Below are 50,899 nucleotides of genomic sequence, written 5' to 3'. Positions count from 1 at the left end.
GCTCTACCCTTTCCCAAACACTGGCTATGGGAGGTTTTCCAAATGTGTCAGGTTAATGCAGCCAGATTTTGTACAAAGAATGTTAAGAAAATTAGAAATGTCAGTATTAGACACCTGCAATTTATTGTAATGAAGTGCTTAGCAACATTTTGCTATTTCAGCATCTCATTTGCATTAGAAGCACTGAATAAGTGAATGCAAATGCTAGTAAACACAGGTGTTAAGATCTTAACACACTGGATCCGTTATTTTTGGATGTGTTTTCCATCTGATCCGTTAATCGGACAAAAACGTCACACACCCAAACCTTGCATGCTGACTCTGTTGCGTTTATATTTGCTTTCACTGCAAAATATTCATAGAGTGTGGCATATTGTTTTGTACTTTTGAAATGTTCAAAATGGAACAGTTATTTTCTCATTTTAGGAGTTTCATTTGCATAAAACACAAAATTTCCAGTCACATTATATAGAAGTTAAAAACAGAGTGTAAAGTCTCGTTCCCATGAGCCCAAATCTCCTCTCATCTTGTCTAATGAGCTAAGTGTCTTGTCACGCCCCTATCTTTAACATGTTCATGAGCTACACTTGAATTTAAGTGTCTTATTTCTAAAGGGGGTTGACATTTCTTATATGAAATGGGATGTTAAAATAGACATTTCTAATCTAATGAGTGGCCCTGCATTGTACAGGAAAAAAAGGTAATAAAATGGTCCATTACTGTGATATCCAAATTCATACATTGGTGGCATAATGTTAAGAGCTCATATCAGCAATGACTAGAAGATGATGTTCTGTTGTACTTCATAGTTCATATATTATTTGGGAATAATGTCTCCAGGTTATATAAAGTATTTGTTCCGTTGTGTTATATTGTAAAGAATGAAGCTTTCTTTTTTAGACTTTGCAGCTGAAGGACACACTGACAATAATTAATAGTGAATTCAATTATCCTAACTTTGAAAAGACTGCTTTGTGGACCCACTGTGAAATATCACATGCTTGACTATTTTTGAAATCCATCAAAAACAAGAAAAACAACTGAATTAGATAAGAAGAAAATATTTCTGTCTAAAGAAAGACAATCTGATTATATAGCCAGCCAATGTCCCATTGAGAGCAGCAACAGTTTCAACAACAACAAAATAAAACCCACCGTGAAAAAAACCCAAAACGCTGCTTATTAACACAAATATATGACCAGTCAATCACATGGAAGCAGTTAACACATTAAGGCATATAGACACGGTTGGGACAGGATGCTAAAGTTCAAACTGAACATCAGAATTAGGAAGAAAGCAGATTTATGTGACTTTGAAAGTGGAAAGGTGGAAATGTATCTTCCTTCAAAAGTCAGGTTCAGAATAAGAAAAAGAAGATTTTTTTTATTTGTTATTTAAATCGAGGAACGTTTCACAGTAAGTGCTAAGAAAAAAGTCTATTATGATATCAAAACTTGTCTATCGCAACCAAAAATAGTGGGCTGAAGCTTATATTTGTTTATCCTGTACCATCCAAGGTATAACCCAAAAAAATCAAAATAAAAAAAAATTAATAAGGTACACTTTAAAGTGTAATCCTCACCTGTCTGAAAATTACATCAGTTCCCATGAAGCTTTAATTTATAATTTAAAGGTTTAATGAACACCAGAGTTGCACAACCACAGAGTTTCACAATAAAGTCTGACAATTTACCCCAACACTGACACACTGTTTGCAAAAGGGTAGTCAGCATTAGAGCTGTAGTAAGCGATTTATTTTTAGTATCGTATGCCCACAAAAACACACAACCCGTCAGGGTCTTGTTATTAAAGCCATCTAATGGAATAACACACTTCTGCAACGCCTCCTTGAGTAAAACCAGCAATGGACGATGCTCCAGCCAATGAGGAGGCTAGCACTCGCAGCCAATCATGGCTCAGGTCAGATGGAGGGTTCCTATTGGCTGCTGTAGTAGGTGCACTTCCAGCTCTCAGCTCAGTGAGAAGTTGATACAATGGCGGAGTTACCAGCGATGTTAGGTCCTATGTAAAATGTGTTCATGCTGAGATGAAGTGTGTTCTTGCCTGTTACACGGCCATTGATTTCAGTGGAAAAGCGGAGCAAAATCACACCACAAGAGCTTTGCCACCATCAGTGTTCGATTCGGCAGACATGCACATCTGCAAGGAGGTATCTGAGAAAAGGGGCAGAGCTACGGAGCTCAAACACGGAGAAGAACAGGAAGGGAGGGGGAGTAGAGTTCATTCTACACAGCTCTCATCGAATGTTGCATACTCCAGCTTTAATGCATTAATTGCAATTAATTAAGGTCAATACTTGGTGCATTTTTTTAATCCCAGATAATCACATGCTTTATTGTGCCTCCCTGCATCTCCCTGCAGACACAGAGATTTAAGGTAAGTCCACCACTACTCTTAAATGTTTCATTTCACTTTAAAAAACTTAAAGCTTGTGGAGTCAACTTCATGACACAACACAATGACCAGACATCCCATCGTAAATCATCACTATATAAACTTTACGTCTCATCCTACAGCACAAGAAAAAGGTCATTGAGAGGTCAGCAGGTCACAAAGCTACAACGGTGCCACTGACAAGCAAAAGTTGACTTTTAAGGTAAAAAGCCAAGACATTTTACATGAAACCAAAGATTCTTTATAGCAGACATTACACTTTGTACTTCATGATATATTAACCTATGGAAGAAGCAATTAAATCATGGAATCATGTCAAAATGAACAGCAAATCAGTAATTTTCATGTAAATGAAGTCACTGTGCTGGATGCATATAGACACAGCAAAGCAAATCAACAACACAAAAGCAGAGACAATAAGACAGCAGATGCGACTTTTGATGAATGTACATTAAAAAAAAAAAAAAAAACTTCTAAAGCTAGTTCTGCCCAGTTTAAAGGCTTTTATTTGTGATCAACAATTAGAGTGTGGTGATCAGCTGGATCCAGGAGTGAATAGAGGTCAGTCCATTAAAGTCTATTCCACAGTTTCAGCAAGTAAAAAGTGGTGTGGTGTCAAGAATCAGCTTCGGGAAAAGAGCAGGGCCCACATCATATACGGATGGGCTTTCTGCAGCACTGCTGTCTGGATTACGAGGGAGGAAGGGAGAAAAGTCAATGGCTGACTGTGCCAAACTTTAAACTTAAGCTGGGAAAACAAGGCAACAGTGGAAGCAGCTGGTCTGCGGCTTGAATGGCTGTGGAATGACATATGAGAAGGGGTCAGAGGGGCTTTCATTGCCTATGGACCCTCTGCAGAGTGTCTTTGGGTCTCATCCTATCAGAGAGGAGGATGTCTTCTCTGTAGGTGCTGCAAAGGATCCTGGGATGATGAGTCTCAGGTTTTTTTTTTCTTTACTCTAAGATTCGCCTCCATAGTTGCTATAACTCAGGTTTCAAACCTGCCATGTAGGCCGAGTCTTTGTTCATGAAATCCACTACATGGCTGATTCCCAACACTTCAAACAAAATTTGTGGTCAGCAATTACTCTTTTTATAGGTGCCTGAGCTCCAGTTAATCCAGTTTCGATGTGAGGGACAATTTGGCTTCAATCATGAAAACAAGATGACTGTGATTAATCAATTACAGCACTGCATGTTGTGTTGTTCACTTTTTGTTTGTAGATTTTGTCCATTTTGGTAAATGGAGAGCACCCCCTTACTTTACAGTACAGAGTGTGCTCTGGGCCTCCTCCCACCACCATGTACTTGAGTTAGTTTGAAAAGTGATAGGCCTAAAGAAGATAACAAAAGGGAACTTTGTTTACAAAACACATTAACCGCCTCAGTCATATGGAAACACTTTGGTTAAGAAGACTCAGAACTGGAAACATGCAAAATAACTGGAAGAACCTTTGCAACAACAAATGCATCTGATAATTCAAACACAAATTTGTTTGCATACTAACTGGTACACATACAGTGCATTTAGAAAGTCAGACCCCCTTTCACATTTGCAGTTTTGTAATGCCGTAGCCATATGCTACAATCAATTAAATTCATTTTTTCTCTCATCAATCTACATTCAGTATCCCATCATAACAAAGTGAAAACAGAACTTTTAGAAATTAAGTATTCAGACCCTTGCAACAATTCTTTAAATTTAGCTCAGGTTCTGTCCCTTTCACTTGATCTTTGATGAGCTGTTTCTGCACCTTGATTGGCATCCACCTGTGGCTGTAAAATTGTAGAATCCACAGTGAGTGTTAACACTTTTATATTGTCCACATGGGACAGGTTGAGTGACTCACAGGTCTATAGACAGTGTAGGTAGTAGGCAAGTACAGTGCCGCAAAAAAGTATCTGCCCCCTTTTCTATTCCAGATTTTTTTGCATATTTATCACATTTAAATGTTTCGGATCATCAAACCAATTTTTATATTTCACAAAGACAACCCAAGTAAATACAAAAAAAACCAAGACGGTTCAAAATGGTTCCAAGAACTGTGGTTAATCACAGTTAACTCATAATTTAACAAGGGGGGCAATTACTTTTTCATATAGGGCCAGATAGGTTTGGATCCCCCCCCTTAAAAAATAAAGAAAACCATTCAAACACTGCATTTTCTATTTATTTAGGCTGTCTTTGTGAAATACAAAAATGGTTTGATGATCTGAAACAATTAAGTGTGATAAATATGCAAAAAACTCAGGAATCAGAAAGGAGGCAAATACTTTTTCACGGCACTGTATATCAGACGCAGTAAGGCTGCGTGTCCATGGCGGCTTTTTTTTGCACTAGCAGCTCTCAAGACCTCAATTCCAGAGTGCTTCTCATCAGTGCTTATTGTTGATGTTACAAAAAATGAATCTCACTTTCTTTAGTAGAATCTGCAGCATTGTTTCAAATAGCTCTATGTTCCCTGTATTTATGTATTTCAAGGAAATATCACACAGAAAACATGCAGACCCTGCAAAGAACACCTGTCCTGACATAGGCAGCAGCTGCAGACCTGAAAATTACCCATGAAGAAAGACAAAGAAGGAGTCAGATCAGATTCTCTTCTCTTGTCAGAAGTCCCACCCCTTCTTGATTTTGATTGGCCAGTGAGGGAGAAGTGACCCCAAAGAGCGCAGTCCTGTTCCAAAAGTTAAATGGTTTTCAACCAAGAGCACTTTAAGCTCGGCAACAAAAACCAGTGACGTTAAGGGCGTTTTTTTCTGCCCAGGGTGTTAAGTGCCCAAAACGCTGAACTACCCTGGCTCTGACATAGACATTGCAGACACTGAGAGCTAGCGCTGCTAATGCTAACAGCACAGCACAGAGCTACAAATCCTCCTGCAGCTGAGACAGCACATGTGGGAAAATACCAGCAGTGTTGATGTTGAAAATGCCCTCAGGATGTGATAAAATATGTCCAAAAGTATCACTTCTCCGACATTTTGAATTGATTAAGAATTGCAGAAATTAGAGTATGTGTAGTGTATGTGAACTGAGGGTTTAGGGAGGGAAAGCTGACATGACAATGACTCTAAGCACACAGCCAAGACAACACAGGAGTGGCTTAGGGACAACTCTGAATGTCTGAGAGTGGAACAGCCAGAGCCCTGACTTGAACTCTGTCAAACACCTCTGGAGAGACATGAAAATAGCTGTCCACCTATGGTCGCCATCCAACCTGAGTGAGCTTGAGAGGATTTACAAAGAAGAATGGAAGAAAATTCGCTGTAATAATCGTAAATGAATGCAAACATCCAAGTAATTGTGATCTTAATCTTAGCAGTAATCAAGAGGTCCTGTACAAATCCTTAAAAAGTCACATTGCCTTCGATTTGAAGATGACAGTGGTGAGTAAGACAACCACAGTCTGGAATAAATATCAGTACAAATTGTTTGTGTGAGTTAATGGTTTGCATTTTCCTGCTGAAGTGGCTTTTAAACTAATCTGCTCACACATTAGAATGACCCAAAACATTTCAGATCCTTATAAAAAAGAACAAACGTTAACCTAGCTGACATCCTGTGACCAGCACAGATAGTAAATGACTGATTTTATAACAGCCAGTAACAAGGGGTCATGGGATTTTTACTGCTGGAGATGAATTTCAAGTTGCCATGAATGAGACTCTCCCACTGCTCTGTTAAAACACAGGCAGCTCTCTTACCCAGAGACAGAGAGAGGGAGGGAGGGAGGAAGAGAGACAGAGAGAGAGAGGAAGAGACGGCACTTACAGCATACAGAAAGAGGTAGAGAAAGAGTTTGAGTGGAGAGAGCGTGAAGAGGCTGAGTGTGACAGCGCCGAATGAGAGGAGGAGGTGGAGGAGGGACCGAGTGGAAGGGACAAGGGAGGGAGAAACCGAGAGGGGGACGGGCCGAAAAAGTGAGCAAGGGGAGGGAAAGTAGACGAGAGAAGGAAAGAGGCAAACTGAAAGAGTCAGGAGAAGAGAAGAGAGCTGAAGGAAAAGGAGGACAGCTCAGCAAATCAGCCTAGTAACATTCCTCTCACAGCTGCAGAGATCCAGGCTGGGAGGGGAAGTTTAGCTCAGCCACCAGGAGGAAGAACAAAAATAAGAGGTTGCATATACATTTTTTTTTCTTTGAGTGAAGAAATCAGAAGACTCCCTGGAGAGAGAAGAAGAAAGAGGAATCAGAGAGAGCGTCTTCAGCCTCTGAGTGTCCTGCAGGGGAAGATGGATTCAGACTCTGGAGAGCAGAGTGACGGAGACCTCTCTCCAGGTAAGACTCAAAAAGACCATAACTAAGATTTAAATACCATTTTGGGATAACACATGTAAAGAAAATCCACAAACACATTGTACAGTGGGGTTTTTTTGGTTTCCCAAGAGGGTGAGCGAGTTCCTTCTTCCCCTTTTCAGCACATTTTCAGCACTTTTAATGACTCAAAATAGAAATAGCCTTCCAGTTTTCTCACACTGCACTGATCATCAGTTTCTCTAATGCAGCCAAGAAAAAGCAACTGATTTTCAACTTTGAACATCAGTTCATCCTGTATCTATCAGTGCAGCTGCTCACTCCTGAGATGAGTCAAGCATGTGTGATCTCTGAAGCACATACTCTCATGCTGGTGACTGCTAGAGCCTCGCTGTGTGCGTGGATGAAAGCCGGCTCAGTCACCACCAGGAACAGACAAGCTCCGGCACGTGCTGCCAGTTTGTTCATCAACACATCCAGCATCACCACACAGGGAACAAAACAGCCTCCACAAACGCTCCTTTTCCTCTCTGTGTTGCATCAGGCATGAGCATGAAACTGTTTGGATTCACTTAAGCTGAAGTTATGTGGCTTTGTTTTAGACATAAATTCTGCTAGAGATGTTTTATGGTGTCAGAGTACAGGGCAGAGATTTATTGCGATGACGGGGGTGAACAGTTGGTCTCACGCAGAAACACTCACCCTTCTAAAGTTCAGCATCTCTCTCTAGATTTTTTTTTTTCATGCGTTTCTCTCATGTGGGCGATTTATTGAACTGTGATCCTGTGGAAAAATGTGAGCCAGAAGATGAAACAGCCCTCTAGAGATGAATTTGAGTTCAAAGATCATGAATCAAATGTGTCTCTAGGAGGGTTTTCATAGCTCCATGCAGCCTGTAAAGAAGAACTCTGCTGTATGTCAACAAGTGTTCAGAGTTCTGCTTTTTAACTTTTTATAAAGATTCAGATTTGTACTGTAGGTTACCCTACTTATATTTCCCCTTCAGCACATTTATAGAATATACCTTATATATTGATATATATTTAATATTGGATATAATGTGATATGGTGTGACACAATATAGTTTGATTCAATTCAACATGATGTGCTGCAATACCATGTGATTCAATACATGATAAATAATACAGTGCCATACAAAACAATGGAATAGTGTGGTGTGATGTAACACAATGTGATATGATAAAATGTGACAATAGAATTTGCGATGCCATACGGTAGTGTGACACAATAAACAGTATGATACAATACGAAACAAAATGATTGGATAGAATGTGATATAATACAAAAATTTATGACACAATACAATATGATGTAATTTATGTGATACATTACCATACAATATGATGGGGTACAATGTATGATACAAAGCAGTACCATGTGTTAAAATATAAGGGCTGTCAAACAAAGACATTTTTCAATGGCAATGAACCTAAAAAATTCAGTAAATTTAAACATTTTCCTATTTTGTCACATTTTTAAACTCTTGAGACTGCATTCAAAACTATTTTTGTCTCATTTGTACTGTTAAACTAGGGGAAACTGACTTCCTGTTTGGACCTGCTGCTTTTGTTTTGAAAGAGTATAATAAACTGTGTGTAGCTCAGAGATTATGACATGAACTTAACCACAGAAAAAGAAACTGATTAAAAAAGAAATAAGGGAATTGTTGAATAACACAAGCTGTAGATGACTTTGTGAAAGTTTAGCTTCAGACCACACATCTCAGACTTGCCTCTTGCAGACCACTACTGTGGGACGCCACATCTGTCAGGACGGAAGTAATCTGTCAGTACACCGTACTTTATTTAAAAAATTAAAATGTATTTATATATAAAGTCTGGCAGATACATTCATGAAATAACCATATTGCAAACATTATAGACCAAGAAACATTTCATAAAGTAAACAGAGAAAGGGTCAGAGGTGAAATCCAAGATGAAATTATGTATAAACCCATTTAAGAAGTTGCACAAGCAGTAGCTTACTTTAGCTCAGTTAGCTATGCAGCTAACAGTACTATGTAAGCCAATGAAGCTATGTTAGCCTTAGCAATGTGAGCTTTAAAGGAACGTAGCTAATTCTAATGTCACATAAGTTAGTCCTGTAACTAAATTATGTAGCTAAATTAGCTTTAGTAAATATGGTGTAAGCTAATTTAGCTAACATAGCTTTGTCAGCTTTAGCTACGTTAGCTATGTAGCTATTTTACGTGAACAAAATATGGGTTTATGAGATTTGCAAAACTGCCAAAAAGTTTTTGTCTTCAGTTAAGCTACCTAGCTTACGTAGCCTATATAGTTTCATTAGCTTTAGCCTTAGTTATGTTAGCTACATTAGAGTGTTTTCATCTAGGAGGTTTTTTTTATCTGTAACAGACTGTTAAGTCATCTTCATTAAATGTTTTTATCAGTTTTCAGGCCATGTTTTTGACTTTTGGTATCTTAATGCTTACCATAAAGCTAACTGGAAGTTTAATCCAATTTTGTTTAAAGTTTAAGCATGTGTTTCCACCCTGTCAGCCCTGTCTCACAGCAGTGGTCTGGAAAAGGAGGCGTCTGAACTGAAATATCAATATTTGACACCAGCTATATGCCATGAGCGATGTGTGAGCAGTGCATCACCACATAGATATTTGGTCCCACATCTATTGTACATCTATAGTAAATGTTTGTATATGAAAACAGGTTTCTGCCAATGGACCTGGCATTTTTTTGTCTTTTGTTGCCCTATTTGGCAATGACCCAATGTTTGTGATGGTGTGGCTGTGTTCCTGTCTATTTGAAGTTGTAGAGCCTAATATGTTAATGATGCTCCAATGAACTCTAACCATCTGTCTGTCCATCTGGCCTATTGTCTGTCTGTCTTTTAGTCTGTTTGCAAAGGGAGAGGAACCTTAATAGAAGAGCCAGAAAGCTTTAAACACACCCTCAGCAGAAGATGAGATATCTGTATCATCTGCTGATTTAAGGCAGATACCTCTAGGTTTAGACCTCTACCTACTCTGTGAAAAATACAGGTTAAAATCTTGTTTTTCCAGAACTGGATGGTAGTTAACATCTAAACTAACTGCTGAAAAATGTATGCCTATGTTGAAGCAGTGATAAAAGATCAATAGATATCATAATATTGTGTATACAGACCTTTCATTTCCCTGGTTGGATGGTGGATCATGAAGCAGTTGAAGGGAAAAAGTTCAGAGACCAGAATGATCTTTGATTTTTTATTAAAATCACAAAAGTTAGAAATATAAAAGCATTAAAGCTAGTTGCACTTACTGTGATCACTCAGAATTTTGAAAAAATATTTTAATAGAAATATTATTTTCCCTTAGGTCTTTTGATGCCACTGAAGTAGAAGCATTATGAATAAAGACTGACTATGATACACCATGACAACTACTCAGTGAAGGAAATTAATTAGATGGAGCTGCACAGTGGTGCTTTGGTAAGAACTGTCACCTCACAGCAAGAAAGTTCCTGGTTCAAATCCTCTGTCAGACAGGGCTTGAGTTTGCATACTGCTTCCCCCCACAGTCCAAAGACGTGCTTTTAGGGTTAATTGATGGTTCTAAAATTGCTTGTAGGTTTGAGTAAGTGTGAATGTCTGCCATCCCTTTGATTGACTGGTGACCCTTTTCTTACCTCTCACCCGATGACAGCTGGGATCAGCCACAGACCCTCCAGTGACCCTGATCAGGAGCGGTATACGTAACGGATGGATTGATAAATTTAGTTCAGGGATGGACAACTTTGGTTACCAGAAGAACCGTTGTGATTACTAATAATTCAATGAAAGAAAGAATATTTTACTTTCATTATCATTTATTATACCATCATTTATGTTTTTGAACTCTGGTGCAGAAATAAATGGAAAATTTAATGAGATAAACAAAGACAAAAATTACTTTCAAGCTACTTTCTCAATGCATTGAACTGTCACTTGTCATTTTAATATATTCTGCATATTAATTTTTTTTTTCAAGTGCATTAATGATGCACAGAAAAATTAAAATCTCGTGTAATTATTTTCTAAAATACCCCGATGACCTTAAACACTTTGAAGGCCAAATGAAATCTGTTCAGTGGCAGCGCAACACCTCTGATATTAAAGAATAATCTTACACCATCAAGCACATACACCACCAGTCCTAAAAGTATGGTGTGGCTGCAGTAGAGCATGTTGAGTAGAGATCATGGACTGTGGGTCAGTGGGTAGAGTTGGCTGTCTTGCAATCTGTCGGTGTGTCCTTGGAATCGGCTCCAAACAGTCGGTGGTGTGTAAATGTGTATAGATGCGTTTGAATGGTATTAATACTGAAAGCTATTTCTTCAAAGCAAGCTCTGCCATCAATGAATGGATGTTTGAGTGTATGGAGTGAATGGGCATGAATGGGTAGCTGTGACCTGCACTTTGAGTAGTCAGTACAACCCCATTGACCTTTTCTGTCAATCACATAAACAAAACAAAAAAATATGCTCAAATGGAATCCAGATCCCATTGCTAAGTTTTGTCATACTTCTCTTTTATAATGAACAGCCTGGAGGTTGCAATGTCAAACCTACAACTGTTTGCGCTAATTCAACCAATCATTGCAAATTTTGCGCATCCATGCTGTTGTGTCCAATTTGATCAATCACCAATCGCAAATTTACCACACAAAAATGTACTCTAAATTCATGTGAGCCAGTTCCTTTTGTTTCACATTAAAGCCCCGTTTACACGACAATATTTTCAGGTGAAAACACAAACCTTTTGGTTCATTTTGTCCGTCTACACAAGAACAGCATTTTGGGTGCCTGAAAATGGAACAACTTGGAAACGAGTTCCTGAGTGAACAGTTTTCAAGACACCCCTATCTCTGTCTCGTGTAGACAGGCAAAATGCATCTCTGTGAAAATGCACATGTGCACTATAGTTGCAGTCAATTGCCATGCATGAGCAGGGTTCAGCTCTGTTTTGGTTCAATTCGAAAAATCACACTGCCAACTACTGGCCTGATATCTATGCTTTGGTTTTTCCTGCGGTCTTGTGTGAATGGTGATTGTTTTCAAAAAGTTGCTGTCTGTCTGCATGTGGAACTCATTGAAAATCAAGATGGAAAATGAAGCAGAACGTTGTCGTGAGAACATGGCCTAAAGCAGAGGCGACATGGGTGCAGCACGGTGCAGTCCAAAAGTGGGATATGTTCAAACTGTCAAAGTCAGATCCCTCAGTAGTTAGCAACAGATTTACTGGTCTGTTAAAGTAATTATTAAACATTTTATCAATGGCTGCTGCCTTCCTGCCAAACACTCTCTAATCCAATGTAAACAGAGAGCTGATAGCAGCGATAGCATCTCATAGAAATAACACAGTTTGGCACTATTTTGATCAAGGAAATGGAAATGAAAGGCATATGTTGGCTGTGTCAGGTTATACTGGTGTAAAAAAAGCATTCAGTGATGACATTCAGCTCAAGAATGTGGATGCTAATCTGCTAAAAGGATCCTTAGCCAGCAGTGCTAGTACTGCTAACATTAGCCACATTCACACCAGTTACCAACTGTGATCCTGTCTTATATAAACAGTGTGATTCTGACTGTTTACTGGGTGTTTCTTGACTTTAGTTGACTCAAAGTAATCAGATGTAATATTATTAAATAAAAACATCACTATCCTGATAAAAGTTGTCATTTGACAGTTATTTCTACCACTAAACATGCCAGTTGAATGGTTGGAGTGCATGTTTAAAATAAAGTCTGTGAAATCCTTGGAGGTCTGATTTGTTTGGCCAAAGTTTATGCTGCACAGCTGCCATTTGTTCATGTTTTGATTGCCTACAGAGCTGACCTACAGAGCTGAAAACAAACGTCATATGACCGCTCGGTGCAGTCACTTTTGTTATGGTGAGTGCAGCCAGATAACAGAGAGATATCCTGGGTCCGTTGAACTCACTTTGGCCTTACATAAGAAGATACGGTCAGTGCACCTCACTGATCTGGCTTCATAAGTTTCACTTTGATGTGAAGGGATGCACAATGTTTTCCAGGGACGGGGCCTGAGGTGAATCCTGGAAAGACTTTTCCTTTTACTAAAGATGGTAAAGCTCTTAGTGAAGCACAGCAGGCAAGCCTTTGTACTGTAAGAGGAATTAACTCTTCAAGCTTTGATTTTTTTTTTTTTTTTTTTTTTTACCTAAAACTATGTCAAACATTTTGGAAAGTAAGGGTGATGTGAAGAGAAAAACAGAATGATATTTGCCAGAGCCTGAGTCAGACTAAAAATGCATGGTGTTGTGTGTCTGTGCTGCAGCTGGCTCTGCTGTCAGGAAAAAAAACAGGTATGGCTTTTTTTATAAGGTCAGCTTTCTTAACTAAACCTGTGCTTAAGTATTTTGAAAACAGGTGTATTTTGAGAGGGTTTCTGTACACAAACATGACATCTCTGGATTTGTGGATAAGGGATGAATGATTGATACGTGCTTTTAATTTACTCTCTGGCACTAAACTTGAGCAGTGTAAATACTGAGGTGTTTTGTCTCTGGTGGCTCTGACCTCTTATCTTTCTCTTCTGCCCTTGAGTCTTTTGTGGTTGTCAGAGTTTTAATGAGAGCCCTTTAAACCACCCTTAGAAACTCTATTATAAATTAATGATCTTCAGTTCGTGCCTTAGTATCCCTCGCTGCTACACCAACTTTCTATGTTGTATTGTTCTTCACTTCTACTCTTCCCACATCTCCATCTGAAAAAACCCAGAGATCCTTCCTGACCTTGGCCTATTCAGCCTCAGGCTACGCTGCCTTCAAGTCAAACTCGTGGGGTTGAGCTTTTAACATGGAGAGTCATGAAAATGTATGATGGATTGTGTTGAAATGGTTTTAATCACGAGAATATTGTTGCTAGGCGACTGAAAATGCAGAGATGGATGGCTAACTTTGTTATCATCCTGAGTAGAAAGAGCTTTGATCTATTATGGGATTATGAGAGCTTTATTGGTATTCAGTACTTTCATAAAACCAGTGATAATTTGTAGAATATTAAACGTACCAAACATACACTACATAGACAAAAGTATTTGGCTGCCTGACCATTGCATCAACAGTACTGTAACAGTTGTGTTGAAATAGAAAAGGGCTTTCCCCAAACTGTTGCCACTAAGTTTGAAGAGTAGCATTATCCAAAATGTTTCTTAATACTTCAGCATTGAAGCTGCCCTTCACCAGAGATAAGGGACCTAGCCTCAGGTAGGCAATGTTCTCTTAGCATTTATCGAACCTAGACTCGTCCATTTGACTGCCAAACAGAGAAGTGGGATTTATCACTCCACTGCTCCATAGTCCAGTGTCAGTGCGCTTTACACTACTCCATCCAACACTTGCTATTGGACTTGGTGATGTGAGGCTTGCATTTAGCTGCTCGGCAATAGACACCTATTCCATGAAGCTCTTGCTGCACAGTTTTTGCGCTTACATTAATGCCACTGGAAGTTTAGAGCTCTTCAGCTATGGAATCAGCAGAGCGTCGGCGACTTTATTGCACCATGCGCCTTAGCAGTCATTGAGTCCACTCTGTGATTTACGTGGTTTTCCACTTTGTGACGCTTCCACTCTCTAACATTATTACAGTTGACTTTGGAGTATTCAGCAGGAATGAAATTTCACAAACTGTGAAACTGCAAAGGTGGCATCCATCACAGTAACAGAGCTGAAGTCACTGAGCTCTCAAGAACAACTCACAACGACTTCAGTATCACAAATGTTTGGAGATGGAGACTTCATGGCTAGGTGCTTGATTTTAAACACCTGTGGCAACACCTAAATTCATTAATCAACAGGTGTAACCAAATACTTTAGTCCAAATAGTGTATCTGAGCAATTTAACACTAATAAATCCTGTTGTATCATATTTGGTACATAATTTTATGATACCGCTATCTAATCAATATGATCAATAAATTACTAAAAAAAATTCTGAATATAATCTGATAAATGAAAAAAATGCCCTCAAGTGGATAATCAGGTACCAAAAAGCAGACCAGGTAGCACCACCAGCTGGAAGTTAGCTACTTTCACAGCTCACAAACATAAGCACAACTTCACTGTCATTCCAGCCAGGGTTTCATTCCTTGTTTTATGATTTTTGCTGCAACTGTAACACATGCCAGTACAGCCATCAGAAGATATATTGATAGTCATCTATGTTTATTTTTATTCTAAAGTCACATTTGATCACGCGAGATTCTGTGAAATCTCGTGTGTTGGGAATCTTCACTGTGAGGTCGTTGACAGGTAGGCAGGTGTGTTGTCTTCAGTAATCTGACAGTCTGGCTGAGTCATCTAGAAAAATCATTTCAAATTGTCCTTACGTCTGTGATCTACCACGTCTTTACAATTATGAAAAACTTGCATCAGAAGGGGAACCTTTTTCTTTTTTGGAAGTTTTCTCTGCAAAGCCTGGGAGACAGTTTTATCAGGAGACAGCGTGTATTGTTTATTACTGAACTGGGAAAAGCTCATACTTTGTAATTGCTTGTAATAAATTTTTTAGAATGCTGCAATTGTATTTCTGGTGTCTTGCAAACCAGTGAGGGTTGGGCCCTTTTTGTGCAAGACACTTAAATAAAGTGCAATCAAATAAATCAATTTAAAATCATTTAAGATTTGGAAATCATGTAGTGTGTGGCCAGCCTATGTCAGTAAATTTTCTGGGTGGGTTATGTGTGAAAATAGCTCTGGATTGTCATCTTTGATGTTTTATATTCTTTTCCTCTGCATGGTGTTTAAACCCAATAAAATAAATGAGAACAATCAATCCTTTGGGATCCATGCAAGCAACAGTGTTCCAGTACAATCACTAATGCCATGCAGACCTTTCCTGTACATGACTTCAAGACACAACTTTACAATTTTGAGTTCCTTTGAAGACCGCAAGAGCACCTGAAAGCCACACATCTAAGACATCGAAGAAATCTACAAAATACCCTTCAGAAATCACACAAAGGAAACACAAACAGAGTCCAACATTTTTCCCATAATTGTCCAGTCATGCAGTGAGAACACCACTCACTATAATAATACTTTCAAAGTGATTCACCCTGCAGCCCTGCCTTTTCCTTCCTGTGGTGGACAGAGACGGCCGAACCGAATTATGAGTCAAAGGAAGGCTGGCTGTCAAAACAACACACCTGTTATGAAGGACACATATTACACAATAGGTGCATAACAAAGATTAGATATTAGCATTGGATGGATTATTTTAGCTTATTTATTAGTCACACATGTTGGTCAATATTTCCCTCAAAGTCTACTTTTGGCTGATTCATCATGGTGATGAGAATCGCTGTAAACCAAAACCCAGTTTACCATCTGCAGAGCTATTCCTAGCCGTCCGTCTTTCAGACTTTCTATGGAAAGCAGACCTGTTAAAGAGAGAAGCTGTTGTAATAACAGCTGTGAGATTCATGAGGGCATGAAGGCCGCTGCCTTGATTCAATTATAAACAAAAAAAACTGCAGATGTTTGATGACAAAACTGGAATTTGATCTCCAGCCAGGTCATCATTTTCTGTATTCACACTAACAAACACTTCAGCACGATTGGCCGCGTTAATCGCCACTAGTCCTCACTTCCACAAACACTTCAAAGATGTTTGATAAAAATGGCTGCTGAGTGAGGCCAAACCAGGAGCACCCGGCAATCAGAGGAGAGCTTCTGCCTCATGATTGCTATGTTGGCAGACCGACCACATGCTTTACACATGAGAGACAGGCAGAGTGTAACACTCCCATCCACAGATGCACACACATGCTGAAAAAATGCCCGCACTTCTCTTGCTCTTGTGCTCTCCTGACACATGCATCCCTGAATATTTTTTTTTCCTCCTCCGCCTTTAATCTGGCCCGCAGATGGAAAATGCACACCAGCCATCCACACAGACACCAGGAGCTGGTTCTGGAAAACTGTAACGTAAAAAAAAGTCAGGAGTGAAGCTGTAAGTGGAAAAGACGACTCAGGAGAGAGTTTTTTTTTTCCTTTAAAACTGAAGCCCCAGCTCTCTGATCGCTGGGAGTGTGTATTCCTTTGTATGCTCATGCATGTGCTAACACAATAATACTGTGGCATTTCATAGTGTTTGTGGGACATTTGGAAAGGGAATTGTTTCCCCACGGCTGAGCCATTACTGAAACATGGAATCAGACCGCAGAGGCATTTTGACGAGGCCTCATAGACACACACGCAGGAGGAGGAGGAGGGGGAGGTTGTGGTTTCTCTGGAGGGCCAGTCAGAGCAGAGCAAACAGTCACTGGTGGCGCCTGGAGTGAGAGGAGAGGGCTGTCTGAGGGAGGGCAGTTTGTAAAGAGAAGGCTAAAGTGGCGTCAGTGGAGCACCAAGCGTGCACAGGTAACTATGACTGTGAAAACGTCACGCCGCTGTGACACAGGCGCTTGTATGCTGCTTTATTTTAAGGAAAGTTATCAGTTTTCTTAAGTCTGGTTTCCTGTTTCAACTTTGTCCAAGTCTGATGTATTTGTGGAGGCCGCTGCAGTCTCGCCAACTTTCTCCTAATATAACCTTAGATTATATGAAGTTAAATGGAGACTTTTCCTCTTCCACTTGCCTATTATGGCTGCAAAAGGCTACAGCAAATGAGGGTGAGTGGGAGGCAATTACACACGAAGCATTTCACACTTAACTCAGACCCAACTGAGCTGAACAGTGCTGATTAAAGCATTATCAAGGTTGAGGTAAGAAAATGCACAATACCCACCTTCAGGATAATATATCACAACTAATGTAGCAGCAAAGTAAGGGGCTTTAAAAGCTATTTGCTTCTCTGAGGTATAAAACGGTAAAACAGAAGAAGAAAAAGCTGCAATACATCTGAGGGTTTAAATGTCTCATCTGTAATAATAACAACAGAGAAAGGAAACCTCTCTGTTATTCTTAAAGGTTGGGATTTAAATTAACTCATGGAGGGATTAGGCTAAGAGCAGGAATGTAGACTCTAAAAGTCAGAAGCAAATCTACAAATGTGTGTGCGTGTTTATGTGAGGGAACCACAGTTATTTCCTGGTCATTAGCCGGTGGTGGGTTGGCAGCGAAGAGAGCAGCAGCACTCTGGCTTACACTGAAGCGTGTCGTGAACAGTGAGGGGCCTTCAAGACCAAAGATCAGTTATCCAACTTTATCACTTCAATCGAAGCAGATAAAGCGTTTAATTTAGACAGTAGTTAAGAGTTTAAACCCCGCCCCTTTTCCTGGCTAACCATCGCACCTCAAACATTTATAACTCCCTGTTATTTACTCACTGTGGGTTCATGTCAGCTGGCTTCTTGAAAAGATATAACATCTGCTACTAAGCTAGCAACTTTAATTGATATACCTCATTATGTATAATTTGAGCGAAACATGATACTTGTCATATGAACACTTGCTGCAGATACTCTGGGAACTGTAGCTGTCGACTACAAGATGCTAAATGTTGATTACCACAGAATCATGTCTTGGATAATATGGTGACACTTTAATAGAGCATGTTTCTACAGGGCTCCTACATGCTTTTAAAAACCAAATTTAAGACTTTGACACCTGAACTGACACAAATGAATACGGCTTTATGCACAGTAAACAGTCAAAAATGAAAGGCTTGAGAGTACAACAGACCAGGGTTGAATTTTCTGATTAAACAAACTCCAAAAAAAGAAAAAAAAAATCAGTGGACCTCAGTCAGTATCACTGTGACATCACAGCATCTGACCAATCAGCAGCAGCCTACAGCGTTTTAAACTTCCCATATCCTCCAGAACTCATGAAAATCAGTTTTACATCTCTTTTTGTCCCAAATAAATGGCCCTAAAATCATAACTAAGCATGACGATGTTATGAAACTTACACATTATAAAGGTGAATAATTTGGGTGAATATCATGATAGGTTTTGTTGTGTGGGATTACTAACAATTCAAATTTAATGTAAAAATAATTTGGAACAATATTTGGACAAACACCCCTTTAGGGATGTAAATGTCTATATTAAGACATATGGCCAATTCCTCTTGCAACCAAGGGTATTTTCTTGACAAATAATTGATTATAATGTAAGGTAATAATACTGTACAGAATAGTTAGATGTTGTCACAGGTTTGTAAAAAATTAAAAAATGATCCTGTGGTAAATTTTACTAATTTGTAGAAACTTTAAAGGTATGAATATCAAAGTAGCTGTGGTTTTTGGTAAATTTTATAACTTTATTTTTTGTAACCTTATATACAGTTTTATTATACTCTAGTGCAGGGGTGTCAAACTCAATCACAGGGGCTGGATTCTGAATTTAGGTCTAACCTGAGGACCTAACAGGGTCAACATTTAACTCATTTTCACCAGTGATAAATTATGGGCAAAAAAGTCATAATGATACATTTAAAATTAAACTCTGAGTTTAAAAAATTAAATGAATGAGTTCAAAAGGTAATACACACACTATTAAAAGTCAAAGTAATGTTTTTATAGGTAAATATATGAGATACAAAGACAAAATCATGAGTTTACAAGGTCAAAATATGAGTTCAAATCATAGATTTTGAGTGTAACAGGTAAAAATATGAGATTAAAAGTCAAAGTTAGGAATTGGAAGGTCAAAACATGAGATGGAATTTGAAATATTTAGTTAAAAAGGTCAAAACATGAGTCAAAATTTAAAATTGTGAATCCAAAAGGTCAAAATGTGTGATAAAAGTTAAAATTATGAAGGTTCAAATAGGAAATTCATAATCATAGGTTAAAGTTATAACTCTGAGATGCAATATTGAAAGTATGAAATGAAAACGCAGATACATTTTTCCCCCACATTCCTGATTTTGTTATCAGATAAATTTTTACTCTTTAGTTTAAATGACTTAAGAAGGATATTTTAAATCACTGAGGTTAAATTTACATTTTTATAGCAGAGGAAATCTGCAGACCTCATACCGGTGGGCCATTTATAATAAAAATATGATATGACCCTGGGGGCCAGGTATAACTGTACCACGGGCCAGATTTGGTCCCCGGACCTTCAGTTTGACACCCATGTTCTACTGGTTTTTGAATTAATTTAGACATCTGTTATTTGTGATGTGTTCTGGCAGAATTATAAATTAAAGTGGCATAAATATTGAAATATATGTGATTCTAGCCATTTTTTAACAGTTTTATTAAACCTACATGGCATGCATGAGTTGTTTTTTAATCGTTGGTTTCATCACTGCTAAAAATTACTCCTTTTTTGTTTATTTGTGATTGTTATAAGTGTCCTGTTGGTGTGATAAGATCAAACTGGTGTACCACCATTACTTAAACCTTATTCTAAGCCAGTCATGTCTCTAAAAGAGGTCAGAATTTAAAGACAATCTCACCATATCTTGTAAAATAAATATTTTGTATTTAAATAGTTTTTTAACATGCACTCATTAGACTCTATATGTATTAATTTTCCAATATGATCTTAATATGCAAACACTTACTGGATGTTTCTTTTTAACCATAGACATAGAAAGTTAAAAAAAATATTAGGATGCCCACCAATACTATTCTAGGGTTCAAATTTTGAATTCATAAGTATTTTAATGAGTTTAAAAGCAGAATAATGATTTTGGTTGGGTAATCCCTGTTAAAACCTGAAAAATTTGAGTTTTAAAAGTTTGACTCTGACGATTCACAGCTCCCTGAAAATAAAAACTTAATGAACATCTATAAGATTTATAAAATACTTTGAAATGCTTTGTTCATTTTAAATGTCCAGCTTTGATTTTTTTTTTTTGTCTTAATTGAAGCAACATCAGAAAGCCTGTCTGACAAAGATATGATGTTGCAAAAGGAGAAAGTGTGGCCAAGGCTTTACATGAGATTGTTGAATCTGAGGTGACATCAATGAGCTGCTCCTCTTCTGCAGTGCTGAAGTCATCAACTGGTGTCGCAATTATCATTAATCATTACAACGTACACAACAGGGTCTTCATTGCAAATCAAACATTTAAAGCTTCAACCATTATCACAAGAACCCAACATGCTCTAGGAGATCCTAACCCTAAAATTAAGACTTTCTGAAACATTATGTGGTTATATGGTTCCTTCCATGTTCCTTTAGCCAGCCTCAAAGTCTCATGGGAGTCCTAGTAATAGATACTTAACTGAATCATCATGTCATCTTTGTTAAAGGAGCATAAACTAACCATCCGCTTCTTGGATTGTGTGATCCCTCAGAGGAGCTTGTTCCCCTCATGAGCAAACCCACTGACTTATAGATGCCAGAGGTAAAGAGGAAAGCTCAGGCAGGAGGTTTGTTCCCTAAGGACATTAATGGACCGTGCTCCTAGTCATTCATAACTTCTTGGTGCCTCACTTGAACGTAAACCGGGTGAGCTTGTAAACAAACCAGGAGGCCAAAGTTATGGGGAAAGCTGGCGAGGCCCACACGAATGCGCACGTGTATGAAGGAGTGTTTTTGTGTGTGTGCGTGCATGTTTGAGCCTCTTTGTAAACGATGCCATGGCGTGCTGAGACTTGGCCGAGGTCTGTGAGAGGAGCAACTCACCCCGGGCCGGAAAACACTTGCTTCCTTGCCACTCACGTTTGGCTCAGTGTTGTGTATCTGGTGAGAAATAGAAAGAGGAGGGACAGATACGATGAAAAAGATTGATGATAGTCAAAGACACGAGCTGCAGCAGGTTTCAGTTTACAGCTGCAGATGATATTAAAGGCAGTGATGGTGGGATGATGCTTTCCATGCTGTGTGGGTCTGCGTCTGATGTAAAGAGACTTTGACAGGAGCAGCACAATCAGAATGCGGACACATTATTTCACCACTCTTCTTTAACACCCACACCTCCTCTGCCCCTCTTTCTGTCACTCATCGGAGCTTCTTTTAGAGAGTGACACATCTGTAGACTTTCAGTATAGCTCTGACTATGCATCATTTTCCTTTCTTTGTATCTTTTCAATTTTAAGGCATTTTCCAACCATATTCTTCTTTCTTTCCTCAGTGTTCTTGCTTACTTCAATAAATCTTGACTGAATGGTGTGAAATGGAAATGCACATATGGCCATCTCAGCTCACCTTTCTCTTTCTATCTCACCAAATAGCCTATTTTATAGCTCCTAGCTTTATTTTATAGTTTAAAGATTTATTTGGGATGGAAAATGTTAGAGAAACTCTTTTACTGAGTTTCAGGCCAGATAAACTAAAGCAAAGAAAGCCCTGATATTTTATCCTGCTCTGTTTTCTATCAGGCCTCAGTCTGACTATTTATCATTAAAGTCTGCTCAAACACAAACATGGACGCATACATTTATAACCAACCTGAAGAGATAGGGTGCTGCTGTTTTATGAATAAAAATGACTTTTTGAGGAAGTAACCCGAAGAAAAGTTTTTTGCATAAATTTACATAAAAACCAGGAAGGAACGAGCCATGTAGAATGAGAATCCATTAAAATGTTTCTGTCATCCATTCCAACATAAGACATTCATTATAAGGATGAAAGCTAATACTGGCATGGTATCAGAATCAGCAGATAATAGATTTTAAGTTACTAAGTGATGTCAGCAGGGATGAACATTTCTCACAGGTGTCAAACTCAAGGCCCGGGGGCCAAATCCGGCTCGTGGAACAGTTGTATCCGGCCCACAAGTTCATACAATCCTTCTATTATAACTGGCCCACCATTATGAAGTCTGCAGATTTCCTCCAGTAAATGTGTGAACTTAACCTTGATGATTTAAATTATCCCTGTTAAATGATAAAAATCTGAAAAAAAGTAAAGAGTAAAAGAAGTTAGATCAAAAGTCAGGAAGGTGGGAAAATTCCAACTTAAACTTATGATTTTGATTTTTTTCATGTTTTGACCTTCAAGAGTCACAATTCAAAAATTCTAAGTCATATTTTTGAATTTTAAACTTGGGATTCTGACTTTCTATCTCATTTATTTGCCTTTAAAAACATTATTTTGCCTTTAAATTCCATGTTTTGACCTTTTGAACTAATAAATTTGACTTTATGTCAGACTTTGAGCCTTTAAACTTATCATTTTTATTTTTGTTTACCTCAGAATGATTTATTATCAGTGTTATTTATATTTTTTATATTTTACTAATGGTGAAAATGAGGTTGACAGTTTATGTTTAAGAGTTGACCTCTAAGGCCTAAATTCAAAATCATGATTGACTTTCACAATCCTGGCCTAAATAGTCCGGCCCTCAGGACTTCTCATCGGAGCAAATCTGGCACCAGACTCAATATGAGTTTGACACCCCTGCTCTGGAGGATTCTGGAGCTTCACGAGATCCCACGTTAGCTTGTCCAGTTGATGTCTGCCCTATATTCTGGTACAGGGAGTGCTGTGAAGTGTGGTGGCTCCACCTCTGACTTCTTCCCAGTTGATTCTGGGGTGAGCCTTAGCCCCTACACTCTTCAGTACCTGTATGGACTGGATAATGGGGTGGGCAACGGTGGCAGCGAACTGTGAAGTGTCATTTGGTGATGTCTAGATCACTGGTCTGGACTTTGGTGAAGATGCGTTGATCCTTACAGAGACTGTCGATGTCTCTGTAGAAATCTTAACTTGCTGAATGAGGAGGCTGAAGCGTTGGGAATATACTTCTCCTGCTACAGCGTCCTTTAAAGGGATGTGTATGACAGCATGAGGGAGAAAAGCTGTTAAAGAGGCGCACTAAGCTGTTAGCTCAAGCCTGATTTTCCCAGTACTTTTAAATTGCCAGCAGCTTCACTACACACAGCATCAGGGATAGCAAGCCATGGTAAGAGAGCCACAGAAATGATGTATTGACTGTTGTTTGCATAAGAGGCGTGCAAGTGAGCATCACTGACGATGTGTCGTTAATACATAATACGGATGCACAAACTAAAGTGCAGCCACTTCAAAGCTCAAAACAGATCAGTAATGCAAAATGCAAACAGGGCCTGAAACAACAGTCAGGGAGTTTATAGGTTTCTGTGTAAATGGCAAACCTGAATGTAGTTTGAATCTGTGTTGTGTTGTACAAGTGCAAGTCTATCGAATCTGTGATTTATTTATAAAGAAATTGCATATTTTTGCCCTAACCACCATCAACCTGACAGGATTTGTTTGCAAATGATTGTGGCGGAGTAGTTTTCCAGAGAAGCTCCCAGAGGAGGGACACAGAGAGGGGAGACAGCCTCCAGCTAGTTCCCATGCCCGCCTAACCAGCTAACTGTGGCCTGGCTCCTCATCAGCTGAACAATAGCAGACATCAGCAGACCACAGCTGGTGAACACATTAGCTTTACAGCAGAGGAGAGGTCAAAGGGCAGGGATCTCACAGAGCCCTACAGACCACGGTGCATCTTAACAGGATGTCCTGTATACCACTTGTCATCCTCTGGGCTTCATAACGAGGAGGGACTGTAATGAAAGTCAAGGGCGGGGCTAAAGGTGGAGGTCAAATCACTGACATCTCTCTCTGCTACTTGTCCACCCTCTTGTTACTTCTGACAGGAGATCAAGCAGTGAAACATAAATCAATCAGACGTTTCCTGCCACTGCTTCAGTTTCCCTTGTCTCTCTGGATCGGCTCTACAGGGACACATCCATTAAAACTAAGAGACGGAGGAGAGACAAAGAAGGAGATGAGGCACGGAGCATTAAATAAAGCTGAGCGGAGGCCAAACTCAATCTGTTACTGTGTCTCTCCTGACTCAGAGAGCCTCCTAAGTGCCTCCCTGTGGACTGTTAGTCACAGCAGAGACACTTAGAACGGTCTAAGGATAAACACACTTACAGGTTCAAACAGGCCGTACATCAGACCTCTTTATTACACTAACATTAACACGCATCAATCTACTATTAATAAGAAACAGCCCTACTAGCCCCTACTTCCCCTGAGTTACTTTCATCCATTATGCAGCTGTCAGAAATGCTGATTCAACCTTTGCTTTTGCAGCATTTTGCTGTGAATTCTGCCCATGCAGAGAATATCCTTTAGCTGTAGGGATGGCCGAGTTACTATTTTCCATCTTCATTAGACTGATTGTAGTAAGGCTGTCAGACTTTTTGGCACTTTCATACCTTTCCATACCATGTTTTAAATAATACAATATCAGTTATTATAACAATATGAGTCATATTTTTGATTAAAAGCTGCAGGGAGCTGAAGAGAGAGCAGGGATGATCCGGTACCGGTACTTGTGCATTCAAGACAGTGTGCAGGTTTTTTAAAAAGTTATCTTATTTTGCAGGAATCAAAATCAAGAGATTTTTTAAAATGCTGGCTGTCTTAAGGTCTTTTCACACTCAGTCCTTAATTTAGGAGTTGTTTTTGGATACTTGATCACACACTCAAACCTTGCACACAAAGTCCAGGCATGAGGCAAAATGGTCTTGTGTTGCACCTAAAAAAAAGTAGTGAAGATGATTTTGTAGCTGTTTTGCTCTGAGAGAGAAAAAGAAAACACTGGGTCCAAGGTTATTGTAGTTAACTAACTAAATAACTGAAAATACAATTCTAAAATCATTTTAGTTAACTGAAACTAAATAAAAACTAAGCTTTACTGATATATATCCAAATAAACTAAAACTAACACTAAAACTAATAAAAACTAAACTAAAACGATGCATTTTTGCAAAATAAAACCTAAACTAAACTAATAAACCAGCAGTAAAAACATATTAAAACTAAACTGAAATTAAACACAGAAAGTGAAAACAAAATAAAAATAAAAACTAATGAAAAACCCAAAACTGTTATAACTTTTACTGGGTCCATTAACTCCTGACAGAAAGCCTCATATGGGTTGTTTGCATGAGCTTGTGAGTCACAGCGCTGTGTGAAGTTCGAGACAGTACCTGTCTTTTCAGTACTGTCTCTTTGGTATGTGAATGAGTACAAATCTGGGGCTTTATCTAGTAAGTTGGATGGTTGCTATTGTGATCAAAGCAGAAATGTTAGCTGTGGAGTTACAAATCCGGCTTCTCTGTTTGCAAGTCAGATGGGCAAGTCTGGGTTTGGCAGATGCCAGGAGAACCTTACCGCCCTGGTAAGGTAATGGTATGGGGCTGTTTTTCATGCTAGGCTCCTTATCTCCAGTGAAGATGCTATGCTTTCAACTTAGTGGCAACCGTTAAGGGAAGGCCCTTTTTCTATTCTAACAAGACTGCACCGTGCAAAAAGCAAGGACTATAAAGACATGGATTGATGAGTTAAGTGTTGACGAACTTGAGGCCTGCACAGAGCCCTGACCTCAACCCTATCAAGCACCAATGAAATGAACTGGAACAGAAATTGCGAGCCAGGCCTTCTGGTCCAACATTAGCGCCTGACCTCATAAACACTCTACAGAATGAACGGGCACAAATTCCCACTAAAACACCCCCAAACTATGTGTAAAGCATTTCAAAGAGAGTGGAGGCTGTTGTAGCTACAAAAGGGGACCAACTCCATATTAAAGTGCATATATTTTGTCCATATAGTGTATATGTATGCACTAAGCAGTTTAACAGCAATGCCAGTTTTCCATAGGCAATGTAAAGAAAATAAATCTTTGTTAACTTCATAGATGGGACCTGCTATATGAAACATCACCAGCTCTGATTTTTAGCACTCTTGCAAAAATTCTGATTTTATTATTCATTGGAGGAATAAAACAAGAATTATACCTTAAGTGGACTTACAACCATAATAATGGTACCATGCAATGATGCCATAATGTTGTAAGGACAAACTGAATTAGATATGGCTTTAAAATTGACAGTTAAAATGTGTTTGAATAGCTGTTATGAATAGAGCATTATGATTATGAGGGCTATAGCCATGCAAGAACTTAGCCTACATTTAAATTTTAATGTTAACACCATCAGGGGGGCAGCACTCTGTAAGGACTTGGGAATCGGAGGGTTGCCGGTTCAAGTTCTGGTCGGACCATATCTGGACCTTGTCCTTGTAGCCAGAGAGATACCAGTTCACTTCCTGAGTGCTGTCAAAGTACCTTGAGCAAGGCATTGAACCCCCAAAAGCTCCTGGCACTGCTTCAACAAGAGCAGCAAGGCATGGCACCATTAGCGCATGCACTAATGCATGTTTACATGTAACTCAGCCTACGTGTGTGAAGTCCAACAACGTAATGAAAACTGTGAATTTCCCTTCAGGGAAATAATCAGGGTTAAATAAAGTATGTCTGGAATTCTAAAAGTTTAGTAATGAAGAAAAGTTTTCAACTCCTGCTTTGAGCAGAATGTCTCACAGAAGAAACAAACTTAACAGAGTTTATTTAGAGGAAGAAAAGTGAAGACATCACTGCTTCTGACCTACTTCAGACATATTTTTGGCATTCATCTGTAACTTCTTCATTTTATTGGCAGAAAAACCCACTGATACCAATCTATCTGCCACGAACAAATATTGGCTGTAAAATCAGACCAACAGATTTATCAAGTCAAGTACAAATCTGTTGAATTCTCCTCAAGTGCCAGGCAGGAAAGCATTTGGATGAAATTCACACTGTCCTCCTACGAGGAGATCATAATAATAAGGGTACTGCAAGGATTAGGTGTAAGTCTGACCATTTACTGCAGTTTTAACAGCAAATTCACGAGTCGCTTTATAAACATCTTTTTTTTTCTTTGCTTAATTAATATGTAAATTAGAGTCTTTAATTGAATATAGCAACTTTTTCTTTACCCCTGCTAAGGAGAAATAAAAAACTAGGCTTAAACAGAGACAGGTAACATGCAAAAAAAAAAAAAAAACATTACGCCACAAGAGATACCATGCTGATAAAGAAAAGCAATGAATGGTGTTCTTTCGATGTGATCACTAAGAGATGCACTGCAGCAAAAAGATCCATAAGAACAAGTGGTAACCCCCTGACTCCTTACATCACAGCTTCCTCCAGTACAGAGTGAGACAGCTGTAACCTGCACATTCCAGTTCTAGCCAGAGACACTAAATGATCCTCATGCACAAGAGACTGAACTTTAAACCCTTTAACCCCACTTCACACAAATGAGAGTCATTACAGTATTAAAAGGGAGTTATTTATTAACCCTTAAGGACTGAATGACACTCTACATTCCGAGCAGCTGGTAATGGCACGAGGAATGACCCCTTTCAGCATCACAGTGCCCTTTGGAACCTGGCTGAGAGTCAGATTTTATGTCATGAATAATGCACATCAATGCGCTACACTGTCTCTTTCCTCAAACAGAAACCATATCCTTCTTAATCTTTATTACTTTCAGCTACACACAAAAATACACAGGCATGCACTAGAACAGAGCGTGAGCAGGGGTGGTGTGTTTGAGTCATCCTCTGATTAGTTGTGGGAGTCAAAAATCTGCAGCATGGAGCTTTGCAGGTTCACAGTCTCTGTGTTTCTTCACTGCCTGGATACTCCTGCAGTTTGATCGTTGTGTAGGTTGGCATCGTGATGATTCTGAGCACACTCTGTTTACTATATGTCTGAGTACATGTGTGTAGGGGTCTACGGATAAACACAAAGCCGAGCCCGTATGCACACTTTCACAAAACTTGTGAAAATGTACTTTTTTTCTGGCTGGGATGCATTTGTAAATGCAGACTGAATTTTTCACCCAGACATCACCCAGGATTTTTCCCCATAGCCCCCTAGTATCCCCCCTTGAGGGGTCATCCCCTTTTATAAGGGAAGATTTCCCTAGAACAGGGGTCATCAAGCAAATTTGCACAAGGGCCAGATTTAGTTTTGAAGAGGACTCTGGGGGCCAGACTTTCAAACAAACTAAATTAAATAAATATACCGGGGTAATTAACATATTATTATTTTAGTATTTGTATTTTCTTTCGAATCCCGGGGAATGGCCCTCCCCAGTTGTGATTTAGCACCGATATTAACCCATTGTTGACACTTTTGAATCCCCTTTCACTACATCTTGCCACTTCTGCAACATTTTTTTGCTACTTTTAACAAATTTATTTTTCATTTTTGCATCTTTTAAACCAAGTTTTGCCACTTTTTGCCCATTTTGCCTCTCTTTAACCTGTTTTAGCCACTTGCCTACCAATTATTGCCCCTGTGTGCCACTTTTTAACCCATTTTTACTACTTTGTCAGGCTATTTTTGCTATATGTTAGTTTATTTTTGATACTCGTCAGCCCTTTCGGCCTCTCTAACCCAATTTTTTCAATTCTTTAATCCCTTTTTATTACTTTGCCTTCATGTTTTATCTCCTTTGTGCCACTCCTTTATAAATTTTGGCCATTTTTTATTGTGTTTGCACCATTTTTGCCACTTTTACCCCATTTTTGATACTTTTTGCCCCTTTTTTCCTCTTTATCAATTTATGCCACATTTAACCTCTTTTCACCACTTTTCCAGCCAATTTTTCTCCCTTTGTGCCACCCAACAACCCATTTAGACGCTGTCTAACCCCTTTTTACCTTTTTTTCTGGCCATTTTTGCAACATTTCCACCGGCTTAACCTATTTCGTGAAATATATAGTTCTAAAAATTACTAATAATGGCTGACAAGTGAATTTCTGTAAAAACAGATCAAATGTGTGGTCGTTCTAAAACTAAATGTTATTATATTAATTTTGTGGTGGGTTTAACAGCTGCAGACATTTAAAGACGAACAATATCCTTAAAACCAGAACATCTTCTTTCTCTCCTTTAATGATCTTCTGGGGACCGGACAGGAAGTTTTGGGGGCCCTGATATGGCCCTTGATGATCAGTGCTCTAGAACCTCATGTAATCCTGTTCCAAGGGGCAAAAGGGCACTTGAAAACAAGGCTAGGGATAAAACTTCAAAACCGGACTGAGTCAGTATGTTGGCTGCCATGGATTGGCTGTCAAAGCTGCCTTCAGTAAGAAAAAAAAGCTGATATGATTCCAGTGTCCTTTCTTTCTACAGTCTTTAGTGCGAAAGATTTTCTGGGTGGATCAGAAAATTTCAGGAGTTCATGAATGGAAAAGGCGCTATATACATCTTCCCTCTATCTCTGCTTGTGAAGCCCTGGTACCAGCTGGCACAGCACACTATCCTCTGCTCCCCACTCCAGTCCACTGGCCTCTCTCCTGCTTAACACAAACCCTGCAGGCTATTAAAAACCCCTTTACTGTTGCTGAATGACCCGCTCCATTGTTTTCCCCAAGCCCTGTAAAAAGCAGCCGGAGAGAGTCTGCTGTGGCTCCTTATTGAGACCAAAAGCACACGAAAAGGCCACAGCAAAAAAGAAGAGGAAGTCAAGCTGTCACTTCTGTTTACTTCTCCGGCACAAAGAGCATTTCTTCCTGACATTTTCTTAGCAATGATACATTGTTAATGCTGTGTTTGGACTTTGTAAAATGGCAGTGCTGATGGGGGAAAAGACTTCGTAACTAAGCACTTTCCTTGGACCTTTCTGGCCAATAAAAGCGCACACAAACTTTAGGATTTAAAGCCTGTATCTTGTGTTTCTAGTGGACCTATTAATGTATGCAACTACTGCAGAAGTCCAGCTTTACAGTCCACACGAGGCCAAGGGGATTTACACTGTTACTGCTGTTCGCCTTATAAAGAAAAGGAAAATGTCTGGAAAATGAATGCACTTTTAGCATTTACAGGGTGCAAAGATGGTCTGGCAACCTCTCGTCTCAAAGAGGCCTGTATTGGCTTTTGTGTTATAAAATGGAAAATAGCTTACACATGGAAATTAAATGTACAGCAGGGAAATTTGGTACAAGGAAACTTTGCAGAGCTCAATGGGCTTTTTGTTTGTCGCACACCAAAAACACACCTTTCTGCATCTCTGGGCTCGGTTGTCTGTCAGCAACTTTTACTGTTTGGCTGTTTGAAGTAATAATGTTTAGAGGTGGAGTGCCTTGAGCCAAGTTGTCGAGAGTACTTTTTTCTATTCGTGTCTCCTTTTGTGCGATCACGCCTTCTCCCCATGCAGCCCTGATAAAAACACGGAGTGTGAACACCTGTGTCTGTTGTGTAAGCACGAACACGTAATCTTAGTCTCTCAGGAAATCCAACAAAAGATAGCTCATGCACCTGTGCAGGGGAGTCTGACCTGGTTTATCCAATGCTAAACATGAGCATGTTGTCATTAGCAACCTCAGAAAGTAGAGCATTGGCCGAGCATGTCTGTGTATGTGTGTGTATTTTTGTGTACCTGATAAAGTCAGCCTTGCAGAGGCCCTGAATGGTGGTAGCAAAAACATGATGTACTGGATGGCTGTACCAGTGAATGACTCACAGCTCTTTAGGGAGAGATGAATGTAAGGAGAAAAGAACAGTTACAGACAGACAGGTGGTCAGTTTTCTCATTTTTTGTCCGCATGTGAATTACTTTTTGATGTGTCAAAAGAGGCTTAATGTGTTTGAATCTCTCCTTCTCAAGACGATTCAATTCAAATCTCGATTCACAAGCTACGATTCGATTCACTGAGCGTATCATTGCTTGCTTCCAACTTTGTTGCATCTAACGCTTGGCATTGGACTTGGTGATGTGAGGCTTGCATGCAGCTTTTCTGGAAACCCATTCCATGAAGCTCCTGCTTCACAGTGTTTGTGCTCACATAAATGCCAGTGGAAGTTCAGAACTCTTCAGTGGAGTGCTGGCGACTTTTACACAGCATGTGCCTTAGCAGTCGTTGACCCCGCTTCATGGCTAAGTTGCTGTTGTTCCTAACTTTGTTCCTTTGTTAAGTTGCTGTTGTTCCTAAACGCGTCCACTTTCAGATAGTATCACTCACAGTTGACTGTTAAATATATAGTAGGGATGAAATCTCACAAACTGTGTTATTGCAAAAGTGGCATCCATCACAGTACCATGCTCAAATTCATAAACAACCCATTTAGTATCACAAATGTTTGCAGATGGAGACTGCATAGCTAGGTGTTTGATTTTATACCTTTGGCAACAGGTCTGATTGGACCTGATTTCAATAATTTACGGGTGTGGCCAAATACTTTTGTCCATATAGTGAATGTATGTATGTACGCCTAGACTAGTCTTGTCAACCAGATGTTCAAGAATGCTTTAAGGGATTTTCTTCAAACTCTGCTGCAAGGTCCAGTCTGACTACAGGATGAACAGATTAGACTTTGGAAGACAAAGATCAAGGTCAACGAGCCTCATGTTTACCCTCAGCTTGTAAACAGGCCCACCTAAAAAAATGACTGGGTTCTTCAAGGTCCATTGAATAGTTACCTCACAAGTGGTGAGTAATTACTATCAACATCAGAATTAGATCAGCAGTGCTAGCCTTTTGGCTAAAATTAGTCTTTTTGGCCTGACTCAGGAAATTTGGGGTAGAATATGCAAACCAGCTCCTTTCTTTATTTCCATCTTTTTGGCACCCTATGATTTTCAAATGTCATAAAATGGCAACATATAGCCCAAATTCATTGGTCTAACAGTTAAATTCAAATGTATGTAAGTTTAAAGTGCTTTCTCACTTGACTAGACTTGATTTGATCCGATTGAACTCAATTCCACACAGTATTTGATTGTTGTGTCACCTATGGCAAGGTTCAAAAGAAGCCAGGGCAATTCTGAAATGTGACATCAACACATTGTCAACTACTTAGAGTGTCAACAGTGACAAATCTGAATCAAACCCATCTTTAAAACAGCTTTGAACTGATGTATAACTCCCTAAAACTCTCCTGCACTGTCCAGTTTGTTTTGTCCTGTTGTCTCTGCAATGAAACTTTTCTCCATGCTGTAGAAAAACTGCAGACCTAGAACTAGGTACACTCTTGTCACAATATCGGCCATTGCTGCTGGACATCACAGTAGTGTTGCACAGCCTCTCCATCTCCTTGCCCGGCTCTGAGATGTTGCCATCAGCCTAGAGTGCAATGGAAAAAGAAGACCCTGATACCACAGCCTAGAAGAGCTGTGTAAAGTTGAGCCAGTAGCACACTCAGAAATGCACTGTTTATGGTATTTTCTTTCATATTTGTACAAACTTTGTCCACACTGGCTTTAAGATGATACATTTTGGAGATACAAGGTCATAGTCAAGGTCACTGTGATCTCAAATCTTGTGAGTCCAACATTTCAAAAATCCAATGATAGGGTTTTGTCAAATAAGGAACAAACCGACACTTGGCCCTGAGGGCTAACTGATTAGATTTTGGAGGTCTAAGGTCATTGTTGGAAAGTCACAGTAACCCTAAATCATGTTGGAGCTTCTTAAGATGATACCCTGCTTGACCCACCTCAAACAGTCAAGCTTCAGCAGAGACATCTTGGATGTATAAATTTAAAAGCAGGTTTTGGTTCGGTTAATATAATTTTACTTTACTCCTCACAGATACACATCCAGCTCCAATATAGAAATTTATTGTCTTTATACCATAAATGGTGTGTTTAAATACAGATCCATTTATCACTGTTAGAATTATTTCCTGCTATAAATAAGCTTTCTTCCCTCGAAACTGCAGCAATAATTTACTGCTTACTGTTTATATTGAGGTTGTTTATTCTACTTTTGGGTCTTGAAGCCAAAAGAAAAAAAAAAAACACTGAAGGACACTCACACAGTTGCCTCAGTCATGCGTGTGTTCTGCAGCGTTCCGGCTGATAAGCCCTCGATTGCCTCCAGCGTTGACTCAGTAAAGGCCAGTCGGGCCTTGTCGGTGTTAGCTGCTGGTCCTAATGGCTCATTCCTCTGGTTACTCTGGAACGAGACCAAAACAAACCTCAGAGCCTGTCTCACATCCCAGCAGCAGAGAACGACCAGATTAGAAAGTCATTTGTTGAATTTACACAAATAGCATATGTTCAGCTCACTCAGCTTCCAGAAAGGCTACTGAATTGTTTTCATAGGATTATTTGGAGCAACTGTCCCTTTCTGGGAGGCTATATCAAGCTGTTACCCTTTCCAGACTTTTAAAGTGAGTCAGGAGAGTAGAAAGCTACTAAACCTGGTGCTGTAAGCTCTGTAAAGTATCTTCTGTCTTTAACCCTTGATTTGATGTATACGTGCATCCATACTCTTATCTAAAGAATTATTATTACAACAGGAAAAAAGTCTTCAGCCGTGCTTTGTTGTTGTGTTATCACTCCAGGACTGCTGGCAGTGCGTTAAAGTACCAAGCAGTGCTACATCAGCTTCTCAACTCATTCACACAGCAGTCTTTTTTTTCAAATAGGGTCACTTTATGTTGTTGAAATGTTAAACTGTTGTATTCTAGATTTTTAAATTGTAAAAGGTTTGATGATTTTTTTACCACCACTTCTGAACAGAACCAGAGCTAAAGGCATGTCATGAAAATCAGGCACTAGGTGACAACAGCTAATGTTAGAATTTAACCGCTTTCTTCCAGCATTACTGTTATAAAGCTTTGACTGCCATTGGATGGTTAGCTCTGCTATTAGTTAGGAATTCCTGCCTTTCGTGCGATATCTTTTAAAGCTGTCAAGCAGTTATATAAGCTATAAAGTGTTTGAAAGTAATTTTGTCTTATCATATGACAAAATAGATCTTCACTATAGACAGCTGATTCTTGGGTGGGCCATAACTGCAATGGCAGAGTTAATTGGATCACAAATATTCGACAGCTGCTAATACCGGCACCTTAATAAGATAACTGTAACTTAAAGGGATATTTAAGTACTACTGAAGTTGGATTGTATAAAGTACTCTATAAAATTTATGGCATTAGCCTCCAGAGATTTCAGTGAACATTGGCCCTTCACCCGGGGAAGCTAGGCTGTGTAGCGCCACAGATGGGTACAGCTGCTCTGCATTTATTTGGAAGTTTTTGGTGAAACTGGACAAAAAAAAAAAAAGACAGAGCTGGCTCAATTGCGTGCTATATCAGTACTTTTTGAAGCATTGCATTTTTCACCCAGAAAGCCTTTAATGTTTTGCACTATTTGGCAATGCAACCCTCTAATCTCTAATCTGTTACAATAAAGTGCTAAGGACTTATAATGACGTAATGTTTTTCCTTTTGATATTTACAGGTATGAGGCCACTGTCTATATGCAAGAATAATGAGATACAGCACAAAAATATGGATTATTATTTTACAAAAACTAATATATATAAATATTGCATATTTTTTTTCAGGAAATACGCTGTGTATTAGCTTTCAGTGAAATTTGACCATTCTTTTCGATCCCCAGCAGCCATCATGGATATTTGAATGTTTTGCTACTTCGTTTAATTGCGAAACAGCAATGACGTTGTGTCCTCAACCAGAGTAGTGTCTGAAATATATATATTTTTAACCCTGTAAAACCTGAACCATCAAATAATTGACAGAAAATTCCAGTTTGTGATTTTATCCAGTCTAGAACAGTTCATACGACAAAATCCGAAAGTTTAGAGCTGTACTGTTAAAATTCGCTACATTAAAAAATAAAGTAAAAGTTCAGCTGGTGGTAAAATCAAACTAGATTGTCAGAAATCCTGGGTGCGAAGATCTCGTTTCAAAATAGGCTGCAGCCCAAAGTTTTACAAACACCTTTAATAACCACAGAGTTATCTTTTTAAGTTACCTAAAGAGGTAGATGAATAACTAGTTACAGTACAGAGAATCAACTGATCTAAGGCTTTGTATTCACAAAACTTAGGCATAAATTTAGCTTCACATCCATCGCAGATAGACCAGGCTGATGTGAGCCTTCAGGCTCTTCTTTGTGTACTTAAAATCAGGTCCAGTTAAACTTCAGGAAACTTGATTTGGGGCCAGATATCAATATCCACACACTGGGAGACAATTTGGATCTCTGTCGAGTCCAAATATCCCAGATTTAAGCAGATACTAGTCCGTTTTTCTCCTGTTTTCGCCTGCTCCTCACAGAGCAGACTTCCATGTTTTGCAGCCCAGATCCAAGCAGCTGTGTCACGCTTACATGACGTTAGTGCAACCCCCTATTGTTGTGAGTGTAGCGTCACCTTTTTGGGACGGATATGTAAGATTGGTACTCCTATGGAAGGGTGCTGAAAAAAGTGGGGCAGTATGGGTCAGTTTTTTTTGGGACCCTTTCCAACTTTTACTCACCTGACTTTTGGGAAAGGGCAAAGCCTTTGAAAAAAAAAAACTCGGAGGGTGATCGAATAAACGTTCTGTCTGCCACATCTTTACAGGCCAATCAGAGCAACAAAACAAGTGACGTCGCTGCTACCGAGGTGCATGTGCAGAGCTACCGAGGACTACACTCTATATAGAACTGCATAACACAAACCATGGTGACAGCAGACATGTCAGTACATGGCTTTTGTCATTTTTTAAAAGGAAACAACTCACTGCTGATCTTTGTTCTTCTTTTAACGAAGAAATGTCGTCAAGTTCTGATAAAACTGACGCTTTAGCAGTATCCAAGCTAATGTCTTCCACCATATTTGCACCGGCCTCTTGTCGCCGCTTGCTTACTCCGCCATGCCCGAAAGTACTGCCCCTGGTCGCTGATTGGTCCTGTCACTTTCTAACCGGGCCCAAATGGTTCAGACAGGAGCTTTGCAAGATGGATTCATCAGTGAGAAACAAGGAAATGGGTGTGTCCATCTGCTTTGCAAGGTTAAACTTCTGCTTTATGGAAACGCAAAAAAAAACAAAAACAAAAAACGCGTGCCGTTCTGCGCTGAACTGAGCCGGACTGCTCGGTGGAAACGACTTATATGTTGCCCTCTTTTGTAGCAAAAGCCTGGAGAAAATGTCAGGATGGTTTATTTCATCAGTGTTCATTTTGTCAGGAGTCTACTTTTGGTTTCCAGTCTATTTGTATAGATCTTAGTGCCTTGTAAGCCTTTTTGGTTGGGTCAGATAGTGTATGCATTACATACAATATGCAGCTAGGGAATAGGTTGGGAATAAGTGTATGAAATGGGACACAAACCACTGTCCTTTTGGTAACTGTACATGGGAGGCCAGCTGATGATTGAAGTGCAACATTAGCAGCATTTGAGTTGACCCTAAGCATAAAATCAGCGAAGAATGGATGCTGTGTGGGAAGGGGGAGTGCAAGTGTCTCTAGCAGTAAAATGCTTAGGTTTTAAAAACTGAGCCTCTTTATGCTTTTTATTTAGAGAGGATGACAGTGGATAGTCAGAAAAACGGATGATAGAGTTGGAGAGTCATGTGCAGGAAAGGAGCCACAGGTTGGAGTTGAACAAGAAACACCTGTGTACATGGGGCACAACCAAACCATAACCTGCCCGCTAATGCCAGGATCCACATTAGGGGGAAAAGGGAAGAGCTTTTTGTGGTAAAAAGTGGTGAAACAAAGGGATGAAATATTGTTATAGAGTGGAAAAATGGTACACATTAGCAAAAATTGGTCAAGAAAGGCAAAACGGGACATAAATGGGCAGACAATGGTGAAAAGTGGTTAAAAAGGGACAAAGTTGAGTTAAAGGTGTCATAATTGAGCAGAAATATGCAAAAATGTGTTAAAAGTAGCAATATGGGGTTGCTAAAGTAGTAAAGGGGGCTAGAAAGTAGCAAAATAGGTTCAACGTGCCAAAAATGGGAGACATGTGGCAAAAATTGCATAAAAGAGGTTAAAATTGGTCAAATGTGGCAAAAAATAGTGGATAAAAAGAGGTTGTAGAAGGGTAAAAAAATGAATAATAGCAGCAAAATTAGTTTAAAAAGACAAAAAGGGATGTAAATGGACAGAAAATGGTGAAAAGTGGTTAAAAAGTGGCAGAATTTGGTTCAATGTGTGAAAAATGTGTGAAATGTGGCAGCAATGAGTTACAAAGGCAAAAAGTGGGTGACAAAAGTTGATTAAAAGAGGGAAAAATGGGTGGAAACAGTGATAAGAAGGGGTTAAAAGTGACATGACTAAAAATAGTTTGAACATCAGAACCCAATAATAGCTGGAAACACTTTACAGCTCCAAAATGAGGTTAAATGATAGCCAGGACACTAGCTCCAGTGCTACTGATGAGGGCTCATTTACTGGGTTTTTAGGGGCCCAGCCAATTCTGTGGGCAGGCCAGCGTTGATGCACCAAGGGCATGTGCTTTGTGACTGATTTCAGTCTGAGGCCAGTGTGTTACTGTAAAGGTGTTAGAATTAAACATGTTTTTTTGTCTAAACACTGGTCAACAGAGTAGTTAGCTCTGACCAAAAAGATCCAGAAAGCCTGTGTCAAAACTATCAAAACTAAACTCTAAGTGCACCCATGCTCCAAACATTACAATGTGGATAAATGTGCACAGCTGTAACAACATATTGTACGGTGATGACAAGGAAGCTGAAACAGCTGTTTGTTCACCACAAATGTCAACATGCTATAATTGTCACTTAGAGAGAAAATACACATACCGAGAAGTCACTTCCTTCATGTAAGTGTCAGACTAAAAACAGAATCAATTAGTCCAGATGCAGAGCACCACCTTTAGCTGAGCAGATTTGGCGGTTCTCCATGTTCCACACTGGATGTATGTTCTGATGCAGCGCAGCAGAAACTGTTGACTCAGCACTCTAAAAACATTGGGCGGAACAAAGAGAGACTGTCTGGTCAACAGGCACAGCCAGAGAGCAGCAAGCACCTTACTAATCCTGATGTTAAAAGTAAACTCCACCAACTCCAAAAACACTCTTATGTAACCGATTTGATGCACCGATGGCTGCTGCCATGTGGGAATACGTTTTCAATAACCTATTCTCACTTGCTGCACAAAATACCGACTTTATTTTGTGAAAACTTCACACTTCGGGACAAGTGAGGCTGAGAAAATAATGAGCAGGCAGCAGAGAAAGTGTGAAATCAAGAGAGGGATAAGTAACAGTTTTCTGGCCTTCTCTCCTCCAACAGCTCAGACTCCTCTCTAACTCAAACTGACACTCCGGTTCATGCATGTCACTCATGTGAGCCTCTGGGCGACAGGCTGTATGTAACAGAGCTCAGACTTTTAAGAGCCTCCATGTGCACGCTCATAACCATCTACCCTTACTTACTGTATGTGCTAAAATCTCCAGCCAGACTCTGAATCACCCTCCTCCTCCCCCAGCACTCTGACTCACACCTCAAACAGCCTCATGTCCATTCTTCACAGTATTTTTTTTTTTTTTACCTTCGCGCTCCAGCATTTTTGCTTACATTCTTCATCACTCTGAAATGTGCAAACAGACTTGAGACAGGGGTCAAGGCAAGTGAGTCGATAGCCACCTGCTGGTCCTCAGAAACAGGCTCCAGGCTGTGTGGAGGGGGGTGGCGGAAGAATAATTAGTCCACTTTTAGCTCTGCACTAAAAACAGAAAAAAAACATAAAGTACTCTTTTCACTTTTGAGTTTAACTCTTCTTAAGCACAGATGTCAATTTATTTGCACATAGGATAAATTAATTTGCAAGTGATTGCTGATTTGCCACACATACAGATAGGATCCAAATCCAGATAGCCTGCCTGAGCACCGGTCTGACAAGGCCGGCTTTATGGAGCAAGCTGTCACCTTTATCAGTGTGCCAGGGTTTCAGAAATCCATCCAGTCGGGTTTGTGAATATCAGAGGCTCCCTGAACAAAGAGCTGCTTCAGAGAAACAGGAAATAACAGTGACAAAGAGAGCCTGTTGATGAGAGACACTGATCTGCCTAATGAGAGCCACACTTATAGGTCCTGGTTTTGCTTTTCAAATAACATGGAAGCTACCATATTGCTGTTGTGATGCCTTCATGCATGTTGTCACCTCAGGCCGTGCAGTTTTCATTAGACGTCTTTAAGTGCAGTCTCTAAAGAGCAGCCTGTAGGGGTGAGACACAAGCTCACATCTCTCAGCCCGCTGATGGCTGTAGAGAGTCTGGGAGTCATTGGAAAGTGGTTTCAGAAGGCATCTGTATGTAGCCTGTGGTAACATAAGTCATGGAGAATTTACTAAGAAAATCCACCCCCACACACGACAGCATATACAGCAACAGTAGATTACATACTGTGTACTCTAAGTACTTTAGAAACCTTAATAGCCTGGTTATTCTGATTCAATATTTGACTCAAATGTAGTTAAATATGAGGGCTGAACAAAGCACAGTGCAGATATATTACAGTACAAAAGAATACAGACATTTCAGTAGGCCTAGTGTGGACTATCTTAAGACGTTAAATATATATAACTGGTGCAACAAGCTGCTGATGTGCAATTATATTTTCCAGTATGATTACGGTGGGATAAACTGATATTAAATAGCATTAGCTATAGCTATTTGCAACATACAATATAAGTACAGAAGTATTTCCCACCTGATCATTACACCAGTAGTTGTCAACATGGGGGTTAGCACCCCTTTGGGGGTAGCAAGACACTAAGGGGGGTCATTTCACTCCTTGTAGATTTTTAAATACAGAATTTGAGGAGCGTTAAGATAACAGCTTAAACCCCCAGTTGGAGTTGGTGTATACTGGGGTGGAGGTGGGTTGAAAGCGAGAGCACAGTGCCTATCCAGGGCAGCAGGCAATTGCAGGAGGGGGCTCAAGTTTAAGAACCCCTGCGCTATAACAACAGGGACTGTAACATCATATTCAAATACATTTACTTTAATATGGAGTTGCCCCCCTTGTATGATGCATTCACCAGACCCATCTTCAGGTCAGGCAGATCCGCTTTGTTTGCAGAGAACGAGGCGGTAGCTACAAGCGGGGTTAAGTTGTATTGGAAGCCATTAGTAATGGCTGCCACCAGTGTAGCAATTAGCTTGGATGTAGCTATTGTATATCAAAGCTTCATCCAGTTTTCTAATGAAACAATGAGCACTGAAGGTGTTTCATGATGGAAAAGGTGTTTTTGCTCTTCTACTGTGTTTCTTTGGCATGAGTTTGCAAGAGTTTCAGTTGTTACAGTGGTATTAGTATGTACAGTGGCTGGTAATGGAGCAGTTAGCTTGGGTGACATGAGATTAAATGTTGGCATTGGAGGTGTGTTACACCAAATGAAGTGATGGAAAAAATTGTATCTGCCATCAGCTAATCTGTTATTTTCGATGTCTGTATCAGCCCTAATTTTCCCAATCAGGTCATCTCTATACTTCATATGTATGTATCAGCCTCCTTCTTGTTTTCATTGTGATGTCCTCATGGCACAGCTTTTCATAAAAAGATGCTTTCTAACTGGTTTGTGTATGTGTAAATGTTAAATATAGTTGAAAAGTTTGGCACATTTAGTTATGCGATCTCACCTCAGTTCCCTTGACATCTTCACTCTCATCCACTCCACTTTACACTCAACAGGCCACACACCCCCCACTTCCAGCTTTACAAAGGAGCAGCTTACTTTAGATCCAGTGTTATCTGGAAATGAGTGTAGACAGAGATGTTTGCCTTATTAGTTGTAAATGTCATATTGAGCTAATTACAAGTGCATGAAATGTCACTCAGCTTTGGACCAACACGTGAAATGTCACTTCTGTACTCTCACATGAAATGCCAGGGATAAGATTTCTCACGTATATCTGCAGCTTTCAACCTCTTGTAAACAACATATAAACACAGCGATGATGTGATGACGGCAGGAGACTGCGTGGTTACAGAGCTGTCTGCTTTAACTGAATTAAAATGAAAACAAAGGAGGTGATCCTCAGTGAATTCAGTCTCATCTGCTGTGTTTTTACTGGGCAGTGAGGCCCCCGTCCTCCCTCTCTGTCTCTCTCTTGTACGTGTGGAGGAGGAGGAGGAGGCTGACTGTGTGCCCAGGGAAACAGGAGGAAAAAGTGAGGAGTCTTTCCTGAGCTTTAATCATAATAGGAGATATGGTGTGTAATTTGTAGCTGGGTGGCACCTAAATAAAACCCTCAGTCCTCCCACTCCTCGCATTCAGACATACAAATGTTAAACTGCTGTCACCGCTGTTCGAGGAGGCAGGCAGCCTTTGATGAGCCCCTCTATAATAAATTGGGATGACAGTGGGACACAGCTTTAAACTGCCATCAATTTGGTCCTCCTACATTTATAGTGCAGGGTGCAGAGAGGTTCTTCTTATCGTTGAACAGCTGTTTGATGTTATCCACAGCAGATAGTCATTCCTCCCATAGTCAGCCAACCACAGCACAGGCAGCTCCAGGAAGGACGCCGCCCTGCTTTGAATGTGGCTGCACTGCGTTTCATGTCGTCGTCAGCTTAAGCTTGTTCAGATTACACTGAGCTACTTCTGTTACTTTTTAAAAACCTGTTACCTCCTAAGCTATCGTAGCTTTTTTATTCTGAAAAGTTTGGATTTAGTTTGTGTTTGTGCCAAAAACTGAATCATCCAAGAGCAGTTTTTGTGACTGCTGCGCCTTCGTGTTTATTCTTATCTCATTAAATGTGGCTACAAATTACCTGTTACACAACACTTAGTTGTGTAACGGAGACAAAAAAAAAGTCAGTTGTCCTCCTGTGAAATTAAGAGATATCTTTACTCTAGATTCTTTTTAAGCATCACAGTTCCTCGTGCAAAGACAGAGCATTGTTTGTGAAAACTGTAGAAAGGAAGAGCCAGTATTTATATTAGAAAGAGTCGACAGAGTTGGAAGGGCTCATTGTCCAGATGGAAGTCAGCCGTTACATGTAAACATGCCGTACTGAAATTTAAGGGCAGAGGATAAAGACCATAATGATAACGTGAATCAAGACGTATGCCATCTTTTTCCAATTCTGCTGTTATTTATGAAAAAATACCAGAGTAAATCCATTCAGTGTGTTTTAAAGGTACAGGCTCCTGTTTCCTTGTTTTATTTACCTTATTCAACAGACTAAGCTTCAGTTTAGCATTTAAAAAGGAGGATTCACTCCTTTGGGCTTGGTGTATCCATTTAAAGTTTATCTCTTATTTATTTTGTTTCCACATATGGACATTTTCTGTTGATTTTATCTAGACACTGATGTCATCTGGCAAAAGTAACTTAGTATCAACCAAATAAACTGTATGCTACTCACTCAACAGGAAACAGCAAAGTTAGGATTGGCTGTTGGGTACAGTGACATTCTGGCACCTAAAAACCAAGCACTCCTCCCTGTTATTGGTGTAAAGCATGAACATGACTCAAAAATAATGCCACCATTGAAGAAATACATTCATTTGCAATATCCAACTCAGAAGAAATTTGCCCACTGCTACTTTGATGTATCTATCTATTAAAACTGCAAAGGCTCTGATGATTTGGTAATACATCCTATTTTGTTTCACCGTTGTATCATATCATATGTTAACATACATGTTAACATACAGGAATATTCACCCTCTGCCATGACTTCCAGTCGTCCAGTGACACCATGGGTGAAACTGTAAGTGCATCTGTTGGCAAAGCGAAGCCAATGCTTTACCTCACCATGTTTCCACCCCACTGGGGAGGGAGTAATCGGCAAATGCTGTGATGGGGGGCACATGGGGACGGATCTAGGAATTTTTTTAAAAGATTCTTCACTATTGGGAGATAGGGCTAATGGCTTTTCTAGTTTTGTATTGTATCTTAGATTATCACGTGGTATGTTTGATATGGTATTATATATTGCACTGTGTGGTACATTTAAACAATTACGGTATCTTACAGTGTTTGTGCTGTCCACTGTTTGTTTAATAAATAGGGGTTTTAAAGTGACAATTTCTTTCTTTTATGATTAACCCCAAACTTCTAATCTTTGTCTTTCTGTTTTTCTCTCCTCAGGACAAGAGAGCTTTAACTCTCGCTCCCTGGCACTGCAGGCCCAGAAAAAGATCCTGAGCAAGATGGCAACCATGGTGGTGGCCAACATGTTGACAGACGACACCAGCAGCGAGATCTTAGATGAGCTCTACAAGACAAGCCGGGAGTTTACCAAGAGCAAGAAGGAGGCCCACAAGATCATCAAGGATGTCATCAAAATCGCCCTGAAGATCGGCATCCTGTACCGTAACCACCAGTTCAGCCCAGACGAGTTAGACACGGTGGAGCGCTTCAAGAAGAAGATGAACCAGGCAGCCATGACGGCGGTGTCGTTCTATGAGGTGGAGTACACCTTCGACAGGAATATTCTGTCTGAGCTTCTGCTGGAGTGCAGGGACCTGCTTCACGCCCTGGTCGAGCAGCACCTGACCGCGCGATCACACGCTCGCATCGACCACGTTTTCAACCATTTTGCCCACGGGGAGTTCCTGGCTGAGCTGTATGGGGACGGAGAGGACTACAGACTCTCTCTGAGGAAGATCTGCAATGGCATCAACAAACTGCTGGACGAAGGAACACTTTAACCTCCCACCGCTGACCCCTTTCACCTCCAGCTCTGTCTCATCTTGCCAGTCTCTCCTGCTGCCTCCTTCTATTTCCTTTCCACTTGCTCACCCGTGACTGTTCACATCCTCTGCCTTCTTTCTGCTGTCGTCTTCCTATTTCTTTTTCATCCATGAAGCTTGTTGTAATATCCTGCTGCTGTGGTTCAATGAGGGAATCTTTCAGACTGTTTTTCCTGTCACTGGATCATTGCAGCACACTGGGACAGCCTGTATCATACCGTATGCATTGAAGCGTTCCAAGTCACCCTCTTTGTGTGCAACAGTGTACTGTACCAACGGCCAAAAAGCATTTGTTAGGTATATTTGGTTATGAAAGATAATCAGTGGTAGTGATCAGTCTCTTTCTCTGTTTGTATGTGTGTGTGCACATGTGTTTGTATGGGAATCGCTTGAATATTTGCGTGTTTGTATATAAGAACAACTATGACATGGCGTGTATTATGTATCTGTGTCAATCTTCTCTACAAGAGTGTAACACTTGTCTTTTATTAAATTTCTTGGAAACATAATTTTGAAGTTCTTCTGAAAAAATACCTCCATGTTAAACAGGTTTGGCATATCCATCTTTTTGGCAGTCAAACTAATTATTTTCAAAATACTGCAGTGGCTTCTTTCTTTAAGGGGAAACAGACACGACTACAGAGAATGCACGGATGGATCCGTTGGGGAAAATTAGCCTCAAATGGTGCATGAAGCTGCTACTTTCCTGCCCATTTGACCCACATACATGCCAGGCATAAATTTGCAATGGTAATTAGGATATGAGCAGCAAAATCAGAGATTTGTAATTTCTGGATCATTAGGTGCCCTCATCTGCTCTGGAGTTCCGAAGAACAGAACTAGTGGCTTGGTGGGACTCCAGCTGGATTATTTTGGCAGTCAAGGGAGAAGAAGTCCAGTTATATGGCTCCCGCCTCCTTGAAGGAAACGCAAAACAGACAGACCACCCACTCATCGAGCCTCCATTTGCACAAATTTCTCTAAGGTAAACACTCATGAATAAAGTTGGCTTTCTACTAAATTCTTCTTTAAAGAGATACCAAGATGAATGCAAACATCATTAGCTACATATTTCCATTACTTCTACCACCGTCCAATTTTTAGTCTCTCTTTGGGAAAAAGTTAGCTTAAAACACTGTTGGTTTGGTTTAAAAACTGTCTTAAAATATATTTGCTTTCGATATCATTGTTGCTAAGAGCCTTGCAGAAAATCTCAAAGCTAGGGTGGTGCAAACCAACACAAATGAGAGGGGGTCTGACTGCGGACCGTAGCTCTTAGACGACCCCTCTCACAAACCCCTTCCATAAGACGCTTCCTCTGTCAGTATAGAATTTTTTTTTTTTTTAAAGAATTCAACTTTATTCATAAACACAGTCTTAACATTCACTACATCTGTTAAAAAAACACATTGCTAACATTATAGTCTAAACAACCTTTCATAATGTACTTAAAACAGAAAAAGTTCTGATGTCTGAGTTATGATTAGAATGATTACAATTATGATGAAATTATGCATGGACCAGTTTTAGATGTAGTTGTGCAAACAGTGGCTAGCTTTAGCTTTGTTACCTTTAGCTACCGCTAACATAGCTTCGCTAGCTATGTAGTTAACCTTTTGAAGTCCACAGGCTATTTTGCAGTTTTGATACTTTTGACAATTCAAACCACTCAGAAAATGGTTACCATGTTCATGTTTGGCATATTTCTTTCAGTACAATCTCAATTTAATAACATGGAAACGATTTTTTTAACTTTAACTTACCGTTTTAGATATAGGACCCCTAAAATCACTAAAGCTTCGTTAGCTTTAGCCTTAGCTGTGTGAGCTGAATTACAGTGTATTCATGGAGGACACGCTTTTTTCTGTAAGTAGACTGTTTTACTCGACTCTATTAAATGTTTTGTAATTAGGTTTTGCAGGTCAGGTTTTTCCTTTTTAACTTTTGGTCGCCTAATTCTCACCTTAAGCCACACCCTAACCCTAAATTATGCCAGATTAGTGTATTTCTGTTCTGACAGAGGTGGCGTCTCACCATAGTAGCCTGCGAGAGATTGCATCTGAAATCTTTGCTCTGCAGTCAGATTGCCTCAACCTTAATTAAGATGTGCATATCAGGAAAAAAACTCTTCAAAGATGAGCAGAGATGGACTGGGATGTACATCTGTTTCTTAGCTTGATGCTAACACATAATGGAAATTGCCATTAATGGGCTCACATTAGCATTGCCTTACATAATTATAATAAACTATTTCCCTCAAAAATACTAAGCAAGGCAGATCATTTAACTGATAACTTAAACATGTTCAGTAAAATTGATCATTTTTTCAAGTAAACAGAAGCAAAGTTTGTTTCTTAACACCTGGGTTGTGTCAGCACACATCACTGCTATTTTCTTTTGTTTTTAAATTGCAAACAGCTTTCAGAAGTGGCACAAACAGGCACCTGTTAAAATAATGGGGAAAAAAAATTAAAGATTTAAGTTTAGATAAAAGTGTGAAATCTTCAAAAATAAATAGAAAAAATCTCTAAATTATTGACTATTGGATATTCAGAAGTCATTGCCCATCCCTAACACTGACACCAGATTTTGATGAGGATGTTAGAACTCAAGGTACATGAGCGAGCTCTCCACACAAATGTTGACTACATAATTCTGTAAGAGGTTTTAACAATTTAGGATTAATCCTTAGGCTTTACTGAAAGAAGTGAGAAGTGAGTGAAAGATTATCTCATCTAAGTCACAGTAAGACTTTGAATACACATACAGTTCTGCACTGAAGTCTAAGGCTACCATTATTTGTTGTCTTGGCAATGTTTCTGTTCTTCATCAAGTCATTCCCTCTGGAAAGCACTTAATTTCACAGCATAAAAATTACCCAAAGCACAATGCTGATGCAGTGAATTAATATTTGGAGAGAAAAACAGCTGATAAAACACTGGCAGGTCCACAGAGTCTAGACCTGAATATTATGGAGGCAGTGTGGGATCCCCTGGACAGAGAAGGAAATAAAAGACAGCCTACACCTAAAGAGGAAGTCTGGTAAGAGCTGAAAGAAGCCTGAAAAGACAGCCCAAAAGAGTTCAAGATGTGCTTTATGTACAGAGAGCTCACACTTAAGACTCACTTTTTAAAGTCATTCTGTTCTTCATAGTATTTTTTCTTCTCTTTTTGTATACATAGCCTTTATGTTCTGGTCGCATCTTAAAGATGCTCAGATATAATGATCATTAAAACATTGCTGAAAACAAAGCCAGTGATGGCCTCAGACTTTTGCAGTGTTGTATTGTCCAAAACATCACATACTTTAGTCTCTCATCTAAACCCAATCCCACCCAAATCCTACCCTAAAAGAGTAGAAGTAAGACTTTTGGGGGTGTAATTGCTTCCCCATCCCATCTCCCCACTTGGTGTGCTTTCTCACTGGTAACATCATTCAGTTTAGATAAGCTCTAAAAAAAGGTTTAAACAGTTTAGAATTTCAAAAATGGAGGAAAAAAGCTTGTTCCCTTTAAACCTGGGTATGTCAGTCAGGGTTTGAGGGTCAGGTCAGGTATGGGAGCACATGTCGGTTCCTTCATATGTCTCCTGTTGGACATCATCCAGGCCCATGCCCCATCTCTTCAGGTATCTTCCCAGCTGCCCCCCACCATGATGCATGCTGGACCAGCCCACCAGGTGCTGAATACCCAGTATGCGGTGAGCTGACCCTTCCCATCCCCTCTCCTGAGAACGTCAGCATTAAGCACACAGGCTTGCCAACGATACCCAAAGATGTGCTGAAGAGAGGTTGTCACAAAGGAGTCCAGCTGGCGCCTCTGGCCATCAGTCAACATCCAGGCCTCACAAGAGTAGAGTAAGACTGGACCGAAAGACTCTAACATTCGTCTGCATGCTCAGACACCAGGAACGCAACAATGTCTTTCTCAAAACCCAACCCAATGCCCGAGTCCAAGCCTGCGGCCGATCTCAGCCTCGCAGTCAGTGGATGGATTACACTACCAAGGTAGGTGGACTGCTTCACAGCTGCTCCACTATCAGGGTTTGACTTGGGACACACAGGACCTTCAATGTTTCAGTGAATAAACCCCACACTTTATAAAAACAATTATGATAAAAGAATAGGGTATGTAAAGTCTCAAGGATGTCATCCATCAGTTTCTGAAGCAAACCTTTGAAACATTGTTGCTAACATTTGATGAATGCTGTACCAGGCCAAGGTGGTCAGTTAGATCAGCCACACCTTTTATTATGACAGACTCTTATCCTTCATAAAAAATAAAAACCAGTGAGTTTTTCAAAACTAAACACTGTGTTCCATTTAGAACATTAGCTATTTGGACCAAAGGCTGCAAAAATGCTGATTTCTGCAGTAAAAACAGCTTTCTTGAATGGGTGTGCATGTGACTGGACACTGGTATCTGCAGTGTTTTTCCACTTTCAAACTTGCTTCATTTTTCAACATTCGAGGTTACTTCTTACATGAAATGACCACAACTTTCAAACTCCTTCCCCCGAGCAAACACAGCCTCTTCAACAAAAATAGCCCTTCAGACTTCATCAGAGGTCATTTTCTCAGACTTGACAGAGCTCCTCCAAGGCCACAGATGCTTTTATACAATGATCTTTAGATCCAGCAGGGAAGGACCACCCACACAACACACATAATTAAAAATGCTTATTTTCACAACATCCAGGATGGGCTGATGATATAAAAAGGCTAAATAAACTCCAAATGCTGCCATCCACAGCAGAGAGGATAAGTGATAAGTATGCAGCATCGTCAGCTGCTCAGCTGTTGATTACACCACCTGGAGGTCATATGATTGATCCCTGCAGGAGAGCGTGTAGACCTTTAGGAAATCTCCTTGATTGCGCAGTCCTGGATCTTCACTGTAGCTGCCTGAAGGAGGTCAGATGTGAGTAAAAACGCTGATGGTCAGAGATAATAGGGCAAAAAAATCATTAACAAGGACATGCAGTGGATTTCTCCTTAAAACAAAATGCATAAAACATCAGGAGTTTTTTTAACCAGTTAACTTTGAGTTAAGTTTCTGATTTTTTCATCTGTGTATCATCTCCATCTTGCTCACTCTCCTCAGTATATTTAGAATGAATGCATGGACCTCTAGTGGTGAAACAAGTGCACACATATTAAAGATTCATACAGACACTATGTGCTCTTTAGTGTTTCAATCACAGAAACTAGTTGATGGAAAATAAGCTGCTTCTGTGAAGATTTATGAAAAAGATTTCCCTTGTCACAATGTATCATAACTTCTGTTTAAATAGAACAAAGTCAGCACTTCAAATGTGAGGTATTTACACAGGCCTGGGGAGTACAGATTATAATCACAGCCGAAGAATGAATCAGTGTGTCCTCACAGGGGCTGTTTGTCCTCAAAACCAAAGGTTTCTTTGGAAAACACTGAACAAATAAAGTGTCTGCTTCACTGAGTATGAAAGACTCTAAACAGATGAAAAATCACAAACCCCCTCTCCTTCACTTTCCTCTGAAATAAATCCTTCAGTCAGCGCTCCTGTCTTTGAAGTACTACAAACAGTTTGCCGTTGGGCCTGATATAAACAGAAACCTCATGTCCTTCCATCTAGGACTTCTCTGGGGACAATTTTTGTTTAGAACTTCCCAAAAGAGAGGCAGACGACTACAGAAAAACACAAATAAACACGGTTTCAGCAGCACAACGCAACACAATCCCCCCTTAGACAATTCCCTCTCTCTCGACTCGTCTCTCCTTGTGCCTGTTACGCGTCAGGTCAGGTGCATATTGCAGACTTTGAGAAACTTCAAATGACAACCTTCAACAAGCATTGTTCAAAATGGCATGCTAAAAATATTCAAAGGGAAACTTTACACATCAAAGACTGTTTGCAGGAAGTGAATCTGTATGTGTGGGAGAAACTACATAAAGGCTTTAAAGCATCTAAAACAATGACTCTAATGATGTCACTTAAGTCAGCAGAGGTTGAGGATGTTTTCATTGAAATGTCGTCAGATTTCCTTTATACAGAAACAGAAAGAAGTGAGCCTGCCAGACCCCTACAGCCAAATTCTTACGTCAACCCATAGACTAGATATAAAGGTAGACAGAACACAAACCATCTGGTGAAAAAAAGCCAAATTTTAAGAGCTCCCCCCTGCTGACTGGCTGCAGTACAGATCATAAATGGGCCAATAACATTAAATAAATGTTCTCAAAGCTGGATGCTGTTGTGAAAGTTAGAAATCATCATGCTGATTTTTTTGTCTTTTTTTTTCATGGTCATTCAACATAAAAAAAGACCAGCTGTGAAGTCTTGATCGGTAGCTTTGTTGATAATAAACTCTGCTTACAGCATCCTCAACTGGCTTCACAGAGGAAAGGAAAGTTGGGACAAAAAATACAGAATCTAACAGTGCAGTCATCATAATTATCATTACGGAAAGAAAGACCGCTCATACGGTGGAAAGGGAGAGCTTTGAAGGGCCCAACCCAAAGCAGGAGGCAAAAACATGGTCCACTTTGAAGAGATGAGCTATCATAACCATATTTAATTCTAACCTATAACCATCTTATCAAAGCAACAAAATTACATATTTATTTGTTGTTGCTTTTGTAAATATTCAAGACGAAACCCTTAAACGAGCCGTTTTTTGCTCATGTCAGTATGGACCCAATAGACTAAACCACTTTGCTGGTAATGTGGGACATCATTGCTAAGTCATGACCTGCACAAAAGTCAGAATGTCAGAAAAGAAATAGAAGAAACTGAGGCAACAGTCTGGGGAACATCTGAACCCAACCTTGTTAATCTTTTCATCACCAAAAAAGAAAGGGAAATGTTAGCCAGTAGGCTAGCGCGGATACTAAAGTTCAAACAGACATGAATAGATATTAATAAATCACATCCGGGGAGGGACCATTTCAGGGCCCCAGCCATTTCTGTAGGCAGTTCTGCCTTAAGCATGGCAGGAATGGGAGCATATGCCAGTTTGGCACTTTGCTGTGTCAACCTTGATCCTGTACTGCTCTGGCCTCCTGATAGCCAT

At 39.8% G+C, this 50,899-nt stretch overlaps 1 protein-coding gene across 1 annotated transcript; it reads left to right on the top strand.

The window, feature by feature from the left end:
- The first annotated feature begins 6,360 nt into the window (after window positions 1-6,360).
- tnfaip8l3 (tumor necrosis factor, alpha-induced protein 8-like 3) lies at window positions 6,361-44,357 on the top strand. Its single transcript, XM_041788652.1, has 2 exons — window positions 6,361-6,693; window positions 43,244-44,357. The coding sequence occupies exons 1-2, from the start codon at window positions 6,648-6,650 to the stop codon at window positions 43,804-43,806; spliced, it is 609 nt and encodes a 202-aa protein (XP_041644586.1). The 5' UTR covers window positions 6,361-6,647; the 3' UTR covers window positions 43,807-44,357.
- Window positions 44,358-50,899: the final 6,542 nt, after the last annotated feature.

Source organism: Cheilinus undulatus, linkage group 1 (assembly GCF_018320785.1).
Source record: "Cheilinus undulatus linkage group 1, ASM1832078v1, whole genome shotgun sequence".
Lineage (NCBI taxonomy): Eukaryota > Metazoa > Chordata > Actinopteri > Labriformes > Labridae > Cheilinus > Cheilinus undulatus.
Note: the sequence above shows the minus strand (reverse complement) of the source record. Positions and strands in the feature narration are given on the sequence as shown.

Bases quoted from the DNA above. Each gene is read 5' to 3' on its own strand.
- tnfaip8l3 (XM_041788652.1), top strand. From the start codon at position 6,648: ATGGATTCAGACTCTGGAGAGCAGAGTGACGGAGACCTCTCTCCAG. The intron at 6,694-43,243 runs GTAAGACTCAAA...TTCTCTCCTCAG, and splicing joins TGACGGAGACCTCTCTCCAG to GACAAGAGAGCTTTAACTCT.